Genomic DNA, 65,436 nt, shown 5'->3' with positions numbered 1-65,436 from the left:
ACTTCTCTTTTATTTCCACCCATACGTTGACAAATGGAATTCGATAATAGTTGTTCTTAACAAATTTGTTATTGTACTTTTAGAATCAATTATTGTTAAAATGATGTAAACACCTTTTGTAAAATCTAACTTTTGCACGTTGTATTGTAATAATAAGATTAGAAGGTGTATCTATCTTCTTATAAAGGTCTAATATTTTTGTTTTGTTTTTTTTCTTTGGTGCATACTTATAAAAATATATTATAATTTATGTAATGCAGTTGCAAGATCCTACACGTTTTCGGATTTAATTTAGATGAAATCTTGATAATGGATGTGGAAATTCGTATAAGTTTATCTGTTGAAATTCACGGGTTTTGAATATTGTAAGTCCCATGACGTTATGTTTTGAATCTTTTAGTTTGAAGTTTTATTTTGAGGTGGCGTATTTAGAAAGGATTGGAAGGGCAATTAAGCAAGAAGAAAAGTAAGATGTAGTTAGAAAGTTATAGGGTTAGCTCATAAAGCAACTACTACTAGATAGCAATATACCACTGCCCAAATTCAATATTTTTTTCAATCAAATAAATTACAGGATACGACTGTTAGCAACGCTGAAAAATTATAAAATATATACTTTTTTAAAATAATATAAATGAAAATAGACTTAACTAAACTGGGATGCTACTAAGATCAGTTAAACCATTTCTAATGCAAGAATAAAGTAATTAAGTTTAAATGAACTCCAAATTTAGACTAACATGTATTAAAATAAAAAATAGTGAAACTTAACTTACATTGAAATGAGCGACTCTCCTAAGAATATCATCATATGTAGATCAAATTGATATAACCTTTTTCTTAATCATAAAGAATATTTAAATTTGTAATAGAGCATTAGAGATACTCTAATCCATTTACATAATATTTACATAGGATGATTCCAAAAACTTTAATTCTAGATAGTTTCAATGTAGAGATTCCTAAGTTCCGTATAAAAAAGAAAAAAAAAAAAAAAAACTCTTCCAAAAGGTTGTAACATTCTCCCAGATGAATTGAAAATTAACATGACAACAAAACGTATACAACCTATGTTCTTACATTATAATACTCCAACTATTCCTTTAGCTACCATGAGAAACGAAAATAGGGTTAGAAGATCTCATTATCCAAGATTTATGAAAGGCTTAAATTCTTTAGTTGGGTTAAATTCTTTAGTTGGGTTGTCGTTCACCAAAACAAAAATCATAGATTTTGTTGAAACTACTCAGATTAGGTCAAGGTGGCTTGGCTTGGCCCTAATCCACATATACCAAAGTTTGGATAGACATATGTCATGTCAAGTTGGGTTGATCCCAAGTCAAAGGATTTGAAGTTGAACCAAGATGGGCTAGACCTAGGTTGGGCTTAGTCAACTGGGTCCACTTCAAGCCAAGTCAAATGAGTCCACATCAGATTGAGTCAACATGTGTCCATGTTAAGCTAAGTTAATCAAGGCCCTCGTTAAGTTGAGTTCACCCAAGCCTTAGTTAGGCTGAGTTGGACCTGATGATGAAGGTGAGGTTGGTCTAAGTCCATAATAGTTTAGCTAAGCTAAAGTCGAATAAGGTAAGTTGGGTTGGGTCAAACTTAAGTCATTTTGGGTTGGGTTAAGCTTAGGTAAGGTTAAACTATGTTGGGTTAGTCTTAGGTTAAGCTAGGACTAAGTCGGGTCAAGACCAAATCAATTTGGGTCATCTCAGACTAAGTCAATGCTATGGTGGGTCGAGCGTAACCCATGTCAAAATGTATCAAATCATGTCTAACTCAACTTAGGCTCTGTTAGGCTGAGCTGAGGTCAAACTAGGTTTGACTATACCAAACCTACATCAGATTGAGTCTAGCAAGGCTAAACCCACATTAGGTTGAGTCTGGCGAGGTCGATTCCAAGTTATACCAATTCAAATATAAATTCAAATCTAGTTTAGATAACTAAATGAAAACTATATTTGATCCATTAAAATTGAATTTAAAAAGTATAATTTGATTTGATTTAGTTAAAATGAATATAGATTATAGATAGAATTAGCTCACAGTCATATAAGACGAATGGCTTAACATTATAAACTTTGTGTGCTTCTTCATAGTTTCACCATATGGATAGAAAAAAGATTCATAATGATGAAAATACATAAGGTGTGTATCTTAGATAAACAATTTTAAGTTGCTTTAGATATCAAATGAGTTCTTATATTTGTCTCATAGTTACTTACACAAAATATTTGCTATACCAAGAATGATATCAACAACTTGTGAGATATCATTAGCATATGTTGGGAGTAAAGAGGTATCATTATATGGAGTATCAGTTGGTGACTCTCCATCAATACATAACTCAATATATGTACGAATTCCAGAGGCAACCACATTCAAGTCTCGGTAATCTCCTGATTTCAATATCTCTTGAGTTGACTCAACTTTAGTCAATGCACCCATATGAATTTGATTCAAACATATTGTGTAATGATCTTTTGCCTCAAGGTTATTATGATTTATTCGAATCAACCTCTTGATTAGTTTGGTTGTGGTAGTGATGTTAACTCGTGTTACATCAAGTGCATACTGAGTTAAGTCAATGAGATCCGTACCAATGATTCCACCCGGCTTTGAACTCAGAAGATTGAAACAAAAAGTTGGATCTTGAGTTTTCTTGCAAATGTGATCAAGTTCTACAACTTGGATAGCAAAGGATGATGAAGCAAATAAAAGAAACCCCAATGTTAATAAAAAGTTATGAGCCATTCTTTACTATTTGAATTATTTTTTTTTTTGTTATTTTTTGTGTTGCCTTTTTCTAAAAAAATCACATATATATAAATTTAATATAAAATAACTATTTCTAAGTTATAACAACTTCTTAAATACCTAACCCTATATTTATTTATATTGTTGTTGACATGTCATTTTTATCCACAAAATTTTAGAAGATGTTTGATAACCTAAATAAAGTAAAGAAGTAGTTTTTATGGTTTTTTTTTTTCTTTCATGTTAGGTTAGATTAACTACCATTTCTTAATATCCATTCTAAATTTTTTTTTTGGCATTTTTTTTTAATGTTAGACATAATAATTATGATATGTGGAGGTGGTTATGATAAAAAAAAAGATAAAAAATCATTTAAAATATATTTAATTTTTTATTTAAGTGTATGTTTTTTAGACAAGTCAACAATTTTTAGATTATTACAATTAAAATTTAACAAAATCACAAATTATTATTGCACAAATTTATGGAGTCAACTATATTAATTACTTCATTTATTTATGATTTGATTCTCTTTCCAAAATATAAACTTTCAACTTTTACTCCCTTTTCGTATTCAATTTTATGTTCAATGTTTACCGATCTTATTAAACAAAAATGAGATAGCAAATTTAATAACTATAACGTGTGTAGTTCATGTAAAATCTCCCTTTTAAGTAATATGTACTTAAAAGTTTAAAAAATGTAAGACAATTCTATTCAAAACTGATTCTCCTAAGTACATAACCAACTATAGAAAAATATTATCTCTTCTATAAATAAAATTAAAAAAAAAAACATCCAAAATAAAAAAAAATAAGAATTAAAATAGCTTATATAAGTTATTAATAATTAAAAAAGCATAGTATAAACTTAAAAATAATTACCCAAACAAAAGTAAAATAAATAATTCTCTTTGTTGCATGATTACACATGTGTAATCAAAGTCTTTTGAATAATAATAAAGATAAAGGAAATTTAAGGTTTGTCATCCAAAAACTTCCTTCTGTTTATTATAATCACGTGCACATTTAAGTGTGTTCTTCCCGATAAAAAAACACAATACAAATAGAAAAGTAAATAATTTATCTTACGCATAAAAAACACATATAAAAAATACATGCAGGTGTTTCTTCTTAATAAAATAATCACAACACAAAATAATATATCTTAAATGTATAAAAGGCACATATAAGAAAGTTGATATAGACCTGAACATGCATAAACCCTACGCACTCTTACACACTCATTCAATCGACTTGAATACACTTATTTCGTCCTTTGTCCTTTGCAAAAATAATTTTTTAACAATTAAATTTTGACAATTTTTTCTTACAATTAAATTTATTATTTGTTAAGTGGTCTCCAATTTTTTATTTTCTCATTTTTTTATATATTTTAAACTAATTAGAAGATGACATCTAGAGTTGTAAGAGAAAGTTATCAAAATTTGGTTGTTAACATATCATTATCCGGGTTATATTATGTTTTTAAAACTTTTGGCACTTTTAACACATATAATGTCTAATTGATTTTTTTTTATCAACAAAGAATGAATAAAATAAAGAAAAGTACTTATGAAGTACTCTAATCCTTTTATAAAAAGATCAATAATATGTATAAAAAGATGCAAAAGCTTGACATCGAAACCATACAAAACAAGACAACCAATATGTCTAATTGATGATATTCAGGTGTTGATTTTGTACACCAAGGAATCAGCTAGTGATAGTTGCATATGATGAAGTGTATAAAATGAAAACTTAAACTTAAATTGATCTAATTATTTTATACAAAATTTTCGTTAAACTTCTTTTTCAACATTTCTCATTTTATGTCATTACAAATAATAACATGCAAAGTAAAAGATAGAAAAATAGATTATACATTGTTTTTACACTGGTTTGTCTAATCACACAAACTACAAAGAATTGGCTAAGATTCACTAAGAAGACTAATATTGCAAAGTACAACCTTAGTGTTTTTTGGGATCATAACCACTTTTGACTAACCCCTTGAGTATTATTTAAGCTTCTAGTCACTCTTGGCTAACCTCTTGAGTACACTTCTCACAAATCAGTCATGATTTATCGAAATATTCTTTTGAAAGTCACGATTGACTCAACCAAGTATTATTTCTCAAGCGAATTTTATCTAATTGTGATATTATCACATAAAGCGATAACATATGAAGTAGTCTACAAATACATGAATCAGATCATATAAAAAGAAGTATATGCCTCGGTCCAACAAGACCCGAAGCCAAAAAGGGACTGCATTTTTGAAAAAGTGAACTAGCAGTTGGGTGTTTGGCTTCGGTCCAACAAGACCCAGTGCCAAAAAGGGGTATATGGCTTCGGTTGTTAAAGGAACCGAAGCCATAGGGTTTATTTAGGGTTTCAATTTCGCGAACCCCCTTCTTCTTCCTCGCGCCTCTGCTACTCTTTCCTCTCTCTCTCTCTCTCTCTCTGTTACTGCTGTTGCCACTAGAGTCTCTGACCACCTCCGCGAACCCTCTTTGTGTTGCACCTCCTGTCACTGTCACATCACTCTTTCGTCTCTCTCCCTACCACCGTCGCTGCCACCACGATCCTCTGACCACCGTCGCGGCGTTGCCTTCATTGGTGTTGTACCTCCATTTCAGTGTTTCCACCGAATCTCAGCCTTCTGTTCACCAATCTCTGTTCGCCGATTACAAACCCTCCATTTTGTTCCTCTTCCCCGGTCAGGTACACTTTCTCAAAACTGCGTCATTTCCTATTCCCAATTATGCTCAGAAAACGCATACACGACGATTTGGATGTAATGTTTCTATAATTTCAGGGTGCTCAAGCTGTTGGAATGGGGAAAGAAGCCCAGAATGTGCCTGCTGCTGCCCTTTTGTTCAGCAAGGCAAATGACATATTGGGGTACTCACAAGTTTAACGCTTAAATTTATTTTTGTATTTTTTTTGTGTGATTCATTTGGTGTGCTTTCTGCATTCAGGTTTGATCTTCTTGATATATGCATCAACGGGCCAAAAGAAAAGCTAGATTCGACTGTTATTAGCCAGGTATGGACTTCAGTCTCTTTGTTAAACTGTTATGTGTATAGTATAAACTGGCTATCTAGGTTGTGTTTGGATTGACAGAACAAAGGAAAATAGTGTAGAATAGAACGATATTAGTTTCCACTGTTTAGATTGCTTAATATATAATGGAATCGATTTGATCGGAACCTTGTGAAATTCATATTTCATTCCTTCCAATCCCCCAATTTGGAGACAGAGGATGGAATGATTACTAATTTCATCATGAGTTTGTTATTATACCATTCACTTCACAAATAATTAAATTTTTCTATGTTCTAATATAGAGTATCTAGACAATGGTACATTAATTGCATTCAATTCCCCTGCCCCCTTCTCATGGTCACTAACGGATATTAAAAATAGTTCAATAATGTTGTAGTGAATTTTCATTTAATTTAGAATAACCTTTAATTTATGTTGGGTACTAATTATTTATTGGTTAAGGTACTTTTCCTTCTATTAGGAAAGAATATTTGGACTGCTATTTCTTGAAAAATAAAAAAAAGCGTGCATATGTTCTATGTGCGTAAATGGTATATAAAAATAGTGTACTGGAAATTTTCATCTTGTTTATGAATTGTTCAATGATTAAATAGGTATAGATATTTTAAATTCTGAAGATGATTCCAAATATTAGAACTTTGGTGAATAATATATTTTGTTCTGATTTGTATTGTTCCATAAAAAATTATGCAGATTTAAATGTGAGAATCACAATAAAACAGAAAATTTATTTAAAAAAAAAAACAGCAGAATAATTGCTGACTAAAAAATTTTACGTTATTTTTCTTATTTGTTTAAAACATCTTATTATTAAAATAAAATAAAAAAACCAAAAATTGCGTTTTTCTTAAAAAGACACTTGTAGAACTTATGTACTTTCTTCACAAAGAAAACCCAACCCTTTAAACAGCAGAGAGATGACACTGGATTCATGCTAATTAATAAAAGTCATTTTAACTTACGCATAAATCATTTATAAAAATATAACTTAAACTATATATATTTAGTTTATACCAAAGTTTATTAAAAATAGGATTTACATCGATTTTTCCTTAATCACTTCATTATTTTCGGGTACGTGAAAGATAAAATTGACCCTCTTCCTAATTAATTATATTTCTTTCGTCTCAGTTTTTCCGATCTGTCGTTGTTAAGTGTAATAATATGTGGACGTGGAATTTTCGTAGAGAGTTTGTTACGTGACTTGTGCACCTCTGTTAAATTGAAATTGATAAAAAAATTGTTATTTGTTATATTTATAGTAGTTTTTTAACCATCTATACTAATATTTAGTTTATACTCAATGTATATGTTTATAGATGTGTTAGAGATTGCACGTTAATTAAAAAATAAGTCAAGTTTTCAAGTTTATATCTCACCTATACAAATCAGTTTTGTCAAATTTGTTTTGTAAGATCAAATTAAAATAAAAAAAATTATTTTTTAAAATCTTCTATTTTCTTTTTCCAAATAAACTCGCTAGAACTTCAAGAAATCTAAGGTATAATGATATATGTAATGCTGGCAATTATTTTAGATAAAGTTTTGCTTATAAACTATAAAAGCATGACAATTTTGAAACAAAACACAATGACTTTGTCTTTTAAAGCAATCTATTTTGAATAAAGAGCGTGTTTGGTTCCAGAATTATTCGTTTCGATCTGGCCGTCGAGATGGAACAGTAATCTAATAACAAAATTTCAAATTTTGATGAAGGAAACAAGTTATTCACGAGTCGAAATTTTTGATTGATTTTTTTAGTATTATTTTTTATTTAACATTAAAAATATATTGTGTTAGTATTTTAAATATTTTTTGAATATATTTTAAATTTAAAATTAGTGATAATTAATGTATTATAAAAATACAAATTCGTTATTCACACGTTGATTTATTGAAATCAAAGCTTTATCCTTTAATAAAGGTACTTAACTCACCCAGGATGCAACATTTGTCTTCATACCTCTATTACCTTCTTATAAGGTACAAGTAATGTAAATTTGGATAAGCATCTTGGACCTTTTATTCATCAACGTATTCCTCCCAAAAGAAAGTCAAATTTAAAAAGATTAAATATTTTTTTGCTTTTAAATTTTTTTTAAATCTCTTTAAGTTAAACTATATATTTATTTTATTATTATACTTTTTCAAAAATTACATATATTCTCTAGTAAATAGCCTGTGAAAAGTTATATTTTATTTGTCACAAGAAAAAACACGTCACCTAAGAAAAATATTTTACTTGATTTTCATGAAGTGTGTGGTAAAATAAATAAATAGTTTAGAGAAAAAACACAAATTTTAATCTAAAATTTATAAATTATTTTTTATATATCTTTAATCTTAGTCATCTTTAATAAGAATTTAGACTTTTTAAGTTATCACAATCAAAAACCCATACCATTTCCTACAAATAGCCTCCTCTTTAAATCGAAATGTAAGACTTTTAAGTCAACTTAAACATATCAACAACCCAACAACCCATGTGATGACATCCTACAAATACCTTCCTCTTACAACCCAAAAACCAGACATCGTGAACACATACACAAAATCGACACTTAGAAGAATTGTGAGAGAGACAAAAAGTTATAACCATGTCGATGAAGCTGTTTGGTTCCATAGTTCTTGCGGCGTGGTTCTTCATGGCCACGCCATCACGAGCCCAGTACGTGATCGACACAAATGGCGAACCCGTGGACAACGATGAACAGTACTACATCAAACCAGCCATAACGGACAACGGAGGGCGCTTCACCTTGATCAACAGAAACGATTCGTGCCCTTTGAACGTTGGTCTCGAAAACACCGACACGGGACTAGGTTACCCAGTGAAGTTCACGCACTTTGCGCTCAACGTTCAAGACGAGGACATTGGGGTGAACAGGGACTTGAAAGTGGAGTTCGTGGAAGTTTCATCGACGTGCGTGCAGACGACGGAATGGAGGGTGGCGGAGAACGACTCCGGGAGCGGCGGAAGGAGGCTCGTTATCAGTGGCAGAGATGAGAGTGCAGGACTGTACGGAAACTATTTCAGAATCGTGGAGACGGAAAGGGCAGGAATCTATAACTTCCGGTGGTGCCCTATGGAACTTTGCTCCACTTGTGGATTCGTTTGTGGCACTGGTGGCATTCTGCGTGAGAATGGAAAGATTTTGTTTGCTTTGGATGGTACTGCACTCCCAGTTGTGTTTCAGAAAAAAACATGATTGATTCGTTCGAAGCACGAAATTGAAGATTCTGTTGTTGTTGGTTGTTCATGTTGTTGCAGAATAAGTTTTTTTTTTTTATGGTAAATGAATAATACCTAATAATGTGCTTGTATTTTGTATTCTGTTCTTCATTTATATAATAAAGTTCGTTTTGTTATATGTTATCTTCATTATCTTGGTTATAAAATTGAAGATTTTGTTATAGTCTATGCTTTAAATAATAAGTGTGAGCTTGACCAAGTTAGCTTAGCTTAGGATTAGAAAAAAAAAATAATATGCAAACCATTAAATGTGAGCTTGAACATTTTCCAACATGTTTCCTTTCCTTGTAATGTAGTGCAATAATAATATACAAAGTAACAAATAAAGAGAGATTATTCATTATTTTTAGGAGAATGATATTTTGATTACTAAATTTTAATAACTTTCTCTTACAACATGAGGTGTCATCTTTTAAGTGGGTTTAAAATATTGAAATTGAAAAAATGAAAACAACTTAGAAGATGCCATCTAAAATTGTAAGAAAAAGTTGTCAAAATTTAATTGTCAAAAAATCATTTTCCTTATTTTTATCCTAGTTCATCTGATCATACAAACTACATCCATCTTTTAATCATGAGTTTCTTTAAATAAACGAATGTTATAAAAACATTCAAACCGTTAAATTTCTCAACCTCATACTTTGTAAAAGTTATGATCATTGATTTTTCATTTTCTACACTAACCGCACCGATTTGTAGTAATAGTTCAAACAAGCTTACTAAATTGTCTATTAACACAAACGAATAAGAAACCATAATGAAGAAATCACAGAAAAACTATACAGTTAACAAGAAAAAGTAAAGATAAGAACCGAAAATAAATTATTGTTTGCAAAAATGGTTGAAAATTCAAGTATGAGTTTAAGTCTCACATTGAGTAAAAATGATAAAGTTGAGTACCATATAAGGATGAAGGTCCATAAACTCATCACATTAAGATTTTGAATTAAGAGTGGTGTCAATCTTTTATGTATGAGTTAGACTCATGTCTCATTAGTGTTAATCTTCCGAGTGATCCTCTTTCGAAAGATATCCAACAAAAATTCAATATTTTTAAAGACCTAACATGATAAATCTTAATTTATGAAAAAAAATGATAAATCGTTATGGGAAAGAAAAAATTGATAAAACAAATTAGATAAGGTTGAATGTATGAAACGGGAGCATGTTGAAAAGTTGATGGTGAGTTTTTGTTTGCACTAATAGAAGCAAGATTGCATTCACCCTTCCTCCCATCAATAAGTGAAGATGGGTGTTGACATGGTCTAATGGCTTCTTCGGGGATCCTTTAGTAAATATAAACTTTGCAAAGAGGCGAGCTAGACTGCTGCATGCTCATGTTGCTCTCGTTCAAAGCTGCAAAAACAACCATCACATACAATAGCATGATCGACATATAAAGTATCATTACGAGAAAATCCTCAATTAAAAATCAATTTTAGAAACCAAAAATAATTAATCACAATAGTAGTCTATTTAGATATTAATTTACAAAATTAGATTTTATTGGTTACTAAAATAATCACTATTATAAATAAAAAATTATAATTGATTAATAATTAATTAGAGACCAATTAGAAACTAAATCATTTTGGTAGCTAAAACCTAGGTAGCTAATTTTTAATAACCAATTTTCTTTCATAGTCAAAATCATGATAGTTAGTTTTAAAGACTAATTTAGTAACCAAATAATTTTTAGTTTTATAAATTAGTATTTAAATTAGTTACTATAGTTACTAATCATTATTGGCCACTAAAATGAGTCATTGTTTAGAGGCTTTCTTGTAGTGTTAATTTTTAGTGACCAATTTCTTTTAGTATTCAAAGTCATGGCAGTTAAGTTTAAAGACCAATTTAGTGACCAATTATATTTTTTTATTCATAATAGTGATATTTTGTTAACTTTATTTGAAGTTTCAAATACATTTCATGATAACATTTAAATTGTTTACACTGTTTGACACATTTTCACTTAATTGTTAGCTGAAAAACGCATTTAAAATGTCAAATACATTTAATAAAATTTAGCTAAAAGAACTAAAATCCACATGTTTCTAAAGATAGGAACTAAATTGGTCAAAATTTTCAAAAAGAGACTATTTATAATTAATTTTTGGTTAAATCATTCCAGAAGTCCCCATTTTTGTAGCGAAATCTCCCCCAATTTTCATTTGACTCAATTGAGTCCCTATTTTTGAAAATTCATTGCAATCAGTTCCTTTCCGTTAGTTGCACAATAACTGTGTTAATTATGTGCCACGTGTCAGCATGTGATTTTTTGATTTTTTTTAATTTTTAATTTTTTTATAATTTTTTTTTAAAAAAATTAAAATTGTCACGTGTCAATCTGACATTGTGCCACAATGTGATGTGGCAGTGGCAGTGCCACGTGTCACTATTGGATGTGAAAAGTTTCAATGTTGTCCCTATATTTGTTATTTTGTCTCAAATTGATCCCAAATTTTTTAGAACTAAATCAATTTCATTCCTATATCAAATTTAATTTTTATATAAATTTTACAATGGTATTTTTATTATAATTGATATTTTTAACAAAATTAAATTTATTTAAATGTATATTTTGCATTGTACTTTATTTAAATATTGTTTCAAATATTTATATATCAATAATTTATAGACAAATGTTAGAATTTATATTTAAAATTTTATATTTGAATTTATAAAGTTTTTATTTTTAAAGCAACTCTAACATTTATCTATAAATTATAGATATATAAATATTTTAAAAAAATTAAACAAATATTAGGGCAAAATATACATTTAAATAAACTCAATTTTATTAAAACTATCAAATATAATAAAAATATCATTGTAAAATTTATATAAAAATTAAATTTGATACAGGGATGAAATTGATTCAATTTTAAAAATTTTGGGACCAAATTGAGACAAAATATCAAATACAAAGACGACATTGAGACTTTTCACATCCAATAGTGACACGTGTCACTGCCATTGCCACATCACATTGTCTCTGCCACGTGGCACAATGTCAGATTGACACGTGGTAATTTTAATTTTTCAAAAAAAAATATAAAAATAATTAAAAATTAAAAAAAATTAAAAAAAGTTTAAAAAAAATCAAAAAAATCACGTGCTGACACGTGACACATAATTAACACCGTTACTGTACAACTAACGGAAAAGAACTGATTGGAACGAATTTTCACAAATAGGGACTCAATTGAGTCAAATGAAAATGAGAAAACCTACTTGAGATTTCGCTACAAAAATGAAGACTTCTGGAATGATTTAACCTTAATTTTTACTGAAAATTAAAAAATAAAAAATATATTTAATCTTTTCTGTTCCGAATGATACATAAGGGTCTATGCATGGAATGTGGTCGGTCACCACACCATTAGTGGCATCATCAGGCACCAAAGTCTTAGAAGGCAAAGACAAAAGTTACGTAATTGAGAAAAACGTGTGAACAAATGTTGCATTAGGTCACAGAGAAAGAGATCAAATAGGATTTAATGCTTTATAATATTAATTTTGAAGGACTTTTTTACATACTCTATATCTCACCACACCCATTTTTCACCATACAATATTTAATGCTTATATTTTTTTAAAAGAAATATCTTAATGTTTTATGCATTATGCGCCCATTAGAGAAATATGGTTTGCATTACTAATTACTAGGATGTAATAAGTAATGGTGTAGATTTCAGTAATTAATAATAGAATGGTTCAAACCCAAAAAAGATGTGTTTCAATATTTTAGTTAATAGTTAGAATGTGTTTCAATATTTTTCATTCAAAGAAAAAATCAGCCAGTGGAATTCTTCAAAAATATTAATACATTCCAGTTGTAAAAGTTTCATAATTACAGATAATTTTGGTAAAATTACTAACGTAATATTTATATTTTATACTAATTTTTTTTCATAAACTTAATTTCTAACTTACTTGGAAAAATAAGATTGGGGGGAGTAATTTCGAATTTAAAAGTTATTTTTTAAAAAGCCCGTGCATTGCAAGGCACGGGTACAATACTTGTTTGGTCACATAGAGAAATAGAGAAAGAGATTAAATGAAAGTGAATAAATAATTCTAAGAATTTTTATTAGTGTATAAATAATAAATGTGAAAGTGAATAAATATAGAAACTATTTTACTCCTAATGTTAAATACCTACGACATTTTGCGTTTGTGTGTAGGAGTAGGATAAGAAAGAAGAGATAAAAAAGAAAAAAAGAAAGGAAAAAGGAAAAAGAAGCTAGATGTAATGCAATTGATTGAAAAGATGCTAAGAAAATGAGATACACCATAAATTACAAGTTCAAGTACATGCAGTGTTAATGCATTAATTCCCTCCTCTTATTATCTTTTCTTTTTCATGAAATATAAGAAAATCCAAAAAATACAAAAATTTACGGAAATTGGCTTGATCTAACTGTGACATCAGTGTACTTGCTTCTATTATGTTTACGAAAATGATACTTTAACAAAACAAAAACTTAACAAAGTTGACAATTGATGTGGCATCCTTTTTGGTTAAATTTTTCAATTTTGAATTAATAGACGTGGAGGGAGAGAGGAGTGAGGTTTTCTAATTTGAAGAATAGTGCAAAGGCATCTGCATCTTCCACAGCCTCCATCGTAGAAAGTGGTGGCTTCGACCATGGTTTTCGTTTGTTGTGTATCTTCTTTTTCTCTAAGGCGTCTTGACTCTGTTTTATTTAGGTCATGAGTGTGTTTTGGGCGTTTTCTGAGGGATGTTAGTTTATAATTATTGATCCTGAATTTGTGTGTTAAAATATGGAGCGTCGTTGAATTGTTTACCATGCTCCAACTCAAATCCAGTTTGGATTGTCGTTTAATTAGTCCAAAAAACTTAATATTGTTAAATTAAAAGAATTATATTTATTCATTTTTAAAAATTTATGAATTAAAATGTAAGAGATGAATCTCAATTTTATATCCAAAATTAGAGACTTAAACATATTTAACCTATTTATAAAAGAACCTTTTACTTTTTATAAAAGAGAGTTTTGGATTGCTTGTTTTAGGAATCTTCTAGAACAATTTTTCTGAAATTTCCAGCACATGATTTCTGAATCAGGATTTCTAAAACAAAAGTTTCAAAATAAGATTATTTTTTTTTAACAAGATTTTTAGAATGCATGAAATGCATTTTGAAACAAATCATCTAGAACATAATTTATATACCTAGTACCTTCTAGAATAGAACCAGTTTTCCAAAAACACATGAAATGCGCTTCAAAACAAGCTTTCCAAACTCTCTATTTTTCTTCCTTTGAAATGGTGGAGAAAAAATAAATGCGGCAATGTCCACAAAAATAACGACTTACACTAGTGTATTTGTAAATAAAATGTCTTTTATGTCTATGGTTACACTTATACCCATCATTGAAATTCAAACTAACTAAATATAACGACGGTTCAATTGTAAAACCGTTGTTAGTATGCCGAATACATGCTTTATAATGATGGCCATTACGAAACTTGTCTTGGAAAGATTATTTCATTTTACCAAGTGACAACGGTTTTTCACTTTGTGCCCAAGTTTTAACTGTGTGGTTCTCTTCTTCCCTGTAGCTTGTCGCCACCGCTAAACCCTGCCACAGCACATTCATGTTTTTACTCCTGGTACAGCACGTCCTTGTCTCTTCTCCTTCGCTCTCATTCGTGTTTTTGTTCCTGCCACTGTTAGGAACAAGGCAATAAAGGAAAGAATAAAGGAGAGAAAAATAGACACAGAGAATTTAACGTGGTTCGGCTACAATGTGTATGCCTACGTCCACGACTACACTAGGAAGTATTTGTATTTTGGTGTATCTTAAAGCTTTACATAGAGTCTCTTATATAGTAAAATAGAGAACCACAACTCACTATTCTAAGCGATGTGGGACTAAATCAAGCACCATAATTCTAACAATTCTCCCACTTGGGGTTTGATTTACATTACCACCTAGTGTAGTGCCTTCATCATCAATCTTCTCGAAGGCCAGTTGAGGCAATGCAAAGCCTCAACTTAGTTGTTGTGACAGTCTTGGTTAACATATCAGCTGGATTCTCTGCACCTGGAATCTTCAACAAAATCAAATATCCATCATTTATCAAGTTTCTGATAAAATGATACTTCAATTCAATGTGTTTGCATCTGGAGTGAAGAATTGGATTTTTAGCAAGACAAATGGCACTTTGACTGTCACTGAACAATGAAGGTTCATCTTGCCCTTTTCCTAATTCTTTTAGAAGATTCTTCAACCATATCATCTCTTTTGCTGTTTCTGAGATAGCTATATATTCAGCTTCAGTGGTTGAAAGGGAGACTCTTCCTTGAAGTTTGGACTTCCAACTGATAGCTGTGCCACCCAACGTAAAAATATAACCTGTTGTGCTCTTTCTACCATCCAAATCACCTCCCAAATCTGCATCAGAAAACCCCTGTAAAGTGAGATTACTTCTTTTAAAGGACAAATGCATCTTTGAAGTGCCCTTCAAATATCTCAATATCCACTTCACTCCTTCCCAATGCTCCTTTCCGGGATTGGATAGAAACCTGCTCACAACTCCCACTGCATGTGCTATATCAGGTCTGGTGCAAACCATAGCATACATCAAGCTCCCTACTGCAGATGCATATGGCACTTTAGACATGTGATTTTCTTCTTCCTCTGTCTGAGAAGATTGCCTTTTTGAGAACTTTAAGTGAGTTCCCAAAGGTGTATTCCTGGTTTTAGCATTTCCAACATTGAACCTGCTAAGCAATTTTTCAATATATTTTTCCTGAGATAAATTTAGAATACCTTTAGATCTATCCCTGGAAATTCTCATACCAAGAATTTGCTTGGCTGGACCAAGATCCTTCATTTCAAAATTTTCTGACAATTGTTTCTTCAACCTGTCAATTTCTGCCATATTAGCACCAGCAATCAACATGTCATCAACATACAAGGCAAGAATGATATAACTATCAATATATTTCTTCACATAACAACAATGATCTTCTTCACATCTGTGAAATCCTGAGTTTCTCATAAACTCATTAAACTTCTTATACCATTGTCGCGGTGCTTGTTTCAACCCATACAAACTTTTATGAAGCTTGCATACAAGATTCTCTTTGCCTTGTACTTCAAAACCTTTTGGTTGTGCCATAAAGATTTCTTCCTCAAGATCTCCATGTAGGAATGCAGTTTTCACATCTAACTGCTCCAGATGAAGATTTTCTGCAGCTACTATACTCAAGATAACTCTGATGGTAGTCATCTTGACAACAGGAGAGAAAATTTATGTGAAGTCAATTCCTTGTCTCTGTTGGAACCCTTTCACTACGAGTCTGGCCTTATATCGTTTGCTGCCATCTGGTTCTTCTTTTAACCGATAGACCCACCTGTTTTGCAAAACCTTCTTTCCTTCTGGAAGCTTGGTTAGAGACCATGTCTTATTCTTCTGAAGAGACTTTATCTCATCTTCCATTGCTAGCTCCCACTTAATAGATTCACCTCCCTGCATAGCCTCAGCAAAATGCTCTGGCTCACCAGCATCAGTCAACAACAAGTAATGCAATGAAGGGGAGTACCTTTGTGGTGCTACAATGGTTCTGCTAGACCTTCTAGTCGGTAATTCAGGAGTTACTGACTCTACTATCTGTTCAGGTTCTGACCCAAACTCTGACTCGGGCTCTGACTCAGGCTCTACATCTGTATTCTGCCTTCTGTTGGCTACATCATTTTCTGAAACTTCTTCTAATGATACCTGCTCTGGCTTTTTATTTGCATTTGCAAATTCTGCAGTCCTGTCCTTATAGAACATGTTTTCATTAAAAGTAACATTTCTACTTCTGATAATTTTCTTGTTTTGGTCATCCCAAAACCTGTAGCCATACATGTCAGATCCATAGCCAATGAAATAGCATCGCTTTGCCTTAGGGTCCAATTTATCTCTACTATTAGAGTTCAACAAAATATATGAAGCACAACCAAAAACTTTCAGATGTGAAAGGTTTACCTCATTTCCAGACCATACTTCTTCAGGTAACTGATAGCCTAAAGGAACTGATGGTCCTCTGTTTATGAGATAGGCTGCTGTGCTTATTGCATCTGCCCAAAATACCTTGGGTAATCCTGACTGGATTCTCATACATCTTGCTCTCTCATTCAAGGTTCTGTTCATTCTTTCTGCCACACCGTTTTGTTCTGGTGTTCCTGGAATCGTCTTGATCATTCTGATCCCATTCTCTGAACAAAACTCCTTGAATTGATCACTGTCATATTCTCCACCATTATCAGACTTCAAACATTTAATCTTTAAACTTGTTTGAGTCTCAACCTCCTGTTTCCACCTTTTAAACACAGAAAACACATCAGATTTATTTTTAAGAAAATAAACCCATACCTTTCTTGTAGAGTCATCAATGAAGGTTACGTAATACTGTGAACCTCCAAGAGATTTCACTGGAGCTGGCCCCCAAACATCTGTATGCACTAGTGCTAGTCTTTCAACTTTAGACGACTTACTTGTTTTGGAGAAGCTAACCTTTTTCTGCTTTCCAAAGATACAATGTTCGCAAGGTCCAACGTCAACATGCTTCAAGTTAGGTATTTTACCTTTTGAGACCATGAGCTTCATTCCTTTCTCACTCATATGCCCAAGTCTCTGATGCCACAAAGAGGAACTGTTGCCAACTTCTGCAACTGATATCATATCCTCATCTGCAATCATGTAAAGAGATCCTTGCTTCTTCCCACGAGCAACAACAAGATTACCTTTCATTACTTTCCAGTGTCCATCTCCAAAGGTGGTGTAATGCCCCTCATCATCCAACTGCCCTATAGATATTAAGTTTCTCTTTAAGGCTGGAATATGTCTGACATTCTTCAAAGTCCACACACTTCCATTAGAGGTTCTGATATTGATATCACCTCTTCCTATAATATCAAGAGATTTCCCATCTGCAAGGTAGACCTTCCCAAACTTTCCTAGAACATAGTTAGATAATAGTTCTAAAGAAGGTGTAGTATGAAATGACGCACCTGAGTCCATAATCCATGAATCAATAGAACAATCTAGACTACATAATAGTGCATCTTCAATTTCATCAGTTGCTGCATTTGCTGATTGATCACTATCTTGCCTCTTGTTGTTGTTGTTCTTCCTTGGAGCCCTACATTGATTTGTAAAGTGACCCCTTTTCTGACAATTCCAACAAGTGATATCATTCCGGAATTTTGGTTTTGATTTCTCTCTAGACTTTGATCTGCATCGGCCTTGATTACGACCTTTCTGGCTACTTCTTCCTCTAGTTTCAGTACTCAATGCTGAACCGGAACTAGAACTGGAAGATTCCCCTGAACTTTTCCTGCGAACATCTTCGCTTAAGATCAAGTCACGGATGTTATCAAGCTTCAACTTACTATTACTTGCAGAATTACTAACTGCAGTAACAGTTGCACTCCAACTTTCCGGAAGAGATGATAATAAAATTAATGCTTTCACCTCATCATCAAATGTTATCTGCACTGATGTCAACTGCGCAATAATTGTATTGAATTCACTAATATGATTAGTAATCGAGTTACCTTCACCCATTTTTAGGTTGACTAGTCTGCGAATCAAATACACTTTATTGGCTGCAGATGGCTTCTCATACATATTTGACAATGCCTTCATCAAATCTACGGTTGTGTTCTCGTTCATGATGTTGAACGCAACATTCTTGGCTAATGTCAATCGGATCACACCGAGTGTCTGCCGATCTAACAAATCCCATTCCGCCTGCTCCATGTCAGTTGGCTTCTGCCCTGTTAAGGGTAGATACAACTTCTTCTGATACAGGTAGTCCTCTATCTGCATCTTCCAGAACCCGAAGTCACTGCCATCAAACTTCTCAATCCTCACCTTCCCTTCTTCCAATGCCATTGCTCTTGCTGCTTTGACGAAAGCTCCTGCTGCTTTTGACCAAAGCTCCTGCTGCGGCTTTTGACCAAAGCTCCTGCTGCGGCTTTTGACCAAAGCTCCTGCTGCCTTTGACCAAAGCTCCTGCTGCCTTTGACCAAAGCTTCTGCTGCCTTTGACCAAAGCTCCCACTACTTCTCTAAACTGAGATCCCCAAGAAGAAAAAAATAGAAACCAAATCTTTTCTGATGTGGAAGATCAGACAATGCTGCAACCACAGAGCATACTAAGAAAAATGGCTCTTGATACCAATTGTTAGGAACAAGGCAATAAAGGAAAGAATAAAGGAGAGAAAAATAGACACAGAGAATTTAACGTGGTTCGGCTACAATGTGTATGCCTACGTCCACGACTACACTAGGAAGTATTTGTATTTTGGTGTATCTTAAAGCTTTACATAGAGTCTCTTATATAGTAAAATAGAGAACCACAACTCACTATTCTAAGCGATGTGGGACTAAATCAAGCACCATAATTCTAACAGCCACTGCTTTCGTTGCAGCTCGTGCCTTCTCCACTCTCCTTTGTTGCTGCATTGTGGCCTCCCTTGCCGTTCAAGACGTTCATTGTGGCCTCCTCCACATTTCGCGACGTCCATTTTGCCTCCCCACCATTCTCGAGTTGCCTCTATCTTCGTTTGCGTCTTTCTTCATCCTTCTTCGGCCACATTTGTGACCTTCATGTTTTTGCCCAACTATGATTTTCTCCCTCTCACCTGCCACACTCATCTCCATCCTCAAAGTTTGTATTAATCCTAAAAAAAAATATTTATTAAAGTATTTTAATTATTGAAAGTGGCATGTGTGAGCATGAGATGGAATATGTGCCCTGCCATTAGCTTAAGTTTTTTGGGACCGCTTCCATTACATTTTTGTGAAGTTTTAGTGAAATTGTGTTCCTACTTGAAAAAATTGAGAAACTTTTAATTTAATTAGTTTTGGAATTAAAGAGTATGAATTATTGTTTGAAATATTTTTTAAATGTGTTGGGATTGAGTCCGAAGGTGTCCGACCTTCGACAAACATATAGCGAAATGCAAATTGCTACAGAGATGTTGTCAAATTTTTGTAAAATATAATGAGTGCTAAAGTGAGATTTGCATACATTGAAAAAAAAAAGTAGTTTCAATCACGTAAATGTAAAACATAGATATTGATTTGAGTTGGATTAATTTACCACGTATAAATGATGATTACAAGAGAGGGGTTGAAGAGTTTTTACAGTTCGCTCAACACAATGTTGGTAGTGTAGAAGACAAAGTAAGGATGGGGTGCCCTTGTGTGAATTATTTGAAACTAACTTCATAAGATTATCAATAGTGTTAAGGTTGATAAATTTGAAGGTATTAAATAGGTGAACTGATAAAAGCTTGACATAATTGCTTCAATTGTTGAAAGAAATTCTTGCTAAAAGTAATACACTACCTGATCGAATGTATGAAGCAAAAAATATACTTTGTCTTATGTTTATGGAATATGAAAAGATTCATGCATGACCTAATGATTGTATTTTATATAGAAAAGAGTTTGTAGACTTAAGAAATTGTCTCAAGTGTGGATTGTCACATTTTAAGGTCAAAAATGGTGATGAAGACACAAAGCACAATTTGGTATATACCAATAATTTTTGAGTTTTCAATGCTTTGCTCAAATTTTATTTCTGAGTTTTCAATGCTTTGCTCGTGATATCTTCCTGATTGACTTGATTATCTTTACCGTCAATTTCAAAGTTTAGATTTCATTGATCAATCTTCAATTGATTTTAATCACCTTGTGATTGAATATAATTCTTTCGTGCCAATATGACCCTGACTTGTTTGATCAATATGATACTCGTTAAGTCTTTCATGCCAATATGAACCTGACTTGTTTGATCAATATAATACTCGTTAAGTCCTTTTACTCTTGACTCATCTGTTTATCCTTCCACACTATGTTTTGAATTTTTATTTTCAAAGTTTTATTTAAGGTAGCGTGTATGTAAAATGTATTGAAAAGTCTATAAAACAAAGTAATAATAAATTATTGAATAACATGCAATTGTGATTCTAAGATTTAAGTCCGGCATGTGACATTTATTTTGTTAATATGGACTCCTTATTTTTCTATATTATTTCCTCATTTAAAATTTTGCCAAAAAATAATGATAACGGATAGACTTTTAGTAATTACAATGTCTCTTCTAGTTAAAGATTTCGTCATGCCATAGTTAATGTTTGAAGTTATGAAATGAATTGAATTAAATAATTTTAGGAAAATAATATTGAATTGGATTAATTGTTTATAGATCGAATTACTAATCTAATTATTTACACTGGACTCTTATAAGATATTTTTTAGAACTTTGGAAATCTCCTTTAACTTTCTCATAATCTTTACTCATTAACATGTTGAACACTTACATCTTATAAAAATCTAAGAGTTCTTTATAACAAAGTGAGTTAAAGTTTGAAGCTTAAACCTAATGCCATGCAAGAAAAACAAAGTGCAACATATGAAAGGAATAAAACTTCAATTCTAACGGAAGCCTCATGTAACCTTAAACGTCCATATTGAACTTAAATACTAAAATGAACCAAGTTCAGTTTACGTTCAACTAGTACAAACAAAACTTTCAAACGACTTGTCAAGTTCTTAACACAAGTTCAAAACCTCGATATGGTTTAACGTTTGAATACTTTTGTATTTATTATTAGAGAATTCATGTTCATATTACTACAACTTTTTTGAGTGAACTGGTAATGTATATAAGATATACTTAAAACAAAGAAAAAAAAATCAAAGGTTCATAAAAGTAGCAAATATATCATACTTATTTGGCAAAACGAGTTGATATTTTCAACTTGTTAATTTGTTCTAACCTCCTCCAGTGTAAAACCTCTCATTCTCCATTTCATTCCATCCCTCTCTGTCCAAAACAAAAAGTTTTCTCTTTGTTTTATCTTTAATTTCTTTTCTCCGATGCTCATTTCTTTTAAAATTTAATCACATCTTACCAGCTAAAGATCCTCTATCTTTTCCTTTTGAATTTGTCACTAAAGTTAGTTGAGCAAAGTGATTCTTATTATCAAGAAAAACAAAGTAATTAATCAATAAACTTTAGTTGATATTATGAAAAAACAAATTTGTGAGCTTTTTCACAGTATCAGGAAAATTATAAAAATACCAGGCACTATGGGAAGTCATTTCAAAACATTTTAATATACTAATAAACAAAATTTTCACACAACTATAAATTTTACACGGATTGCAACGTTGTTGATTAGATCAACATACCTAAAGAGACCAAGAAATCAATGACTCCAATATCTTCCCCGTTACAGTGCACTTCGCAGATCGTATCCTGGGCAACAACAATGGGAGCATAAAAATAAATTGTAAGCACTTATTCCAAAATGCTGAAGGAAGGCAGAATGTAAAGCTACGGCCAAAACTTCCATTTCCTTACGAAATCACTAATGACACACTGACAGTCTAGCCAAGCCACCAATCACTACGGCACTGTCAATGGCAGAAATACAGTCATCCTCAACATATGGGATTGTTTTCCTTAGGGTAAGATTTATTGGGATGCTCGCATTGCCTGCAAACCACAAACATGAGGGTGTACCAATTATTCACACCAAATGATGGTAGCCTATGATGCAGCGATATGATACATGAATCAGATATGACATGTATCAGATATGCTGATATGTTTATTTTAAAAATAATGATATGATATGTGATATATATATATATATATATATATATATATATATTGAAAAATGTACAAAAAATCTAAAAAATATATAAATATATGATTGTTATTGTGTGAATCCAAATTAAAATCATATGTATTAAACGTTGTAAAAAAAATATAAAATTATTATCATCATATAAGTATTACTACTTTATAAATTAGATATTTCATTGATAAGTATCGGTAAATTATTCTATAGTATCAGATACGGATACATGACTCAAATTGAAGTATTGATGCATCATACATAGTAGCGAAAATATGCCATGATAGCCACAAATATGAAAGTGGCTGTATAATATGCAGGCATTCATATTAGTAATGCTGTGTTACTAGCAATAATGCATGTATGTAGTATTCTCCTTATAGCATAAGACTTATTATTACCTGCATCGATGCTGTCCTGTTCTATACAAATGGCAGCATAATGAGAACCAGCTAACTCCAGAAGTCCAAACTGCCAATTGCTAGACGGATTCTTCTGGTCATCAGAAGACTCAACAGTAATATCATGTACCTATCAGCAGAGTAAAATCCCAATGGTAGAAAAAAGCCAACAAAACACCTTCCAAAATTTAATATGCTAATACTAAAGGAGAGCTTCATGCACATGCACATACTACAGCAGTTGACTCCAGAGGAGAAATCAATATATCATCAAATAATATCACTACATGAGAGCAATGTATATCTCAAAGTTGAAACAAACTTTTCAAGAGCGAGGCATACCTTAGAAATCATATGAGGTGGAGCATGGATGTTTCCTTTCACATGGTCTCCTAATCGTAAAGTGAAAGTCTTAAATGGTGAAGCTGAGAAGCCCTTCCCTAGTGCTTTTACATATGCCTCCTGTAAATGGGAAATGTCTTTGTGAGTGACAGCTGCAGAACACAGATTGAATTCCAACTTACAGCATGTTATGCTGACTAACTATATTATGCTTATAATTAATAATTGTTTCAACATATAAGTTTCAAAGGAAATTGGTGCATATACCTCTACATTTGAGTTCTAGTTGAATACTTTGCATGAAAAAGGCACTAGGAAACAAATCACGATTGAAAAAAGACATTTTTGGTATCGTCCATGAGAGATAGCTGTAGAAATATTTTAAATGGAGCTAACAAAAACGGAACAAATCATATAGAAATACATTATATTAACTTGCATCTTTAGCCAGCAATAAGTTTAAATAAAAATTTTATGGTTTTAACCTCCCTAACATCAATTAATGCAAGAATACGCCTCCAAATAGTACCAGTTTCACAATAATATGGAAATATATTACCAATATCTTCAGAGCTAATGTAAGGTAAACCACACCAATGCCCCATTACAGTTTAAAAAATAATAATTCTCATAAAATGATATTGATATGATGCCAAACAAAAAATGGAAGTCAATTTTTTCAATATTATATCTCCAACTTCAAACAGTCACATTTCTTTCTAACAAGACTCTATTCAATAGGAAACCTAACAGCATTAGTGACATTCAATACAGTTACTAACCTTTAGAGTCCACAATTTAATGAACTCTTGAAGCCGGAGTTCAGGGTCCACAATGTGACTCAACATATCTATTTCACAAGGAGAAAAGAATCGTCGTGCAAAGGCTAATGTATCATTTTTTAACCTCCTTTGCTTCGCTTCCACATCAATACCAATCTACAATGAGAATGACAAGTTAAACAAATTCAAAGACAACAGTCTTCAGAAAAAGTGAGAATATGATAGAAAATGTCATTAAACCAGAAGAGAATACAATGTGACTGTGATGGGCCTCAACAAAATGGGCTTCCATTGAAACAATACTATCGGAAGACAAAACCAGATAGGTAAGAGAGATGTGGAAATCAACTCAAGGGAGGGAGGATAAGAGGAATTGGAAGGTGAGGAGGGAGGAAAGGAATCAATTGGGATATTTTGAGGATGGCTGTTACCATAGAGCATGCTTTAGTTCCCTGGTTTTGACCTTATTGTTTGGCATTTCCGTTTCTTTTGAGCCTTGTAACCACGGGTTGATCCTTGAAGGTTACTTGAATTCAATAAAAGAATAGTTCCTTTCTATAAGTAGTATGAGAGGTCCTAATCCTGGGAACATCTGATGGTAGCTACATGAATGCAGAATTGTTTAAAAAGTGTTGAACAGATGCTTGAAGGAGTTCACACTTCCATTTAGGAAGAGTTCCACCAGCAGATGGAAGAGATGATGCGAATGACAGAGCAGTTTGACGCTGCTGTTAGGGTGGAGAGGGAAGGTGAGAACAATGGCAACGGGAAAGACTGGAGAGAATATATATCAATTGCCTGAAACAAGTAAAAGTGCCATACTTTGAAGGAGACAATTCGCATGGTTGGGTCACAGGGTGGAGCAATATTTCATGATAAACTGCATTCCAAAGGCAGAGAAGATGGATACAACAATGGTGCATTTAGAAGGAAGGACATTGAACTGGTACCATTGTGGGAACCTCAAGTATTGATGGTGACGTGACAATCACTTTTTGGTCGACTTTAGACGGAATCTTTGGAGAATCCATACAAAATGTTTGATGGGATTAAAGTAAAGAGGCTAGTAAAGAGGCTCAGTCATCAAGTATTAAGAGAAGTTTGAACTACTCCTTGCTTCGCTGCATTTCGCAAATGAAAAATTCATGATCAAAGCTTTTCGAAATGGATTAAAAGAAGAAATCAAAGCAGAAGTGAGGATAAATGTTTCAGGCAACTTGCACATAGTAATGGAGATGACACAAAAGTTAGAGGAGAATATTGGGTGACTAGGATGGACTCTCAGGTATAGGAGTTGGATCCAGTGCCAATAAAAACCCCATCGGCTGGTAAGGGGGGTTTGGGCCCAAGAACTGACAAGGACCAATGTTTATGCAGGATCCTAACAAACTGCATACATGGCAAGAGGAGATAGAAGATAGGGATGTGGAAACCAGCTTGAGAGAGGGAAAATGGAGGGTGAGGAAGACAGATAGGATTCATTTGGGATATTTTGGGGGCGGATGTTGCCACAGAGCAGGTTCTAATTCTCTGGTTTTGATCATATTTTTTTACATTTTGCATTTTTGCTCAGACTTGTGACATGGGTTATCGTTAAAGCTTTACTTTAATTCAATAAGAGAATAGTTCTAGCAGACACTCATTTACAAATAAATTACTGCTGTGAAATAGAATACTGAATACATACAGCGGAACCCACAGTTACTCCACAAGCTATCAAAGACGAAGTATGTGAGATATTAAAACGCAGTGGTGGGAGGCTCCAATCATCAGCATATTGCCAGTCCAACTATTCAAATAAGCTACCATAAACCGTTAATATTTACACAAAAAGCTCAATGAAGAAGGCATATATATCAACTATGGAAAAAGAAACTGCAAAACATAAAGTTAGTAAGTTAATAGCTTAAAAACACACCTCAGGCTTGCCATAATTGTTCTTCCTAAACTTTAAAGATTTTGGATCTATTTGACAATTCGTCTGATCTAGCAGTAAACAATACTGTTTAGATTTTCGCCATGATGTAATAATATCGAAACCAAATGAAGCAAAACTGTAACAATATACTAATAATAATTACAGATGTGACCATGACAGATAGTTTCATATAAATTGAGGACCATGAAACAAGGAGTCCAAATTTTCTACTGGGTTTTTTGGTGTTGTCATCTGCTGAGGATTAAAACATCAAATACTTTTTAACATATTTTAAAACATCAAAATCAGTGTCCATCAGTATATTTTGAAGGCATAGTAGAAGAACAACCAGAAAAATCCAATAGAGAATCCAAATTCTGAAACAAGCAGATACTAAGTGCAAACAAATCAAATTATCTTAAAATAGTAATTAAACAAAGGTTAGGAGTAAAATAGTTGATTCTCAATTTCTTTTGGAGTATACAATAGTTCATTCTGGACCAAGCAGGAAACCAGCCAAAGTAAGTGATCCACAAAATTGCCACTTGATATGTTGGCTTACACCAGGATATAAAACCACTATTTTAATCCAATTAACTCTAAATGGTGACTGAAAATATATATGACTTGCATAAATCGCAATATCAAGCATGGTGACTGGTATACAATTAGAACAGTGTTATACAAATGGAAAAGGAAGAAGAAAAACTAAGATGCGTGACACCAAAATAATATAACTCACATCTTGCTAATGTAGTGCGAACTAATGCTCGGGCCAGGAGAGCTCTTTTCTTTATCTGTTCCCCGCGCATGCTAAATATATTTTCTTTCTCGCAAGGCGATAGAATTTCTAAGTATTGGTTCAATAGGTTTGTGCTCTGAACCTCATGAGGTAAAACATACCAAAAATGAACTTCCCTACATTAACATAAAAATAGTTGGCACCTAATACATTAAATAACATAAGCAACATAAGGCTTCACTAGAAACATAAATGTAATCCACAACACTGACATCATCTTTAATTAAATCTAAAAAACATAATTGTGATGGTACATATATAAACAAGGAATTAAATAAAAATACTCAATTGTTTTATACCTTTGTGCAGGGAGTTGCACAGGGAGCAAAGATGATGAAGCAGTCGTGAGATTCCTTCCCAAGCAATGTATATTCATCATCAGCTGTGCTTTGTCTCGCAATGAATTCATGCACACAAACAGAGGACCAAGAGTGTCTACTATTGTATTGTCTTCTAAATCAATTTTTTGCAACTGTATCAGACATAAACAAGACAAATATAGCTTACATCTAGGGGTGTCAAAACGGGCTAGCCCGACCCGTTTTGACCCGGCCTGTTTTTTGGCCCGCTTTAAATGGGCTGGCCGGGCTGGCCCAACATGATGAAACGGGTTGCATTTCTGGACCTGGCCCGCCAGCTTTTTCTCAAATGTTTAATTTATGGCCCAAAATCAGATTTTAATTTTTTTCATTTCAAATTTAGTTGTCCCAATGTTATATTACCAAAAGAAATTCTCCTTCAATGAAAAATACAACAACAATTATCTATTAAACAAGAAAATTATCACAACACAAATAACCCTGCAATATATAATAACATAACTGATTCAGTTCAGGCAGGTTCAGAAGACGAGCAGCAGAGTTTTATTTTATACGAAGAGCACATATAATGGGTCATAAAAAGCTATTGACATGGACTATATGCAAGATCTATACATTACATTCTACAAGAATAAAAGCTTTCCCTTCTATCAGATTAGGTTCCCTACCTTTCTAAATGCCCTCCTTCCAAGTTCAACGGACATCATCAATATGATTGTTGCTTTAAACCCCTGAATGTCTAGCAATGGAACAACCAAAAATTTCATTTACATTACTCAGTATTAATACAATAGAAAAAATATTCTTGGATGAGAGGGAGAGAAAAAAGTGCAATGGCCGAGGATAGCATATCCTCCAAAGCTACGAAATTGAAATTGGGGGAAAATTTAAGGATGAACAGCGATTAACGGCAGCAGCTACAGCAATTACGATTCACAGATTGGGTCGTGGTGGTCGGAAATCACAAAATCAGAAATTGAGGGTTACGAAAATCAGGAATTTAGGTTACAAATCGGGAGAAAGGAACCAGAACGCAAATTACGAACAAACCTGTCTTCGCGGTGGTCGTGGCGGTCGGAATCGTTCGCCAATCGCAGTCCGATGGTGGCTCTGCGTTCTCCGTGCACTGCGCTGTTTTCTCGCTGCTGCCAGCGACGTGGTGGATGTCACGGTGGAGGAGAAGCGGGTATGGCCAGCAGCGATTCGGGTGGAGGAGAAGCGAGTATGTGTGTGGCGCAGAGAAGAGAGCGGAGAAGAAGAGTTGCAGTCTCGCAGTCGCAGAGTGTGTGAGGTATAGTGTGTGAGAGAGGAATACTAAAAAAATTGTGCACGTGGTCTTTGTTTTAGTAAGTAACTAGTGGCACGGGTGGTGTCTTTTTTTTTCTTTTAATTTTGTATTTGTAAAATAAAAAAATGTTAATTATATTTTGAGTAAATGATTATTTTATATATGTCATTATACAATATTATTGATTATATGAATCTATAACATAATATATAATATATATATATAAAGAGGATTTTAGTTTGTGTGTCCACATTTCAAAATACTAATTTTATCCTTTAAATATAATAATTTATTAGATTTTTAAAAATTGATCATTACTTTTATAAACTTTTTATAAGATCGATTATCTCTGTTTATTATCTTCTTTATTTATCAATGGTTATTCTTTCATTTGTTCATCTCACTTTATTTTTAATAAATATAATTTTAGTTTATATATTAACTTAATAACATTACATTATTATCACCTACTAATATAATATCATGCATATTTAAAAAATTCATACACACAGATGCGATAACACATGTGTTTACGCTAGTAATAGTAATAAATATTGAAATTAAATATTATTAGAATTATATTCATGCATACATCCGGTTTTTTTTTTTTATAATTATATGCTAAGAAAAATAATAAATAATTAGTATAGTTGAAAGAGGTTTAATTATTGATTTAATTGTATATTTTATTGTTTTAGTTTATTTTGGTCCATTGATTATTTTAGGGTTTAATTTAGTTTCTCAATTTTTTAAAAATATTCAATTTGATCTATTTTTTATTTTTTATTCAATTTAGTCATTTTTTTAGAATGATACAATTTTATCTTCTCGAATTTGAGATCAAATTATTAATTAAGTTTAATTATAATTTATATATACATATTAAACTAATTTTTTAGAATTTATACATCAAATTACTCCACTAAATGTAAAAAATTGGAACATTTAGATGAAATGTAAAGAATAAAACAAATTTAATATTTAGATGAAGTAATTTGATATATAAATTATAAAAGTTTAGTTTAACATGTATATATAATTATATATAAGATTAATTATATTATCTTATTAAGTGTTATAATATATTTGATTATAAATATAATACTTAATTTTAGAATTACATAATATAAGAAAGTTAAATCTTAAATTTGTGTATATTTTTATAATAATAGTCATTTAACTATAAATAAGTAGTATTTTTTAACATCAATTTCTTAACATTAATGTAGTAGATCATATTAATCTTAGTAGTCATTTAGAGTATTTTGTTGATTTACTTGTGATCGGTACAATGACATTAATTAATTGATAGACGAGTGAAAGTTGAACCATTAAGATATTTTATTTTTTAGAATACTTTTAATTAATTATTATTGTGTGGTTAGGATTGGATTATTATTCTTTAGTTATTATTGTTTAGTAGACCAATATTAAATAAAAAATGTGTTTGCTAAGGTATTATCGATATTTTTCTGTTTTCTTTTAAATTAAGATTAAGAAAACAATTATAACAATAATTATTTTTAAATAAATAATTTATTTATATAATTATATTTAAGTGTAATAATAATTTATTATTAATATTAATAATATAAATATTAAAAAAAATATTATTGTATGCTTAAAATTTACAATTAAACTTTGGAATTATATAATATACTAAAATATAAAATATATATATATATATATATATATATATATATATATATATTAAAATAAAATATAGATATATTATTTATTATGGATCTCATGCAAAATAATAATAAATAATATATAAATATCTAAATAATTAATCATAGGTATTTTTGGTAACAAAATAGTTTTAAAAAATAATATTATTTTATACTACCCCTTTAAATGAAAATAATATAAGTGTAATATTATTATTTATTTTGAATGATTAAGATTAAAAAATAACATTTAAATATAACTTTGTTTAAATTTAAAATTGACATATATGATTAATATTTTGAATTAAACTTTTTAGTTAAATATTACATTAAATGAAATGTTTTAGTTTTTTTTATTTGTAAATTTTTGGTAAAAAATTTATATGTTACTGTATTCATTTAGCTTGTAAATATATATATTAAAAGAAATATAGAAATTGAGAAGAAAACAAAAAATATTTTTAAAACAAAAAATATTTTTAAAAATAAAAATATCAGACAATATAAATAAATGTAAGTAGTAGATAATCTAATAACACAAAAGTTAAACTATTTAATATATATATATATATATATATATATATAAAGAATAAAAGTTAAACATAATAAAATATTAAAGTATTATAGTAATTAATTATTTTTAATATTTAATAAATAATGATAGATAAAATAAAATTATAAAAGATAAAAATATATTAATACAATTGCTTATAAGAAAAAAAATATATATCTTATGGTATTATATTGTAATATATATTAATATATTTTTGCATGTAGATTATTATAATAATATGCATGATTATGAATTTAAAAAATTGTTTTAGGCAATGTTTGGATAAATGAATAATTGAAATAAATATTTATTGCAATTAAAAATTAAATGTTTTTGAAATATAATAGTTACCATATGTTGAGTATAATAATCTTATAATTATCATAACAAAAAATATAACTATTATAACAAATAAAAATTATAAAAGAATTATAAAATAAAATTTTAATAGATAAAAATTAATGGTTCCTAATGTTTTTTTAACTTTAAGAACGAATTTGAGAATAACTTAAAATTATCTTAATAGATAAAATTGTAAAAAGATCAAATTATCTATGATAAAAAATATATTTATTATTATCATTATTAATATTTATTATTTAATTTGTGTATTATTAGTATAGACTTATTTATATTATTACCATATTTCACTATTATTAACTTATATTATTAGTATTATTAATTTTTATTATTAATATTATAAAAATTTTATCATAATTCATTTTGATATCAAGTTTATCACAATTTACAACTATATCATAAATTCAAACATACTCCTCATAAAATTTTGATAATGCTTAAAATTAATATGTAGGGTCAAAATAGTAACAAAAATACGAAAATCAGTAACACCAAGTCCTTTTCCAATATTTATATAAAGGATGGCACAACTAATGGACATTAAAACACATTGCTTGTCTTGATAAATTATGCATATTTTATTAATAACGAATTATGATTTCTGCAATACTTATATAAGTTTTATATTTCACATTTTCTGAGAGATTAGACATTGATCTCAATTAAATTCACATTTTAATATTATAACTTATCAGAAAGGACAAAAAAAAAATTGTTGTTTCTAAGAAAACAAATTTAATATCTTAGTATTACAAAAGAATGTTTAGGGTTATAGTATATTTTACACTAACAATATATTTAAAATAACAATATTTGGCTTTGTTATAATATAATTGATTTAATAGTTATGCATAATTTTAACTGATTAAAATATAAATAAAAGAGAGGTTACAATACAATAAATTTAATAATTATTTATATTTTTAGCAAACTAAAATATAAGTTTTAGAATTTATTATTATTAAGAACAAAAACTATAGATCAAATAATTAATGTTATAAATAATAATATTATAGTTCTTTGGTATATATTTGTTTTCTAAATTCAATAACTTTAATAATGTGTTAGATGTAATAACAACGTATAAAATGTAGGTATATTTTGCATTATAAATTTTGTACAAAATAAATACAAAAATAAAATTGATGTTAAAATTTGTTGACAAAAACATAAACTTAAACTAATATTTAAAGTGAATTGATGATATGAAATTATAAAAAATGTGAAGCTAAATATAAATTATTATAATCAAAAGTAATATATATATATATATATATATATATATATATATATATATATATATGATGTATTGATTCAAGATTTGTTGAGTAATAATTAAAGAAATAATTTAAAATAAAATATATTTATTGATTCAAATAATAATAACAAAAACAATAATAATTATAATAGTATTTTAACTATCTATTAAAACTTCGTTTATAATTAAAGAAATTTAAAATTATTAATAAAATAAACTAATTGATAAAAAAAAATAGAAATTAATCATACAATTATTAATTATAAATGTATAAATTTTAAAGATTTAGGAAATAAAAAGAATTCACTCATAATTAAAAATTAAAAACAATTAATAAAATTAGTTAGTCAGTTAATGAAAAGATTTAAAAATAATCATGATTGATTGTATAAATCAAATTGACTCTATAAATCAATCCTATGTTTTACATGTGAGCACAATTAATTACTAAATTTAGTATTAGTATAAATAATAAAATCTTTTTACATTAGCTGCTGTTATTGTATGATATGATTTGGTTCTATTAGTTTTATAATTTTTCTATATTGAATTCCTCAAACATAATTAATATTATATTTAAATAATTATTTATTTAAATAATTATATTTAAGTGTTATAATCATGTATATAATATTTAAATAAAGAATTTGATAATGCAGAACTTAAATAATTAATTATATTATTTTTATAACAAATTAACTAAAAATAAATTGTATAGAACTAAAGCAATACACAAAACTTATATAACTGGTAATGCAACCCATTAATAAATTTTAACTTTCATTATTCATTTATACGATAAAGTCATCATTTATTCTTTTGGTAAGTTAACCATTTGTTTATAATTTTAAAATATAAATTATGTATAGTTTTAACAAATTAAAATATAAATAAAAGAGAGGTTATAATACAATAAATTTAATAATTATTTATACTTTTAGCAAACTAAAATATAAGTTTTAGAATTTATTATTATTAAGAATAAAAACTATAGATCGAATAATTAATGTTTTATAAATAATAATATTATAGTACCTTAGTATATATTTGTTTTCTAAATAAGTTTAATATTGTGTTAGATATAATAACAACATATAAAATACATAAAATGTATATTTTACATTATAAATCCTGTACAAAATAAATACAAAAATAAAATTAATGTTAAAATTTGTTGACAAAAACATAAACTTAGACTAATATTTAAAGTGAATTGATGATATGAAATTATAAAAAATGTGAAACTAAATATAAATAATTATAATCAAAAGTAATATATATATATATATATATATATATATATATATATGATGTATTATAGATTCCGTACAAATAAATATTAATTCAAGATTTGCTGAGTAATAATTAAAGAAATAATTTAAAATAAAATATATTTATTGATTCAAATAATAATAATGTAAACAATACTGATTGTAATAGTATTATTAATTACCTATTAAAACTTCGTTCATAATTAAAAAAATTTAAAATTATTAATAAAATAAATTAATTGATAAAAAATATTTAGAAATTAATCATGCAATTAGTAATTATAAATGTATAAATTTAAAAGATTTCAAAACGAATGAATGAAAAAAAGTCACTCATAACTAAAAATTAAAAACAATTAATAGAATTAAATAGTCCGATAATGAAAAAATTTGAAAAATAATCATGATTGATTGTATAAATCAATCCTATGTTTTACATATGTGCACAATTAATTACTAAATTTAGTATTAGTATAAATAATAAAATCTTGTTACATTAACTGCTGTTATTATAGGTTATGATTTGGTTTTATTAGTTTTATAATTTTTCTATATTGATTTCCTCAAACATAATTAATATTATATTTAAATAAATAAATTATTTATTTAAATAATTATGTATGCAATATTTAAATAAAGAATTTGATAATACAAAACTTAAATAATTAATTATATTATTTTTATAACAAATTAACTAAAAATAAATTGTATAGAACTAAAGCAATACGCATAGGTAATGGAACCCATTAGTAAATTTTAACTTTCATCATTCATTTATATGATAAAGTCATCATTTATTCTTTTGGTAACTTAACCATTTGTTTATAATTTTAAAATTCAGACTTCAATTTTATTTATTAAGAAAAAAAAATTGTCACTATAAAATTTTTACTTTTTAGAGACAGTTATGAATAAATATGGTAATTAAATCATTTCATATCAATATGTTTTTCATTTCTTTATGGACATATAATTACACTACCTATAAATTTGGCAAAATCGTGTCAATCAAAATATACAACATTAAAAAATATATCAAGTATCAGTTAACCAAGACTATATATACATCTGAAACATATCTCACCTCCTTTATCATAAACTTATTTCTCCCAAGTCCTATCTGCCTCACGTTACAAACTCCATGTCTCACAAATGGCTCCCCAAGTCCTATTTGACTCACGTGACAAACTGCGTGTCTCATAGATGGTTCCTAAATCATTCATTTAATAACACATCATCATTTGCATATGATGATAAAAAATAATTAATAAGATGAAACACCATAGTAATATAGTTCGTGAAATTGATATATACCTCTTGGGCAGCATCTTGAAGTTTGTTTCCGTTCTCTTAACTGTAGTAACAATCAGATCATGCAATCTTTAGCTTGATCTTTAATTTTTAGGAGTTGATTAATGAATGAATGCAAAATATTATTTTACCTGCTGAAACAACTCTTGCTAAAGAATCCTCTTGAACAGTCATGACCATGAGTTCTGTATAATACATGTGTAGAAATATTCATTCAAACTAAGTTAGTTAATCTATAGCTTCATATGTGAATTAGGGATAAAATACTTCAAAAATATAAAATAGTAATCGAAAATAATAAGATAGTATTAGAAAAATAGATTTATGTAATAAGGACAAATTAGAAGAATACAATTTCATTCTACTCATTCCACCATAACTTCCATTCCATCATTGAATACCCAAATATCAAAAAGCTTTACTACATTTCCACTCATAAAGATCAGAACGATGGCAATAAAATACATGGAGCAGGTTAACATTCAAGCAAATAATGGGTGTAATTTAAAATATATCAGCAACAAACTGCAGAATTTTATAGATAACTGAAAAAACATACCATTTCTCACAGGACCCGAACCTAGCTGTCCACGCTTGTCCCATCCAAAGGCCAAGGAATTTCTATCCTCCGTAACAACCATTGTATGCCTCCTCTCTGCTCCAGCTTTGACAATTTTGTACCTTCATTGACAAAACAAACTACAAATCAATATAAAATTAAACCTTACATAGAGTAGGGTTTATAGATAATAAAATGTTATCTAAATGGTCGTATATATTAAAGTTAGAGAGAATATCTTTTTTCCATTAGTCACATTCATTACACTAAAATATGCATCAACCATAACAACAACATAAATAAACTGAAGTGCATTATTTACAAGATAATTGACAGTTCCAGCTGAAAGATGTGTGCTATTCTTTGATGAAGGAGAGTTTGGAACTGTGACAGTGTTTTCATCAAATCCAGCCACAGCCTTAGGTGCTATAGTTAGAGCAAGTGATTTGCCATCATAACCTTCAACATGAACATGAAGTTTCATTCCTCTAAGACATGTTAGGGATATATATGTATGCATGGGCTTCTTCTGTTATGCAGTCTGTTACATCTGCACATTTATGTTATCCATGTATTACTATATATAAACCTTTGTATCCTTCCCTTACGTAATAAATTCATTCTAACAGTTTCTCTTTCATGCTTTCTTCTTCCATCACTTTACCTATACCTTACATGGTATTCAAAGCTATTTTTTTCTTTCCTCATGTCTTCCGCTACTGTTAATTCTGGTGTTTCCCACTCTTCCCCATCTATGGCTTCTTCCCTCAGCCCACACACGTTCAATTCTCCTATTAGCCTCAAACTTGACGAAGACAATTTATTGATATGGAAACATCAAGTCTTGGCTACTATTGATGGTCTTCAACTCATGCGGTTTCTTAACGGCTCTCCCTACCCACCAAAATATGTTGATCCTGAGGTTGAAACAAGCGCTACTGTCAACCCGGTTTACCTTCATTATCATCAACAAGATCGTCTCATTGTGGCATGGCTTCTGGCCTCCATGTCAAACACTATGCTCACAAAAATGGTTGGTTTAAACACCTCTCGTCAAACTTGACAAAAGCTCAATGTGTATTACACCAGTCAATCACGTGCAAGAATCAAGAAATTGAAAACTCAACTCAAAAGCACCAAGAAGGATAAGTCCATTTCCGCGTACGTTCTTGACATCAAGAAACTCGTCGACGCTCTTGCAGCTATTGGTTCACCCCTCACAGAAGATGATCACATTGAATACATCCTTGATGGTCTTCACGAAGATTATGATGGGTTTGTCACCTCTATTCTATCTCGCCATGAACCCTACACCGTAGAAGAAATCGAAGCTTTGCTTCTCGCTCAAGAAGAGCGGTTCGAAAAACACAGGAGCACTAACATTCTTCCACAAGCCAATGTTTCTACATCATCCTGGACCAGTTCATCGCAAGGAAGGGTGTCCGAATGTGGTGGCCGCTCTCGTTCAAGATCTTCGTCTAACTGTGGCGGGCGTTCTTTCCCTTCAAGACAACAATCTCGGCAGCCATGGCAACCTCAACAATCCTCCTCGCAAACTAACAATAGAGTTCAATGCCAGTTTTGCTCCAAGTTTGGTCATCTTGTTGCTGAATGTTGGCACAGATTCAATCGTGATTTTCAACCACAGATACAAATGCATAATTCCCAGGTTTCATCTACCAATTCTGACGTTTATGATCAACTTTCTAATGTCTCCTGCTTATCTGATCCTCTATGGTACCCCGATAGTGGGGCCTCACACCATATTACCAATGATACAAATAATTACAACACTAAAACTTCTTACACTGGTTCTGAACATATCAAATTAGGCAACGATGCAGGTTTGCAAATCGCTCATCTTGGTTCCACAAATCTTTCTTCCACTTCGCGTTCTTCTTGCTTTGTTTTAAACAAACTTTTACATGTTCCCACTGTTACAAAAAACTTGTTAAGCGTCTCCCAATTTGCTAGAGACAACAAAAGTTTTCTTTGAGTTCTTTCCTGACTATTGTTTTGTCAAAAATCAGGAAACCAAGGAGGTACTTCTCAAAGGAGTTCTTAAAGAAGGCATATATGTGTTTCCCACCTTGCAACACGCATCAAAATCTTCTCCAACGTTGTATCATTCCTCTGTCTCTGTGAAGACTGACTCTGTTAAGCTTTGGCACGCTTGCATGCGTCACGCTTCATTCCAAACCATCAAACGCATTTTGCATCATTGTAACATCTTTGCCAATACTATTTCTAGTTTTTGCTATTCTTGTGTTGTTTCTAAAATTCATCAATTACCTTATGTTCCCTCTCAAACTCAATATATGCATCCCCTTGAATGAGTGTATATGGATATTTGGGGACCTTCCCATGTTTGTTCTATAAATGGTGATCGATACTATCTTTCGTTTGTTGATGCATATTCTAAATATACTTGGATTTACCTTTTGCATGCTAAATCTCAAGCTTTAGATGTCTTTCGAAAATTCAAATTACTTGTAGAAAATCAGTTTGACTGTAAAATCAAAGCCTTACAAAGTGATAATGCTTGTGAGTTCTTGCATTTCGACAACTTTCTTGCTTCCTTTGGCATCCACCATCGTTATATTTGTGCACACACACATCAACACTGTGATAATCAGGGTCGTTCTCTCGCTTACCATATCTCATGCTTGGCCTGTTCATCAACTGGATGTAAACAACGCCTTCCTCAATGGTGAACTTAATGAAATTGTATATATGGATCAACCTTTTGATTTTTCCTCCAATTCACATCAAGTTTGTCGCCTACACAAAGCCATCTATGGGTTGAAACAGGCTCCTCGAGCCTGGTAAACCTGGTATCAAAAATTAAGCAACACTCTGGTGCAACTGGGTTTTAAACCCACTATATCTGACCCCTCTCTCTTCACTTTTACTAATTTCAAATTTGTTCTACATATATTAATTTACGTTGATGACATTCTTATTACAGGTTCCTCATCACAAGCTATTAAGAATCTCATCACTACTCTAAACAATTCATTCTCGCTCAAAGATTTGGGACGCCTTCACTACTTTCTTGGTATTGAGGCTCATTGGACACCTGATGGCTCATTACTTCTCAGTCAAACCAAATATATCCACCAACTTCTCCAAAAAGCCAACGTGGTCAACGTAAATTCCCAACCTTCACCTATGGTCTCATCACCTAAACTCACCGCAGATGGCTCCACAATTTTTCAAGATCCAACTCTCTTTCGGCAGGTTGTTGGTGCCCTCCAATACTTGACGTTCACTCGCCCTGATATCACGTTTGTTGTTAATAAAGTCTCCCAGTATATGCACAACCCTTAACTTCATCATTGGAAGGCTATCAAGCGGATCTTTCATTACGTTGCTGACACTCACTCCCATGGTCTTCGTTTCACGTCTTGCAAAAACTTCTCTGTCCACGCCTTTGTTGATGCCGATTGGGGGTCAGACACTGATGATCGCAAATCAACCACTGGGTTTTGTATATGCTTAGGTTCTAACCTTATCAGTTGGTCATCCAAGAAACAACACGTTGTCTCTCGCAGCAACACAGAAGCTGAGTCACGAAGCATCGCCCATGTCGCTATTGATGTTTCCTAGCTTTGTAACCTTCTTCGTGAACTCAATCTTCAACCAACCACTCCCACAATTTATTCTGACAATCTTGGTGCAGTTTTGCTCACCGCCAACCCTGTTATGCACTCTAAAACCAAACACTTCGCTCTCGACGTCCATTATGTTCGCGTTCTCGTCCACAAACAACAACTATGTATTCGTCATATACCTATTCGTTATCAGGTCGCCGATGTTTTGACCAAAGCTCTATCTGGTTCCTCGTTTCTACCTTTTCGTGATAAACTTTGTGTGTTTGCTTTACAACCTCCACCCTAAGTTTAAGGAGGGCGTGTTAGGGATATATATGTATGTATGGGCTTCTTCTGTTATGCAGTCTGTTATGTCTGCATATTTCTGTTATCCATGTATTACTATATATAAACCTTTGTATCCTTCCCTTACGTAATAAATTCATTCTAACAGTTTCTCTTTCATGCTTTCTTCTTCCATCACTTTACCTAAACCTTACAAGACAATACAACTTGTTTCCACTTACAAAATATCTCTACCCACCTTTTCTCAATGGCACTGTTGTGTTACCATTCCCATATGTTGTCAAAACATTGGTCGTGTTACATGTCTCAAAGTTTTCTTTTGTAACCTCTTTCACACTTTGGCCTTATGAATACTGAAAAACTGCAAAAATCAAATAAAGTTATCAATTTGGTGTAAAATTAGGATCGCAACAATATAAAGCTAAAACTAATTTCTCCTGGTGTAAAAATCAATCAATCATCCAATAATATCCTTCGATGCAATCTATTTATTGATGAATCCAATATAAAATTTTGTAAAGAAAAAAGCCTATAGCAAAATGAAATGAACATACGTCTGTACAACATGTAATTGTATCAGCTTCTCACAGAAACAATCTTCAAAAAGCATACTCACCATCTGCACACACTCTAAAATCTGAATTATAATACTCCAAGGAAACTAAAAAGACATTCCATTTCAGTGAGATGAATTCAACATTTAAAAGTTCATTCAATGAGCAACATCAACATGTAAAAGTTCGTACATTACTCTTATTGTTTCCCCTTCCATGTAGTTATAATTGTAGCTATTACACCAAGGTTAATGCATGAGAACAATCAACCAAGGAGTCTTTGTCAAGTTAATTTTGAATGAAACATAGAGTAAAAGAAGAAGTAAAATGGTATCGAGTTTAAGAAAGTCTTAAGAGGTTTCATTGTAATTTAGTCAAAAATATATCTAATGCATCAGGATCTATCAAGAAAGTACTTTAAAATTTGTATTTTATTTCATCCCCATTTATATGGGTTCTTTATTACTCGTTTCCATGTAAACTTTTCCTCAAGAATAAAGAAGATATTAAGTAAGAAAATAAATGAAAAAATAATACAGCCAATTGAGCATTTGTGAAAGAACCATAACATCATCCAAGACATATCAAACAATAAAATGATAAATAATAACCAAATCTTATCCCACTATTTAAGTATTAGACTGAAGGTACAATTAATCATACCAAGAGTGTTCAATTGTTTCAACTGATCCAATTTGCAAATGAAGGAAATGTTATTTTTTGCCAAAGCCAAAAAGAAAAGTGAGAGTGCAGAAAAGAGAATTATAAATAAAAAGAAATAATCACTACTAATATTCTTCACGTTGTTCTAAGATAGATGTGGTTAGCACATGATCATGTCAAAACTATCACCAACTATCATCAGGTCAGAGACTAACGACTGAAGCGATCTAATTAATATATTTAAGCTTATTTTTTTCCTGCATTTAGCACCTAGTTCACATATTCACATAATAGACATCTCTATTGCAACATCAATGACCATGTTTTGAGGTGACTCTATTATTAGTTCTATGGGGAGATCCAAAAAATATAATGTACTATATGGAAACTACTGCTTTCAGAATGAAAATATCATTAACAGTAATAATGAAGTTAATTGGCTCTACATTATAGTTTCAAAACATACCACTCCATTTTGCAAGCGAAAATTTTCTACAAAGTCCAAAACTTTTACTCTTTTCTCTCTTTCACAAGGTACATGAGATACCAAAAGAACCCCAAATATTTCACACATGTAAATTATGAGTATTAGCAAGCGGCCTAGCTCAATAAGATCTTTCAAAAAGTCATTGTAGGTAGGACATCACCTTGACCATCAAACCATTTATCATAGTACGTATACATATATAATATTTAGTATGTATATATTGGGGATGCCATGACTGACACTAAAACAAATGGAGCAGCATACCAGCTCTATCAATTTGTAAGTAGTATATATCCTGCCATAACTTTGATTGATTATTAAAGACATAAAACATTAAATGGAAAGTTATGCTAATCATAAATGTATAATCAATAAATAATCAAGGTTACCAAAATAATCAAGAAAACATAATCCCGTAATCAGAACACATAAATCCAAAAAGACAACTTATAACATTACACTAAACTAATGCGTTAAGTAACCACCACAAATAAAAAAAATAGTAGCTTCAATGTTTAAATGAAACAGAGAAATTTGTTTCGACAACCAACTGCCAATTAGAAAAGTAATCGATAAATAAACGAATTTACAACTCAAACATGAATCATATTAATAAATAAATGAATTTACAACTCAAACATGAATCATATAGACTAACACATATAGACTATTTTTTCCTTACAAGAGTTTCAAACCACATACCTTGTACAAAGCTCCTTGGTTAGCTTTATATAGAGGCTCGTTCCATTTTTTTTTTGTCATTGTAACTAAAATGAGTTCACAAAGAACAAAGTTTAATACCAAAAGACATACCTCTTTTTAGTTATTATAACTTTGTGCTGCCGAACTGAAAAAAGTAATTCAACAATGGTAAATAATTTTCTTTCTCTTTATTATAAAGTATGATCATATCATAGTACACGATAAACAATGGTTGCATAAACTCCTCAATAACTTAAAAATGGAGAATTTAAGATCACAGACTCTAAAAAGCTAAAAAATAACATGCGTAAGATAAAGCTAACCTGCACAAAATGGTGGAACACCATAAAGTAAGATGTACAAAATTACTCTAGCACTCCAGATATCTACTTCTCGCCCATAATTCCGCTTCAATACCTTAGGAGGAACCTGTTAGGAATACAAGTGTGAGTCTAAGTCCCACATTGACCAGAAATGAGAAAATAGAGCACTATATAAGAATAAAGACCCTTAAGGTTTTGGGTTGAGAGTGGTGTCAGTGTCTTATGTGGTTGGGCTCAGATCTCATTGGTGTTGTTCTCCCCAGTGAAACCCCCTCTGTAAAACCTGACAGAACCATGTAATATGGACTTCCAACTATCTCATTAAATCTTTCCCTTGAAAAAAAAGGCAAAGTTTCAGGCATCGTTATGCGCAACATTGCAACAACCCAAAATCTATAGTCTTCAAAGCTGCAGTTTTTGCAAATAGAAAGTTTTCCAGCTTAAGATCTCGATGCATCATGCCATGCTTGTGGCACATCTGAAACGTAACATCAAACAAACCTTCAGTATCACAAGTATCCTCAAGTATCACAAAGAATAATACAAGACTTGTATTGTGATTCATAAAAAAAAACTTTGTTGGATCCAGAAACTTCGAAAATGAAAAAACTAACGGTACGCACCAACTTGATAGTCGAAAGTCTTCACATCGATTAGGGCATCAAAGTAGTTTTGAAGGGGATCAAACCCAAGATAAAACCATACATCATCAAAGGAGAAGTATCAAAGTTCAACAAAAAACAAAAACAATCAAAACGTCTATAAAATCATAAGAATAAATATTACCGATAAAGGCCGAAAAGAAAACAAACATAATGAAGGATCATATTCCCAGGGATTTAGAAAGACCAATTTTGTGCTGCAAAGACCAATTTGCCAGTACAAAAGCTTATTCCCAAAACAAAAGCAGGGGTAGGTTGGTAAACACAACAACAATGAAATGACAAAAAAACCACATTTCTGGACAGCTGTCACGATTTTAAATATGGATATTTGAGTAATATCCCTAGTAGTTTGTTTTCTTAGTATTTAAGTAGATACGGGCCGCGGGCTGACCTGTTTTGGCCCACGGGTTGGCCCGACGGGCCAGCGGGCTTACACAGGTCGGGCTGTCTCAGGTTGGCGGGTTGAATTTCTTGTCTCGACCCATGCTTTTTTTGTTGGGCCGGCGGGCCGTTCCGTCGGGCCCGACCCATTTTTCCATCCCTACTCAGGACAAATGAAAGTAATACTCTAACCACTGAGTTAAGTAGGTAATTTATAACTCCTAAAAAAAGAGTACCCATCTATCATAATAATTGATTATAGATGTTAAATCATTGATAAGCAATACCAACATCCATTCAAGGAATTCCTCATTTAATATTAATTTTTACAAGCAATTATCTTCTAAATATGTATAAAAAACAGAACAGATGTAGCTTAGTTAGGTAAAGCACCTCGTTTACACGAGCACCAATGTTTTTTTTTTAAGTTCATCCTATAATAAAAAAAAGTTTATCTTATAATAAGAAATCAGAAGGAGTTTGTCTTGTAATTAAAAAAGTTCATCTTAAAAATTTATAACTTTATAATTTTATAATTTTATAATTTTGTAATCTTATGATTTTATAATCTTATAGTTTTATAATCTTTTAATCGTATAATTTTATAATTTTATAATCTTGTAATCTTATCATCTTATAATCTTATAATCTTATAATATTATAATCTTATAATCTTATAATCTTATAATATTATAATCTTATAATATTATAATCTTATAATCTTATAATCTTGTCATCTTATAATCTTATAATTTTCTAATTTTATAATTTTCTAATTTATAATTTTCTAATTTTCTAATTTCCTAATTTTATAATTTTATAATTGTATAATTGTATAATTGTATAATTTTATAACTTTGTAACTTTATAACTTTATAACTTTATAATTTTATAATTTTATAATTTTATAATTTTATAATTTTACAATTTTACAATTTTACAATTTTATAATTTTATAATTTTGTAATTTTGTAATTTTGTAATTTTATAATTTTATAATTGTATAATTTTATAATTTTATAATTTTATAATTTTATAATGTTATAATTTTATAATTTTATAATTTTATAATTTTATAATTTTATAATTTTATAATTTTATAATTTTATAATTTTATAATTTAAAAAATCAAAAATTAAAAATTATAAAATTTTGAAATCATATATGATAACCGCTCAACTAGATGAAGATTATGATTACGTATTGGTGTCTCGAGTTTAAAAAAATTAATTTATCGAGTTCTCACTAAACAACATAAATTAACCGGAAACTCAGTTAAAAAATCTTAATTATCTGCGACTTAAAACATTATTAAATCTAATTTATTTAACCGTTTAATCATACTATTGTTATTTTTTATTGAAAAACCCAAAATAAGTTTTTAAAAAATTTAAACTGATTTCAATTTATTGATTTTACATTTACATTTAAAAGTCGCCCAAGCTTAATCTTTTTATAACTATTTCTTTTGGCTCAATTGCATTTGTAGTCCCTTTAATTTTCTATTTGACATTTTAGTCCCCTATTTTCTTTTTTTAAATTCTTTAATTTTAGAACATCTATAATTTTACTCTAATATTCAATTTCGTTTTTTTTATTTGGGCACCAGTAAATTTTCTTCGTTTTTCATTCTTGTAAATTTTGATTTTATTATTTTTAAGTTTATAAAATGAATGGATTTCCCCTTTAGTTTCTATAAATCGTCATCTTTTAGTTTTCAAACTTCAAAATATTGATTTTTTTATACAATAAGTTTAAATTAGATAAAAGAACTTTTTTAGAAATCTTAAAAATATATTAGAGCATTACTTACTTGTTGATATTATATTATATTATAAATATTTGTAAGTGTCACTTATATGATTATTTGGTTTCCATAATTTGTGTTCTGTTGCCTTGTTTATATGTTTACACTGAACAACCAACGAAACTGAAGATATAGATTTTTGTTTGTGCAGGTTTTTGTCTTCCCTGTTATCTGTGTTACAACAGAAAAAATTGTGTATCTTCAGTTTTGTTCCAGCAATTATGGATTTGATGTTCCCTCTGAAACCCCACAGTGTTATTCTCAAAGCACCACTCTTTTCTTCTCTGTCGCTCCCTCTTCCTCTCAGATTTCGTGCTGTCACCGCTTCCAAGCATGTAAATATTCAATGCGAGCTTGACGGCAGACCCAATGGTGCTCTCTCCGGTGATTTCGACCCTCGTTTCATTGATAGGGTATGCCTCATTTTGCTGTTGTTGTTATTGGTTACGAACACTTTTGCTTTTCTGGGCTCTGGTTATATTTCATTCACGAAGGCTTCACTTTCCCTTTTGAAGTGAGTGTTGCCTTTGTGCTCTTGTTGGTACTTTTACTTATAGATAAAAAGATCACTTTTTTAGGACTTTTTCTTTGTGGTTTTTATTGTCTGTTTATACAGACCCTGAAAGAGATTTTTATTTGTTTGTTTATTGTACTATTTCTAGTTGCATTACTAAGTGCTTGGTTCAGTGCCTGTTGTATATGTGTTTGGTGTTATGCTGTAGGTGTGTTGCTTTAACTTGAGATAGAGAAATTGGACTAACAAAATTATAGGTTTTGAAAGACATTTCATAAGACATTGCCTTAGGGCTTACTTGAATTTGGTGGGGGTTTTGATTACTTTGTTTATATAGTTCTGAAAATCTCTAGCCATGTATGTGGGATCGGGAACAACAATTACTAAAATGTGTTGAGACAAGTTTTTTTATTTTTTTTTTTGCATTTTGTGACATTCTCTATTGAGCTATATTAGAGTATAGTTAGTCTGCAAAAATATAGTTTTCTTTTCTAAGTTAGGTTTGTAGTGCTTGTATGCTTGTTTGTACTCGGTTAGGTTCTTACACATTAGTTAGCTACATATACTTGATTGTACTCGGTTACACTTGGGGTTAAAATTTCATTTTACACGAAATCTAAATCTTTTCTCATTCTCTCTTTAAACCGTAATGACACCAAATTCAAAGTCTGCTATGTAAAATGAATTTGTATGTTCATGTGTTCATTTTCCTCTGACAGAAGGGTAGAGTAGTATGCATCTGGAAATTCTGATATCGTTGCATAGAAAAAATTTTGACTTGTGAAATATATCTTGTGATTTTATCATTTTCTTAATATTGTTCTTAAATCAACAACAGATACCATAATCTCAGTTGGTCTTCACCATGGGGTTCAGTTTTACACCATCCTCCTTCTATTTGCTCATTTAGTCATGTACCCTGCTTTCACTTCCATTCATTCCTTCTTGGCCTCCTCTGTGCCTTCCATTTTTGTAGATGACACGGGAAACTAGGAAGTTGGTGATGATAGCAGTGGTGGCTGGTCTAGTTGGTTGTGTCTACGGTTAATAGGCTTAAGAAATAAAAGCTAAGAGAACTAATCAAATTATCTGAAACCTCATAACAACAACAATTTTATCTCCTAAGCTACATTATAGCCATGTCTAGTGTTGGCAGGCAACATATAGTCATTGACCAATGTCATCTCATCATGCTTTTTGTGGGGTTTATGGAATATTGCTTGAAGGAGTTCAATGAATTCCTGCTTATTAATAATTGTTGTTTAATAGAAGAGATATGGTACTCCAAAAGAATGATGTATGGGAGTTATTCTATCTTGGTTGATGTTTGTATGATATTTTGTTGTTTCTAGATATGTTTGACATCATATTCAAACCACCTTTTCGATAGACATAATGATATAGAAAATTTCACCACATCGTCTTTTATGCACTTTCCCTGATCTCAATATTCATGGAAGTATAATGTTTCCTTTACTGGTCCATTAGATTCATTTAGCATGTCAGTTTTAAGATATATGGTTCCATATTTGTTATAAACTGATGACTTAAATATGGTTTTAGCCCCTGTGAAATAATTAAGTTTTATTTTTGGCCCCTGCAAAAGAAATTTTTTGTTTTTAGTCCCTCTAAAATTGACAATCATTACTTTTGATCACTAGTATTATGACACTAATTAACTACTTATTCTTAAACAAAAGGTTAAGGGACCATTTCAAGTGAAGTAATGCTAGCAGCCTACACGTAAAAGAATTTCTTAAGATTCATAAAATAAATGATATTTATTTATTTATTTTAAAATAAGTATTAGCCATTAAAAAAGGTAATTTGGAATTTGAGGGATGAAAATCAGTAAAAAATATTTTATAGGGACTAAAAACTAAAACTCACATTTTATAAGAACTAAAATCAGTGCTTTCAAATTTTATAGGGATGAAAAACAAAGAAACAATTTTTTTTGGGAACCAAAACCAAAACTTACTAATTGTACTGGGACTTAAAACATATGTAAGCCTAAATTGATTTTAGGTTACTATTCTGATGAAAATTAATAGTTTATTCTTCTACTAGGGTTTCTCCTTAGTTATCAATTGTTGATGAGATATGTTTCTAATTTTAAGTGTATTCAATTTGACAATAAATTTCCATTCTAGCAAAAAGCATTGGAAGCAGCAATGAATGATATAAACAGCTCCTTTGGAAAGGGAAGTGTTACAAGACTGGGCAGTGCTGGTGGAGCTTTGGTGTATGCATTTTTTCCACATATATGTTCTCTGTCTCACCTAAGTTGTTGAGAAACACAGTTTATATACCCTGTCACTATTTTCTGTGAATCAAATGGCATGACAGATTTTGTATTTCATCTTAAATGTTTGCAGTGAAACTTTTCCCAGTGGTTGCTTGACCTTGGACTGTGCTTTAGGTGGTGGTCTTCCTAAAGGAAGAATTGTAGAGGTATTGTCTTTATACATCTCCTTGTTGTTCATTTCTTTTTGTGATCATATAACCTATTTACATTTATTGATTGGGAAGAATGAGATATATATTTATTCTCATGGTTAGGATTTCATTTAAATTTGGGTATGTGTTAGACAGCAAGATACAAATAGGATTTTAACACCCGCTCGCCCATCCACGTATACAGGTAATCAGTAGAAGCAAACAATCAGTAAAAGTGTATTCTAGGAAGAGGGGTAAAAATAGGGATTAAACCTTTTTTTATTTGAAGCCATGTCCAACCCATCCAAACTCCACCTATAGACTCATCTTCTACTCCATCAAACTTTCCATCTCTAGCTCCTGAAGTAGAACTACCTAATTCAGTAAATGAAGGTATTAGGTCTTCTCATAACTCTAATACTTATTATGCTTGTCATTTGAGACTTTACCCCAATCTAGGTTGGATAAAAAGTAACTTTGACTGATGTTGGTTGAAGAACAACCTTTACTGACATCAATTGAAAATAATCGCCACTGAAGTCAAGTGGAAAGAATGAGTTTGACATCAGTTGAAAAAAATACTATTTATATTGACCATGGAAACCCTAACTAACATTGATTGGGAAATATCACTGACCCACATTGACAATAAAATAACCTAAACAATGTCAGACAAAAAATAACTTTGGTTGACTTTAGCTTTAGAAGAAACGGTGATGAATTAACAACACCCTGATCTTGGACAAACTGATAGTGTCTTGGTTTTAACTGAGTTGATGACACCTCGACTGAAGCTAAGTGGATGAGAGAGTACAAACAGAAGAGACATGAGTTTGAAAATTTGAAAAATTTTGATTCTTACTTTTTTCTGAAATTTGAAATTCAAAGTACTCCTAAGATTTTAGAATTTCAAATTCTTTATTAAACAACATATGTTATCATGAAATAATTCAAATTCTCTATACAAATCTTCTTAAAATTCCCCATTCGCACACACTAATAACTTATTTGTTCTGTCATGGGTCAAGCTGATATTATTTGCTATATCTTTTCTAGATATTTGGACCAGAAAGTAGTGGAAAAACCACCCTAGCTCTTCATGCTATTGCAGAAGTGCAGGTAACTTATCTGTCTGGAGTTTTTCAAATCATTAATTCTTGATCATGAAGAATCACTTGATATAAAAGAAAATTCTGGATCAATATGCTATTTTCTTATGATGTGCAGAAGTTAGGAGGCAATGCGATGCTTGTTGATGCAGAGCATGCTTTTGATCCTGCATATTCTAAAGCATTAGGAGTGGATGTAGAAAATTTAATTGTATGCCAACCTGATCATGGAGAGATGGCTCTTGAGAGTAATATATTTGCCTTTAATGTGATTGTGTTCAAATGGAAAACATAATCTTTGCGCTGTCCATATTGCAACAGCGGGGTGTTGTTTGTTGTCTATGAATTGATTGAACTTTCCATATTACAGTTGCAGACCGAATGTGTAGATCTGGTGCCATAGATCTCATTTGTGTGGATTCTGTCTCAGCTCTCACTCCACGAGCTGAAATTGAAGTAAACAATTACTTCTTGATTTCATGTACTCCTGGTTATAATTTAAGGAGTGCATTTTTTAACTATATTTGTTCATATAAATGCACAGGGGGAGATTGGAATGCAACAAATTGGATTACAAGCTCGTCTTATGAGCCAAGCTTTGCGTAAGATGTCTGGAAATGCATCTAAAGCTGGTTGCACTCTTGTATTTTTGAATCAAATAAGATATAAGGTACTTGTGCTTAATTAGTCTAACTTTCCTTTTGGATAACCGCATATGTTTCATTAGGACTACAGTAAAATCCAACTGCTTACTCAATCAATGGAGTTGAATTTTTATATTTGACTTTTTAAATCTCTAGTTTTTCTTAATATGATTCATTTTTTTATTTACTTTTTGGTAGATTGGTGTCTATTATGGAAATCCAGAAGTGACCAGTGGTGGAATTGCATTGAAGTTCTTTGCGTCACTTCGGCTAGAAGTTCGTCCTATAGGGAAGATAAAGTCTGTAAGCTCAATAACACTGTCCTAGCATAATCTTTATATTATCTTAAACCTTACTGTTCCGCAGAGGCATCTCAACTCCAAACTATCAGCAGTTTTACTGAAATTACCTTTTTGACTGTAATGTCAAAGTTGTTTGAATGAAGCATCACAGTGCATTTTCATCATTCTGGTTTCAATTTCTTTTAGGTTAAAGGAGATGAAGAAATTGGTCTTAAAGTTCGTTTAAGAGTGCAAAAGAGCAAGGTAAGCGACAATATTTGTAAATTTTGAAATTTTCTGTTTAAAACATTTATATTCATTTTTTGTAGCGCTGCATAACATAATCCGTTGAAACTTGACATTTATTATACTCTTCAAAGTTAAGCAATTCTGTTTCATTCTTTCCTATCATTTATCAGTCTCTTTGTTTCTTGCGCTAATTTATTCTAGATTTATTCTAACAGTGTATAAAAACTGGATAGCAGTGTGACACTTTTGAGTCTGCTGCATTATCTCCTGAGTCTCTTTTTATAGTTGTTCTTGTTCCTCTTGTCCTTTCATGTCTTTAGGAAATTCAACGAGGATTCCTCAGCTGTGTTACACTTTCGAGTCTGTTACATTATCTCCTGTGTCTCTCTCAATGGTTGTATCTTGTTCCACTTGCCTTTCTTTCGTGTCTTCTAGGAAATTCAGCACGAGGATGCCTGAGCTGTGTGACCTCTTCAAACATACCAGTGATACCCATAATCGATCGTGGTGTCTGAACATGCCGCTGTACCTGCCTGTGAGGCCATGCCATACTCTTCCCCAGTTCCAATTCCTTTACTGGTGGTTCTCATACTATTGATAGCAAGTATTTGGTAAATTACATGGATTAGGCAATTCCCTCAACAATTACACTTTGGAGACATTGAAGATATTGAACCTATTTGTGACAATCAAGTTGCTCTCCACATTGAGTCAAAATAGATCTTCAATGAATGTACTGAACACATAAAGCTAGACTGTAGATTTGTAAGAAAGGTTTTGTCTAGGGAAACTACAACTGCCTCTGGTAGCTGTAGTAACCAACTTGTCGACATGTGAGTCATTTAAGGGATCGTGTGCTTTCTATATTTTAACAAGCCTGGTTTGTATGACATGTATCCTTCAGCTTAAGGCAGAGTGTGGTAAAAATATTTTGAATGAGGACATTTATTACATGCAAATATGGAAATATAGGGTACTACAAATTAGGGATTTCGAATTGTTCTTTGTATCCAAGATTCATTCCCTTGTGCCCTATTATAAGATTTTAAATATAGCATGTGTATATGGTATACAATCACTGTTATACAAAGCACTAACCCCTAATTTCAAATTAGGTGATATAATAAAATAAAATATGGAATCAATCTTGAGTTCATCTAAGTTGCTCTAAATTACTCTAAAGATAAACCAAGACATTTGGAGATGTATTTTTTATAATTTAGCAAATATTATGCTGTATTTTTCATTGATTTTAAACTATGTTCTGGAGGTCCTTAACTCGATAAGTTGTTGTAGGTGTCAAGGCCTTACAAAATAGCTGAATTTGAAATTATATTTGGAGAGGGAATCAGTAAGCTGGTGAGTATTGCAGCACACAAGCATTTAGACCTGTTAGTTTATATCATTATTTTAACACTTCCTTTTGAATGCAGGGTTGCATTTTAGATTGTGCAGAAATGACGGATATTGTCTCAAAGAAGGGCTCTTGGTACAGCTATGGAGACCATCGGTACTGTCTCTACTTTCTGAATCTTAGCACTTATTTTTTATTTAGTGAGTGATCTCTTTCATTGTTCTCTCGGCTCTTTCTGTGCGTGTGTCCTCCAGATTAAGGACTTAACAGTGCAATTATATGCAATATAAAATTTATTTGCAAGCTAATCGATTTGTGAAACAAAGTTGGTTTTTCTCCAATGCCCTTATTTCTCTCCCTTTACCTTGTATTTCCCTCTCTTTGTCCAAATGGTTGGTGGGTTCTTTTTATATGTAAATTTGCTTGGTTTAATGTTAACCATCCAATTGGTGTCTTGAAACAGGTTGGGACAGGGAAGGGACAAAGCAATACAGTACTTAAAGGAGAACACGTATCTTTTAGAAGAAATTGAAAAGGTTGCATTATCTGAGCCTGTTATATGCTGCTATTGACTTCAAAATTAGATCTTACGCTGTATATTCTTTTGTATCTTAAAATGATAAACTGCATGTGTGCTTGCTTCCTGATTATGTTTTTATACTAGTTCCTGCGCCTTATTGTGGCTCCTTCCAGTTGGAAGGAGCTTCACAATGGGATTCATAAGAATGTCACTTGGATGACGGTCGAGCATACCAATTTCATTGAGGATGTCCAATGCATACTTTTCTTTGAAATGACAATATCAATTTTTGATTGACCAACCCCAAGGAATTAGAAAGTACTTGAGGGGACCTAGATAATTTGTCCAGAACTGACTTTGGGTTATTGTTCAATTGAACGTGACATGCATTTTTTTTTTCAATCCGTTACAGTTATTACTTTAATTTTGTGCGGTGGAATGTGCAAACTAATGTTTGGCACCCCTGAAATTGCAAATCAAACACACACTTAGCCATTGGATCCCATTAGAGTCATTATTAGTTATAACAGTGTCATAAACATAGACTACCAAATAAATGCACAAGCCAACGAAGAATGTTGGGAAAAAACAGTGATAAGCCTCACAACAACTCATACCAGATTTGAGAAATGTTGGCTAAAGCAACCAAATCATGCATGATGAGACTATTTCAAGACATTCAGAGAATGTCATCAGTAGCATACTTTTACAAAATGGTTTTATAAGGCGGAGAAAACCATTTTGTATGATGGTATTAGAGCCTATCCTAGATCTATTAAAACGGACACTTGCCATTTTATACATGTACCACGCCAGTACTGCTAGACGTGAGGGGTTTTGGTTAATACTCAAGTCCTGCATCAAGAAGAGATACTATCAAAGGAAAAACTCAAGTCCTTCATCAACAAGAGATAGTGTCAAAATAGAATAGAAAAGAGGGCAATTCCCACCTTATAAGATAGTTTTATAAGATTGAGACCTAAATCCACATTGTAATATGGTATCAAAGCTTATCCTAACAAAATTTATTGAATCTATTACCTTCCTGCTATTGAGGTACTATCGGACCACTCACAACTGCAAATATCGGTTCCAATGCTCTAGATGTCCATGTAAGGAGGCATTCTTAATGCCTTGTTGGTGAAGTGACCAATGGAAGATGACAACCATTGTTAGAAATAGATGCAGAAAAGTAATCTTGGCAAGAAGAGAGGTGTCCCTATAGTTGAAGCCAAAGATTTGGGTATCGTACTAATAAATCTTGCCATATGTACCAGCCTTCATGGTATACACTCTGGCAACCAACGCTAGTGTTTTGTGGGAGGTAAGTAAACCAATTCCAAAGGGCCATTGACTTGTTAAGAAGCCATTTCTTTTCATCTAACATTTCTTGATTGCAACACGGACTAGCATGACTTCACTTGTAGACATAGAATCCAGAAAGAAATAGAAAGAAGATACTCAATCCTGATGAAGTACTAACATATAAAGGGTTAGGGCTACAAGTGTACCGAATACCTTTGTTTAGGACAATGAAAAGCCCATCTATAGGAGACATTGGTGTAGGGATGCTTGAGGAAGAAATGATGTTTGAAGATCAGTAGGTCAGCAGGTCGAACCACCAGATATCTTCTTATTGATCAATGTTGTCGAAGTTCTCTCATATAACTTCTTTAAATTATTATTATTAATTTGTATATAAGCTAATTTTAGCTTTTGGAGAAACTGATATATTATATCTTATGTTTTTCTCCTAGAATGTTTATGGAGAAGTTAGTTTAAACATATCTTTAACTTTTAACAGTACAACTAATACACTTTCCCTACTGTCAGAGATCCCATATCGATTAAAATACAATTAGATTTTAGTATATAAGTGTAAGCAAATCTTATAAGTTTAAAGTTCACTTTATTAGATCTGCTATTGGTTAAAATTTATTGGGATATAGTGATTTCACTAACTGAAAACTGAGATTCACAAAAAGAATTGTAATTTTCTATAAATTTTAGGTAATAGTAGAAACTGTTAATATTTCTTTTATTAGGTGTAGTAAATCCTCTGATCCTAAATATGTGGGTGGTTTTACAATTTGTTTTCCTTCCACTACGTGGCTTCTTTTGGAGGATACTGTATCCTCTCATGTTCTCTCTTCCTATTTAGTAATGTATCTATAAAGTTCATGTGTCCTAGTTTTCATTTCATATATTACTAATACTTGGTTTTAACCAAATTGATCTTAAATTTCAGTTATAAGAAACCAGATTACTGTAATGGCAGTTAGTAAATTTTTAGTTTTTCCAGAAAGTTAGAGTAGAGAATGTTTGTTTCTCATGTTTTCTATACTCTTAAAAAAAAAACTATCTTAGGAAACTATTTCTAAATTTTAGTTTACTATGTTATACACAAATATAGGATTCATGAAGATAAGAAATTGTTTATTTGCAGGTAGTTAGGTCTTCATTGGTTGATGGAAGTAACCAAGCAAGCCTTGCACACATGAAGAACAGTCCAGTGCTACATCAAGATGATGATGTATTTGAGGAAACTCAGTGATAAGGGACTTGTCACTTGTTTGAATGGTTGGTTCCAGAAACTGGGAAATTTTTTCTTCACAACAATGTAAGTGAAGTTGTTGTGGCTTTGATTGTTACACCAATTATTGGCTCATCCATCTTCATCCATTGATAAGTGTTAAGGAAACTGATGGAATGAGACATTCACAAAAGGATAACAGTGAAATATTGAGGATTTTGAAGGACTGATTTTCAATTACAAGTAACATTATATTTTATTCTGATAAAGAATGTCAATCAATTTCATTTGATTTTCTTGATTTCATAAAATAAAGTATATTTTATAAATTATCCTTATTGAAGAGTTCAAATTATTTACATGTTTCAAATATTTTGGATTCTAAAATACGAAATCTTATCCTGGATTATGTGATATGGAATAGATAAATGCTTTTCTGGATATAATTTAGTAGTGTATCATGGATTATATAATTTAAAATTTTATTATTGATAGTATAATTCATAATATATTTTTAAATCTAAAATGCAGAATGGATGTATAATTTGAAATATATTTTGGATCTCATAATGTATTTTGGATTTTAAAGAATATTTTAAATTGTATAATCTAAAATTATATGATTTATAGTATGTTTCTGAATCGCTTAATCTGAAAATATATTACGATATATAATATTTTAATTTGTATAATATTATTTGGATTTTGAAATATATTTGTGGATTACATAATATGAAAATTTGAAATTGTATTATAGATTACTTAATGTAATATTTAATAAATTAAAGAATTAAAATTGTAATCTAACATTATTTCTGTTTCTTTAATTCTTTTAAATGAGTTATTATTATATCGATTGGAATCGCTAAATTTCAAACGGAATTAACTTTTGTTAGATTCATAAGAAAATTTCTTTTATTTTTGTGATTCAGAACGGTGCTGAGCCAACTTTATTTCATTTTATAATACATATTTATACATGAATACACTCGTATCGTATTAAATACGTTTTATTGAATTATAATATACTCATGAACGTAATATACGTTTTATTTAATTATATACTCATGAAGTAATTTTAAATTACTCACATACAATAAATAAAATATAATTGAATATAATTTTAGTCTCTAATATTTGAAATAAGTTCCTCTAATTAAAAAAATCATTTTATAGTCTTTAAATTTAATAAATTGCGATTTTACTATCTAAACATTAAATTTAACTTAGAAAAATTAGTTTTAAAAATTCTTTTTTAGTTCGTCAAAATTAGTATTTATGAAATAATAGTGTCTTTATTTTCGCCAAAGTAAAAGTTTTAAATTTTGAAAAATAAAAACCAGAATTATCCTAAATTAGGACCACATATGTAATTACATTATTAGTTTTAGAAATTCAGATTCCGAATATTACAGTAGGTTAATTGACAAATGATTAGAAAATTACCATTAGAAAAGGGATTTCTTCCACAAATTCAGATTTCAAATTCACAGTCATATTTTTATAGTTATATTTCAAAACTTACCTACAAATTTGTTTCTATATTTTTGTTGTTGAAATACTACATTTACTTTCTGTTTCTGCATCTTTCACATATTTCATGTGTTTAAAATTTTGCACCTCTATACAATAAAGATTCTAAGAAATAGGCAACTGAAAAAAAGTTTAATTAATTCTTGAAAAACTTGAATATTTGTAATCGAGTTTTTTATTAAACTTTTTCTGTACATTAAGTCCACGAACTTTACATTTTTTCAATTAAATATCTATTTATTTATTTGTTTATAAATATGAATAATTAACAACAACAAAAAATTGCACCAGAAAACTTAAGTACGAATATATTTCAAATGCATCATCCTCCATACAGATGATTTTTTAAAATTTATCATCTTTCGAAGACAATTAACAAAACACTACACACAACACAAGACAATTACAATGTAAAACTACAAAGAGAGCACCACGAGGACAAGAACATAACTCTCAGCACTTTATCACATTAACATTTGTTGTTTGATAATTTCGCACTAAAGAATTCACTACCATGTTTAATTCATCTTCAGATATCATAATTCTAGAATCCATTTCAATGTTGAATGATTCCAATTTAGCAAGGTGAGGAGGTTGAACTTTCAATGTATCCAGATGTAAATCCTGCATGATTAGAGAGAAAATTAAAAAAAGTTTAGCAAAAATATTTTAAAATGTAAGATTCAATAACAATGAAAGAAAAAAATATATATATCTTACCAATAAAAGTGAATTTAGGGTACGACTGGAAATCGTCAATGTTCTTGCGTTAGAGAACATTCGTAACCAACTTAGGACGATGGAAGACTCTATATGAATATTATTGTTGATTTTCACTTCGTTTAGGAGAGGGAGATCGCAAGTGCAAGTGCAGGAGAATTTATAGGACATTAAAAAGTGAATATTCCCGAGTGTGATCGAGGTGAGTTTAGGAACAGAAAGCACAATTTTAGGTTCAAAAGTATCCCAATAGAATATGTTTTCCATAGTCAAAACAGAAAGGCTAGGATTTGATATACAAAGAGTTTGTGTTGAATGGCTATGCGTGGAATATTCAAGGACCAAAGTGGTCAAAGAAGTGCACTCCGAGAAGGGTTCAATGTAGTTATCATCATCTCTTGGTGTGAAAATGACATTGGAGAGAAGCAAGGTTTTCAAAGATGGTAGCGAAAGAGATGCGGGGAGTGTCAAGGGGACACGAGAGAAATTGGCGTGAAGGTTAAGAAAGGTTAGGGATTTGCAATTGATGACAATGGGAATGAAAGAATTGGGTATTTTTTTGAACTTGAAATCCATAACCAGTGTCAGCTTCTGAAGATGGTGTTGTGAAGCATATTTGAGGGCGTTGTTGAGGACTTTTGGTGTAGTGGAATTGAACACTTTGACATGCATGTTGTGAAGGGGAATAGAATCATCTCGATTAGAGAGGGCATGAGAGACATATCTATTGTATTTGCGAATTCCATTGAAAGATGTAAATGTTAGAGTGGTGAGGCCTTTCCAAAGATTCTTCCATCGTTTAGATAACACGCAACTTTGAATAGCTTGTTTTGTGGGCAAAAACCCCATTATGTGCTGAAGAACTTCATCTGGTAAATCACTGAGTCTATCTTCTTCCTTTCTTTCGCCACTTTCACTGCTTCTCTTCCTCTTCATTCTCATCTTCTTCTTCCAATGGAAGCTTCTTTTTTTTCTCCGTAGAACAAAGCGTAGAACACGAAAATTTTTGCACACGGTGAATTCTGATACTGAATGTGTTATGCATACAAATATGTTTACCTATATATATATGTATGTACATTTAAATTTTTTTTGGATTGAATAAGTGAAAGATAAGATGTGAAGAATATGAGATATGAAAATAAAAATAAAATGATATATATTTATTTAAAATTTAAACATGAATCCCGTTGCCTGTTATCTTGAAATAATATATATCTTATCTTAAATTGATTTTTTTTAAAAAATATGTATTTAATTTTTTGTTTTCCGAATTCAAATATAATCAACGCTCGTTTGATATATATTATGTACTATACAGTCATAACTGAATATAAATGGTTTGTTAACTTCTTTTTTTAACAGCTTTAGTTAAATATTTAATATTTTCAAAAGTGTTATCAATAATTAAAAACAGAAAGTGTTTCACAATATTTCAAGAAACTTAGTAGATAATCTGTTCAGTAACAATATTTATTCATTACACATTTTAATTATAATATGATCTTTACAATTAAAAGTATTTATATAGATTTTAATTATATAAAACATATATTTATTCCACGTAATTACTGTAAAAACTAAACTAATAGTATATATCTAAATTATAAGAGATTTTTTAATCATATGTTTATTATATTTTTCTTGATTTTGTATTTAATTAATATGATAAGTAGTTATATTTTTGCAAGAATATATGATTTTATCGTTTTTACTTCTGACGATTTCATATAAACATTATCAAAAACACCTATAATTAAGGAATAAAGTAGATTTTAATCATTTTCAAGAATCTTAATCTTTATGATTCACTCTTGAAAATCATAAGAATAGTGATCATAATGTGATGCTCTTTTCTAGTAAAAGATACTCCATATTTATAAATAAAGATAAATGACTGAATATTTTCAAACTAAATTCCTTAATTTAAAAATATAACAAAAATTAGACTTACGAAAAAATATATGAATATTTAAATCATTTTTTTTACTTCAATTTAATGTTTTCAAGGATATAAAACAGTTAAAATTAATCTTATCAAAGTATGATATATCATAAAACTGATATTACAATCTATATCTTTAAAAATATTTATCTTTTATCTTTTGCTTACAACAGTTTACATATTTAAATAAATTTATTTACTATAAATTATAATTATATGTGTAAATATTTTAGGTACGGCCATATTGCATGTGATAAAACACTAATTGGATTAAATATATTTTTAATTTTTATAAAATAAGAGAATTTTATTTTTCTCTTTGTAAAAGAAAAATACTTATTCTTTGTCATTATCAAATTAAAAATATTATTTTTATTCTAATTTTTATAGTAGGATTTTTGTTAGCAACATTGAACAAGGATAAATAGACTAGTTCTTGTAATGTCATTTTAAATTTTGATATCTTTAAAATCATTTTAAGATTTGAAAAATAATTATAGTTTACCTATTTTAAAAAAATGTTCAAGATAAAAGTTGTAATTTCAAATTTTGAGAAAAGAAAAATTAAGGAAATAATATTTCATAAGGATTACATAAAATATTCTCTCGTCTTTATACCAAATAACATATTTCATTATTGTATCTCATGTTTGACATAATCAAATAAAGCTGTTTTATATAAAACTCAAAGGATAAAAATTAATATAATTTTTTAAAAGAAAATTTTAACTCGTTTACTTCTCTTTTACTGATTATAAATTCTAATCGGATTATATAATACTAGTTTAAATATAAATGTGATACATACGTATTTTTAAGGGTTAAGTATGTATTTAGTTCTTGAACTTTGGTTAAAGATTAGAATTCGTTCCTGATCGAAACTTTGATAAATTTTGGTCACTAAACTTTAAAAATTAATGAATATAGTCCTTTTAAGCCAATTACGTTGACTTTTTTCAACATGTCAAATGTATTTCATGTTAATATTGGAGTTTTTTACGCCATTTTTGACACATTCTCGACTCAATATTTACTAAAAATGCGTTCGAAACCTAAAAAAAAAATAACAAAATTGGGTTAAAAGGACTATATTTATTCATTTTTAACGTTTAGGGACCAAAATTTATCAAAGTTTCGACCAGGGACGAATTCCAATTTTGGGTCAAAGTATAGGGACTAAAAATATACTTAACCCTATTTTTAATATATATATATATATATATATATATATATATATATATATATATATATATATATATTCTTTCTTCAAAATAGAGCAATATTGTGTTTTTTCAAATTGAGACCAAATTTATTATTTGTATAAATGATATAATGATATTTTTTTATTAAAAATGACGTTTTAAAATATTACATTTTTCTTAATTGTTAACTATGTTTTATTAATCATGACCTATGATGTACAGATACAATACATGTATCAGATCCAAGACATATCTGATATGTTGATACGTTTATTATAAAAATATACAATATAATATGATAATACGTTATATATGTATATTAAAAAGTGTAAAATAAATATTAAAAACATCATAAATATATGATTGTTATTATATAAATATAAATTAAAATCCTATATATTAAAGTTGTCAACATAAAAAATTTATAAATTATTATTATCATAAAAGTACTACTGATTTATAGACTAGATTCTTTATTGATAAGTATTAGTAAGATATCATCAAGTATCAGACACGGATAAGTGTCGAACATAGATACGTAAATCAAATTGAAGTATCGGTGCAACACACATCATAACCTTTACCACTAAATTTTAATTTTAATATAAATATCAGTACTTAATTTTGTAAAAATATTTATAGTTAATTAATTTTAATCTTATAAAAACATGAATTAACAAAATATGTTTTTTTAATCCATGAATTTTTTATAAGATTAAAACTAAATAAGTATAAATAATTTTACAAAAATTAAGTAATGGTATTTATATTAAAATTTAGTGGTAAAGATCATGATTAACAAAACATGGGTTAATAATATACAATAATATAATATATTAAAAAGTCATTTTTAATAAAAACAATATTAGTATAATATTTATATAATAATGAATTTGGTCTCTAATTAGAAAGAGACAATTCTATTTTGAAAAATATTGAGACTAAATTGAATCAAAGAGATTAAATAAAAAAGACATATACAAGACTAAATCAAAATCAACATAATGACACTTGGCAGTGACACTGACATGTAACATTGCCTTACTAAGTGGTACTAACTGTGTTAGCCACGTGTCACATCAGGGACATGACAAACGACAACAAAATTTTTTCCAAAAAAAAAAATTAAAAAATTATAGATTGACATGTGACATGTCGTTAATGCAGTTAATATTTTTTTTTAAATAACCTAATTAAGATATTTTCTCAAAAATTATAATGCAATTAAAACTTTTAAAAAAGTAGTTGTAACGTCCCATTTAATTTATAAACGCAATTAAAGAAAACGCCACACATAAGATAGTATAACAACGCAATCTTGGGATTTCCAACATCACCCCTACAAAACAACCGGGCACACCATGATGCCAACAAAAGCAGAATAACTGTTTAACTAAAAGTTTACAAACTAATAACCACGAACACAGGGGCCATAGCCCTAAAGAAAACATGACTGAAAGAAGTGTAAGATATAGCCCAGATGGCTAGGTAGCGGAATCGTCATTCCCTTGTTGACCACGAGAACCTCGCCCATCTGCTCCCATCAACCAAGTTGATGATCATCGCAAGGAAGAACAACCACATACAACACAACCATGCAACAAAACGGGTAAGCTAGAGCCAACACATATTCATCATACAGTCAAATATATTTTCATCATCTCATAACCATATAACAACCAAACATGTTATGACTCTTCATTCAATACACTACGACTCGACTCGACTCATCCGGATACGTATAACTTGGTCGGATTCAGCAGATGCTTGCACTTGTGGTGGATACCTCTGCTCGACCCTGAGCTGCTCGATCCTGAGCTATGAAATACAAGTGTTATGATGAATCAAAACTCCCTCACCACAAGGTTAGCCCTTAATGAATTTCAGGCCTCCTACTACTCTCACCACAGGAGTCAGTCCGCTCTAAGTGAGACTAACTGGCCCCTTAGAGTGTCAGGATATAGTCCTTACCTTGAATCCTTACCTAGTTATACAGATGGGGCACCACCATGAACACCCACTAACAAGGGTCATGGAATTACGTCCCGACCACCGAAGCGCAGCCCTGGGAATCTCACCTAGAGATCCCCAAGGACTTACGCACTGACACAAACCCAACAAGCATATATCCACAATAAGAGAATAGCAATCATGCTCACAATCCCACGTCAATCTCACAAAATAGCACCTCATTCGTATCGCATGTTGAATCCATACCTTTTATCACCACTTCCCCATGAGTATAGAGCCTCACCTCATATCGATAACATGTTCCTTTAGTTCCACACCACTCATTCATTTCACGTGCCAATTTCATATCCAACCCGTCATACACAATTCATAATTCATGCCAAGTACACATAATATTCCATTATATACAGGTTTCTCATCATACAATTCACACTGAAGCCAATATCAATCATCCAAGAATAAACAAGCACCCAAACAGCGTACTGCCTCGCCCAACCCCTCGCTCAGGCTGAAGGGTTTCGCTCAGGCGAGACGTGCTCGCTCAGGCGAGCCCCCCCTTCGCCTAGGCGAGGGTTCGATGGAGCACTCAGGGAACATCACGGGATCTCGCTTAGGCGAGATCCCTCTCGCCTGGGCGAGATGTTCACTCGCTCAAAAGTTCGAGCAGGTCGCTTGGGCGACCTTTCGCGCAAAGGGGTTTAGGCGAGCCTTCGTCAGGCTCGCTTAGGCGAATCCGACTCGCCTGGGCGAGATTATCAGTTCTCGCCCTAGATTCACCTGCAACAGATTCATCATCTCGCCCAACCAAACACACAAAACAGCCCACACATCCAGAACAACGATTTAATCCATACAAACAGTTCGCAAACTCAAGGAACGACAGGAAACAAACAACCTAGCTCAAACCCTAACTTCCCGTACCTGGAAATGGGTCCGCACAGGTCTTTCGGCACAGGTCTTTCGGCACAGAACTAAGGAGCACAGCTGCTCTAGAACCCGATTCGCAACTGGAACAGTGGGTAAAACGAGTTATAAAAGAGTCTCCACTGTTACTGCGAAAGCTATACAAAACGGTGGCGGTAAGGGTTAAGGGTACTTACGTGAGCAGAACAATGGTCAAGCTAAACGTGAATCTGAAGAACGTTGGAACCCTAGCAGAGCTCTAGTGCGGAAGGGAAAGGTGACGGCTGCTGCGTTTCTGCGAGAGTGAGAGCGAGTGTGTAATTAGGGCAGACCTAAGGACTTTATACGTTGGGCCGACTTTAGGCCCACTTACAAGGGCAGCCCACTAACTGTAGGGTAGAAAAGAAATGGGGCCTTACATTCTCCCTAACAACAAAATTTTCGACCTCGAAAATAAAGACTCACCAGGTAAACAGATGTGGATGTGATTTTCTCATGTTCTCCTCTAACTCCCACGTCGAGTCACCTGTTCTCCGATCCCAGATGACTTTGACAAGATTGACGGTCTTTCCTCGACGTTCCTCAACCTTACTATCCTCAAGAGCGATGGGTGGTACTTCCACGGTGAGGTCTTCCCTGATCTGTATATCTTCGGTCTCTAGCACATGAGCGGGGTCAAACACATACTTCCTCAGCTGCGAGACGTGGAACACTGGGTGTAGGTTTGCCAACTGCGGGGGTAAAGCTATCTCATAAGCTACTGGCCCAATCCTCCTCGTGATCTGATACGAGCCAAGGAATTTAGGAGAGAGTTTCCTTGAGCGGAGAGCCCTTCCCACGCCCGTGGTTCGAGTCACCCTTAAGAATACATGATCTCCTGCTGTAAACTCCAAAGGTCTCCACCTACGATCTGCATAGGCTTTCTGCCTACTCTGAGAAGCCAACATCCTATCTCTCACCATCCTCACCTTCTCGGTGGTCTGCTCTAACAACTCTGGTCCAACCAACACTGCTTCTCCATCATGATACCAGCAAAGAGGAGTCCTACACCTCCTGCCATAAAGAGCCTCGTATGGCGCCATGCCAATGCTCGCATGAAAACTGTTGTTGTAGGTAAACTCAATCAAAGGCAATACCTCGTCCCAAGCACCCAGATGATCCAATATGCAAGTTCTCAACAAATCCTCTAACGACTAGATCGTTCTCTCAGACTGGCCATCGGTCTGAGGGTGATAAGCTGAGCTCATAGTCAACTTGGTTCCCAAAGCCTCCTGTAAGGTTTGCCAAAACCGGGATGTAAACCGTGGGTCTCTGTCGGAGACTATGCTCGAAGGTACTCCATGCAACCTCACAATCTCTTTGACGTACAGTTGGGCCAACTTGGCCATGGACATCCTCAAGTTCATCGCCAAAAAGTGTGCACTCTTGGTCAGTCGATCTACTATCACCCAGATGGTGTCATGTCCTCTAAAGGTCCGCGGAAGATAAGTCACGAAGTCCATGGAGATGCTATCCCATTTCCACACTGGTATCTCTAAAGGCTGTAAAACTCCACCGGGTCTCTAGTGCTCCACCTTTGCCTTCTGACACGTTAAACAAGCTGATACAAACTGAGCCACATCTTTCTTCATCCCCTGCCACCAGAAAGTCTCCTTGAGGTCCTGGTACATCTTAGTCATGCCAGGATGCAAGCTAAGACGACTTTTGTGTCCTTCCTCAAGGATCAGCTTTCTCACCTCTGCATCATCAGGTATACATACTCTGCCTCAAAACCTCAGTATGTCATCATCACTCACGGCAAAGTCTTTGGCTTCCTCTGATCCAAGCTGTTCTCTAACTCTGTTCAGACTGGCATCCAATAACTGCCTCTCTCTGATCGAGTCCAAAAAGTCACTAGATATAGTAAGGGTACTACACCTAATGGACTCAGACCCCAACTCCACCTGTATCCTCATGTCTCTGAACTTCTCTAGTAGTTCCACCTCTTTAATCATAAGGTGTACCGTATGTACCGTCTTCCTACTCAGAGCATCTGCCACCACATTTGCCTTTCCCGGGTGATATAGGAGCTCGAAGTCATAGTCCTCTAGGAACTCCATCTACCTCCTCTGCCTCATGTTCAGCTCCTTCTGATCAAACAAGTACTTCAAACTCTTGTGGTCGCTAAACACCCGAAACTGAGCACCATACAGATAGTGCCTCCAGATCTTCAAGGCAAATACTATCGCTGCCAACTCAAGGTCATGAGTGGGGTAATTACGCTCATGCACCTTAAGCTGTCGTGAAGCATACGCCACTGCCTTCTTTTCTTGCATCAAGACGCAACCAAGTCCCAGATGAGACGCGTCGCAGTAGACTTCAAACGGTTTCCCCACATCCGGAATTACCAATATAGGAGCACTCGTCAATCTCCTCTTTAGCTCTTGAAAGCTCTC

At 31.4% G+C, this 65,436-nt stretch overlaps 3 protein-coding genes and 1 pseudogene across 9 annotated transcripts; 2 read left to right on the top strand and 2 right to left on the bottom strand.

Moving 5' to 3' along the window:
• The first annotated feature begins 8,305 nt into the window (after nt 1–8,305).
• On the top strand, nt 8,306–9,210 carry LOC114168893 (endogenous alpha-amylase/subtilisin inhibitor-like). Its single transcript, XM_028053863.1, has one exon. The coding sequence runs from the start codon at nt 8,432–8,434 to the stop codon at nt 9,041–9,043; it is 612 nt and encodes a 203-aa protein (XP_027909664.1). The 5' UTR covers nt 8,306–8,431; the 3' UTR covers nt 9,044–9,210.
• A 12,987-nt stretch (nt 9,211–22,197) lies between these two features.
• On the bottom strand, nt 22,198–28,659 carry LOC114169777 (4'-phosphopantetheinyl transferase HetI-like). Of its 7 annotated transcripts, XM_028055076.1 has the most exons (11): nt 28,384–28,659; nt 28,002–28,250; nt 27,313–27,485; nt 26,954–27,129; nt 26,212–26,279; nt 25,981–26,082; nt 24,294–24,449; nt 23,512–23,631; nt 23,170–23,299; nt 22,489–22,623; nt 22,198–22,383 (listed from the first exon to the last, which is right to left on the bottom strand). In XM_028055076.1, exons 2-10 carry the CDS (start codon nt 28,098–28,100, stop codon nt 22,496–22,498), a joined length of 1,152 nt encoding a protein of 383 aa, XP_027910877.1. In that variant the 5' UTR covers nt 28,101–28,250; nt 28,384–28,659; the 3' UTR covers nt 22,198–22,383; nt 22,489–22,495. The 7 variants fall into 7 exon arrangements, with proteins under 7 accessions (XP_027910877.1, XP_027910876.1, XP_027910881.1 ...); XM_028055075.1 differs by having other exon boundaries at nt 22,198–22,623; XM_028055080.1 differs by having other exon boundaries at nt 22,198–22,623; nt 27,313–27,466.
• Nucleotides 28,660–35,746: 7,087 nt separating this feature from the next.
• LOC114170532 lies at nt 35,747–43,074 on the bottom strand (annotated as a pseudogene).
• Nucleotides 43,075–45,159: 2,085 nt separating this feature from the next.
• On the top strand, nt 45,160–54,996 carry LOC114168627 (DNA repair protein recA homolog 1, chloroplastic). The gene is made up of 13 exons (XM_028053514.1): nt 45,160–45,497; nt 47,752–47,843; nt 47,977–48,052; nt 49,094–49,156; nt 49,265–49,394; nt 49,517–49,602; nt 49,691–49,816; nt 49,989–50,093; nt 50,279–50,335; nt 51,617–51,679; nt 51,754–51,830; nt 52,138–52,210; nt 54,641–54,996. Exons 1-13 carry the CDS (start codon nt 45,306–45,308, stop codon nt 54,746–54,748), a joined length of 1,248 nt encoding a protein of 415 aa, XP_027909315.1. The 5' UTR covers nt 45,160–45,305; the 3' UTR covers nt 54,749–54,996.
• The last annotated feature ends 10,440 nt before the right edge of the window (nt 54,997–65,436 follow it).

This window comes from Vigna unguiculata, chromosome 11 (genome assembly GCF_004118075.2).
Source record: "Vigna unguiculata cultivar IT97K-499-35 chromosome 11, ASM411807v1, whole genome shotgun sequence".
NCBI classification, from domain to species: Eukaryota; Viridiplantae; Streptophyta; class Magnoliopsida; order Fabales; family Fabaceae; genus Vigna; species Vigna unguiculata.
The sequence above is the reverse complement of the archived record's forward strand: the minus strand, read 5'-3'. Positions and strand labels throughout refer to the sequence as shown.

What these genes read in the sequence shown, in the direction of transcription:
- LOC114168627 (XM_028053514.1), top strand. Translation starts at nt 45,306, where the DNA reads ATGGATTTGATGTTCCCTCTGAAACCCCACAGTGTTATTCTCAAAGCA. An exon ending in CTCCACGAGCTGAAATTGAA is followed by an intron (nt 49,603 to 49,690) that starts GTAAACAATTAC and finishes ATAAATGCACAG; the next exon opens with GGGGAGATTGGAATGCAACA. An exon ending in TAAGAGTGCAAAAGAGCAAG is followed by an intron (nt 50,336 to 51,616) that starts GTAAGCGACAAT and finishes AAGTTGTTGTAG; the next exon opens with GTGTCAAGGCCTTACAAAAT.
- LOC114169777 (XM_028055075.1), bottom strand. Translation starts at nt 28,100, where the DNA reads ATGAAATTTTTGGTTGTTCCATTGCTAGACATTCAGGGGTTTAAAGCA. An exon ending in TCGCACTACATTAGCAAGAT is followed by an intron (nt 26,280 to 26,953) that starts GTGAGTTATATT and finishes GTTTACTGCTAG; the next exon opens with ATCAGACGAATTGTCAAATA. An exon ending in ACAGGACAGCATCGATGCAG is followed by an intron (nt 22,624 to 23,169) that starts GTAATAATAAGT and finishes TGTGGTTTGCAG; the next exon opens with GCAATGCGAGCATCCCAATA.
- LOC114168893 (XM_028053863.1), top strand. Translation starts at nt 8,432, where the DNA reads ATGTCGATGAAGCTGTTTGGTTCCATAGTTCTTGCGGCGTGGTTCTTC.